The sequence below is a fragment of the Plectropomus leopardus genome, chromosome 23 (assembly GCF_008729295.1).
Source record: "Plectropomus leopardus isolate mb chromosome 23, YSFRI_Pleo_2.0, whole genome shotgun sequence".
NCBI lineage: Eukaryota > Metazoa > Chordata > Actinopteri > Perciformes > Serranidae > Plectropomus > Plectropomus leopardus.
This window is the reverse complement of record NC_056485.1, coordinates 15,386,951-15,447,844: the sequence shown is the minus strand read 5'-3', so window position 1 is coordinate 15,447,844 and position 60,894 is coordinate 15,386,951. Positions and strand designations below refer to the sequence as shown.

At 36.8% G+C, this 60,894-nt stretch overlaps 3 protein-coding genes across 8 annotated transcripts; 2 read left to right on the top strand and 1 right to left on the bottom strand.

Annotated features, from left to right (window-relative positions):
• Positions 1 to 2,938: 2,938 nt before the first annotated feature.
• LOC121961841 (protein translocase subunit SecA-like) lies at positions 2,939 to 6,961 on the bottom strand. Its single transcript, XM_042511887.1, has 2 exons — positions 6,888 to 6,961; positions 2,939 to 6,394 (listed from the first exon to the last, which is right to left on the bottom strand). The coding sequence occupies exons 1-2, from the start codon at positions 6,945 to 6,947 to the stop codon at positions 3,188 to 3,190; spliced, it is 3,267 nt and encodes a 1,088-aa protein (XP_042367821.1). The 5' UTR covers positions 6,948 to 6,961; the 3' UTR covers positions 2,939 to 3,187.
• Positions 6,962 to 9,736: 2,775 nt separating this feature from the next.
• On the top strand, positions 9,737 to 29,412 carry si:cabz01007807.1. 6 transcript variants are annotated; one of them, XM_042511885.1, is made up of 35 exons: positions 9,737 to 9,889; positions 10,892 to 10,966; positions 12,729 to 12,794; positions 12,982 to 13,044; positions 13,993 to 14,076; positions 15,288 to 15,323; positions 15,679 to 16,680; positions 16,797 to 16,916; positions 17,005 to 17,097; positions 17,275 to 17,337; positions 18,221 to 18,280; positions 18,429 to 18,464; positions 18,548 to 18,610; positions 18,770 to 18,820; positions 18,912 to 18,980; positions 19,230 to 19,301; positions 19,384 to 19,491; positions 19,674 to 19,736; positions 20,644 to 20,715; positions 20,882 to 20,947; positions 21,040 to 21,075; positions 21,224 to 21,283; positions 21,927 to 21,977; positions 22,799 to 22,897; positions 22,979 to 23,029; positions 23,113 to 23,196; positions 24,072 to 24,182; positions 24,268 to 24,369; positions 24,449 to 24,493; positions 24,590 to 24,664; positions 25,683 to 25,751; positions 25,873 to 25,912; positions 26,633 to 26,690; positions 27,125 to 27,470; positions 27,851 to 29,412. In XM_042511885.1, the coding sequence occupies exons 3-35, from the start codon at positions 12,750 to 12,752 to the stop codon at positions 28,253 to 28,255; spliced, it is 3,798 nt and encodes a 1,265-aa protein (XP_042367819.1). In that variant the 5' UTR covers positions 9,737 to 9,889; positions 10,892 to 10,966; positions 12,729 to 12,749; the 3' UTR covers positions 28,256 to 29,412. The 6 variants fall into 6 exon arrangements, with proteins under 6 accessions (XP_042367819.1, XP_042367815.1, XP_042367817.1 ...); XM_042511881.1 differs by lacking the exon at positions 9,737 to 9,889 and adding an exon at positions 10,579 to 10,739 and having other exon boundaries at positions 14,014 to 14,076; XM_042511883.1 differs by lacking the exon at positions 9,737 to 9,889 and adding an exon at positions 10,579 to 10,739 and having other exon boundaries at positions 20,882 to 20,896.
• Positions 29,413 to 31,222: 1,810 nt separating this feature from the next.
• On the top strand, positions 31,223 to 54,025 carry LOC121961845. Its single transcript, XM_042511890.1, has 24 exons — positions 31,223 to 31,486; positions 32,183 to 32,263; positions 32,353 to 32,448; positions 32,552 to 32,608; positions 32,687 to 32,752; positions 32,855 to 32,914; positions 32,995 to 33,060; positions 33,535 to 33,594; positions 33,679 to 33,738; positions 35,052 to 35,111; positions 35,213 to 35,272; positions 36,215 to 36,277; positions 36,419 to 36,496; positions 37,135 to 37,194; positions 37,742 to 37,807; positions 38,034 to 38,105; positions 39,851 to 39,928; positions 40,135 to 40,188; positions 40,341 to 40,373; positions 51,238 to 51,315; positions 52,106 to 52,145; positions 52,236 to 52,281; positions 52,508 to 52,922; positions 53,293 to 54,025. The coding sequence occupies exons 2-24, from the start codon at positions 32,192 to 32,194 to the stop codon at positions 53,767 to 53,769; spliced, it is 2,217 nt and encodes a 738-aa protein (XP_042367824.1). The 5' UTR covers positions 31,223 to 31,486; positions 32,183 to 32,191; the 3' UTR covers positions 53,770 to 54,025.
• Positions 54,026 to 60,894: the final 6,869 nt, after the last annotated feature.

Genomic DNA, 60,894 nt, shown 5'->3' with positions numbered 1-60,894 from the left:
AGAGATGGAGCGGTGATTTGGACGACAGTGACAGAAAGGTCAGTGGAAAGGCCTCGGATTTGAGTTTTTGGAGAGATATTAATGATGGTAGTGATGAAAATGGCAATAATCTGATTTAAGTCACTTCCCCTCTGGCCCATCAGTTAGTGCAATTTAAAACTGTTGCGTTCAATAAGGCAAATCTATATGTTCAGATTTGTGCTATAATGCAAACTGTGATGTCAAACCAGGATGTCGCTATGTTTTAGGCACTTATGTTGCTGTCCAGAGAGCTGTGTAGAATGTAAATGTTTGGCTCCTCCCAAACTGAAAGTAATCGGGCATGGGAGCGTCTACCAAATAAGGGATAGCGGCTGGAGCCCAGAAAATAAAATTGCCAAATAAGGAAAAGAAGTGGTACTTATTTTTGGAGAGTTGAGCAGGGCTGTGTGATTGTAAATGCTTGTCCATTTGTGTCTTTTGTCTCTTAATTTTTACTTTGATCATATTTTTTCTTCCCCTTTATGTTTTGAGATTCTATTTTTTATTTTTTTTTTTCGTTTTATCTCTGTGAAGTGTTAGTTTACCGTCCCGATGTGCTCACAAGTTAGTTAACCGTGTGATAGTTCTTGTGTAACTTTTTTAGTATTAGCACTGATAAGGGAGAATAATATAATTAACAATAAAAAAAAAGATTAAAGGTAAAGAGAATACAATCAGTTTTATTTGTGTGGCTAATTTCTCTGTGTAACACAATGAACATCCTAAAAAAAAAAGCAAACGTAAATATTAATAAAAGCTTAAGAGAAACATTTTGTCTCCTGTCTTCCATTTTCAAAAGGGCGTGATGTGAAGAAAATATTATAATATATATAGTATATATAATATATACTTAGCAAACATTTCTGCTGATTTGCTCACTTTTCTGAACAGTATTTATAAAAAAATATGAAAAATATCTAATTATAATTAATTATTATTATTATTATTAAATAATTGTTGTATAAGAGACAAAAGACAAACCTCTTTTTAATCACAAGTTGTTTTCATCTATCAATATACTCTATACTCTAAGCACATTTTGCTTTTCGTATTCCTATTTTTTTTTTCCTGAGACAAGCTCTCTTATCATGGACGCAGATTTTCAAACATAATCTCTCTCCACATAAATATTCGCGGGTCGGAGGAACGGATAGTACAGACGCACCTTTTTGTCCAAGTGAGGCTGCCGTAGGTAACTGTCAAGATAGCGGGCTTTTGGCGCATGCGCGGGACGTATCGGGCAGGCGGCACATACACCGACACACCTGTCCTCCTTTCAGGTACTTTCTTTATAATTTTGTAATGTTTGAACGATATACTTTCGGTGTACACTGTGTGGAGGTACTTCGTGAAACAGTTGGGTTCACGCGGCATCTTAACAGGGCGGGATTCGCTTTTTAAACGGATGCGGGACTTTAGCTACACACCTGGTTGCTAATTAAGCTAGCTTCGTTGTTTTTTTAAACACCACAACAGAGACTAACGATAAAATAAATACAAAAACCGTAAATATAAATGCTGCTGTGGTTGCAGGGGGTTGACTACAGTTTGCAAGGAGTTATTTGTTTTAGGGGGGACTGAAATAGCCTAAGATATTTATACTCTTCACTGAGAAAAGTGAAAATATTACAGTAGGCTAATACTATTTCTATACTATTAGGTACATATCAGGTGCGTGTACTTTCATTTTGCCACACATTATTTCTGTAAGTTCACATTAAATCACTGAAATGTGTTTATTTTTATTTAAAAAATAAGTCTTTACACTGTATATATTTCACCACATTTAATACTTTTAGCAAGTTATTTCATTTGCGTTAAATTAGTTATGAATCTCACAAAATGATACTGTGTAATTGCCAAATGTCAACAACAAATGTCAGCAACAAGCCTACATGATTTCACTCCCAGTGTAATGAAACTGCAATACCACATTATAGCACACAGAGGCAGAAATGAAATGATTATCTTCAGTAACCTTCATGCAGAAATGTTGTTTACCTGAAGAGTCTTTCACTACCTCCTCAGAGACTGAAAGTAATAAATGCTCTACTTATATGACAGTTGTTTCTCCAAATTGGATTAGTGTTTTTGTTATTATTACTACATTTGTTAATATAGTTTAGTAGTATGTAATTCAAATGAATAGTCCATCCATTTCTGTGACGAAAGCTTGATTTTTATTATACAGAATCAAAAGTGTAACATCACAAAAAATGATTTTGTTTAGTTCTTCAAAAATACAGGCTAAGTCTTAAGTGAATAAAAAACCTAATTACTTCAATTACCCTAAAAGTGTCAATAAGAAATAACTGTGAACAAAACTTTTCAGTGTTTTCAGGTATGTTCCAAAAACTGAAATTATAAGTACAATATCAGTGTAGTATCAGTGTCACAATATTACTTTATTTGAATGAATGAATATATGATCAAGTAAATGCATATTTTAAAAACAACAAAAAATATATCTGAAAATGAGAATAACACAATATCTGTATGTATTTGTGTGTAAAAAGTACAGTAAAATACATTAAGATCCATTTGATTCGTGTTGTGTTAACTGTTATTACTAAAGATGAATTAACAGTTTTCAATTGACCTGACAGTTTATGAGAAATATATTACTTTGTTATTTGAATGAATGAATATACGATGAAGTAAATGCATCTTTTAAAAACAACAAAATATATCTGAAAATTATAATTACATGATATCTTTATATATTTGTGTTTGTAAAAAGTACAGTAAAATACATCACGATCCTTTTGATTAGTGTTGTGTTAACTGTTATTACTAAAGATGAATTAGCATTTTTCAACCTGACAATTTATTAGAAATATAAACCATACTACATGTACTGTAACAGTGGAAACATCAAAAACATAAAAAAGTAGAAACAACTGAAACTTTTTCTACCTCTGACTGGTTAAATTATGATTACATGGTTAGGGTTAGGACTTTCCCCAAAACATACAGTGATGAAATAACTTTGAATAACAAGAGAGATTAACTAATAACCAGCCATGCAGCAAACCTGAACAGGGCTGCGTTTCTTAATTCCTGAAAATCTGTGGCTAACAAAATTTCCTGACAACACCATTGCCTGCTCTGTTGCTTGCTTGATTGTTTTGCCCAAGTGTCAAACGCCTGCTGTCTCATCAAGAGCTCAGCGTCTGATCCCGAGTTTCTTTGCTAAAAATCCACCCAGAGAGAACTGTGTGTCTAAGGTATAGACATGAGTCAGGCCCAGAGATTTAAGACACTCAAGTTCATTGAAAATGTCAAAGGAGGGATTACTGATGAGTTTGAGCACCTTCAGAGGGTCTCTGGACCAGATTTGAGACAGTGATTGGGTCGAAATGAGGGGCACAAAATACACCAGTGGAACCAGGAGGAAGAGTTGATACTTACTCACTTTTACATTCCTACCTAAATCTATTGCCCTGTCAACTGTTTTTATGGCCTCATTTATGTTTGCCTTGAACATAAACAGCATTTGGTATTTGGCTATCATGTGGATGTCAAATCTGCTGATTGAATCGCTGTGGAGGTCATTGACTTCTGTGGTGTACCTGCAAATTGCCTCAGTTTGTTCAACGTAGAGCTCAACAGACTTGAGTGCATTTTGCAAATCTTCCTGAGCTTGAATGATGCACACTGAATCATGATGCTCATGTTGAGATAAAGTTGCAAAAGCTCGGTTGTAATATGCAATTGCCGCCCAACAGTGGTCCTCCTGTATGGCCTTTGTGTACATATTGATACTCTCTGCAATTTGTCCCTTTTGGTGCAGATCATTGCCAAATGCAGTGTAGTGGTGCAGGTTTGATGAGGGTGATTCCCTCTGTTTGAGTTTTTCCCTGGCTGTTTTTAGGTCTTCTCTTAGTTTGTCTTTTAAGACCATAATAGAATCATTCTCATTGAAGTTTGTGAGTAGCCACATACCCCAGAATTCATTCAGGGCAGACAAATCCGAATCTGCTGGCCTGTTGTTACTGCTTTTGTAGACTTCATCTAGTGTGTCCAGATAGTGACTGAAGAGTTCTTCCTTCTTCTTTATTTTAGGGATGTCACTCTCTTCGTAGCTAGCTAGTGCTTTTTTCACATTGTCATTTCTGGCATCTTTAATTGTCTTCATTTCTGAATCAGAGGTTTTTGTCAAAATATGCAATGCTGTCGAAGCCAAAGATTCAAATACTTCATCGCTGTGGCTTTTTTGGTAAGATCTAAATTGCACCACAAAAAGATGAACTAGCATGTCATTTACCATATTTTCTAGAAAAGCTCGAAGTTTGCCAATTAAAGCCAGCAATTTGAATGATTTTGACAGATGGTTGGCGCAGACAATGAGTTGAGCAGACCCAGGAGATCCTTGTCTCGCTGTGCGGCCAAATGCCTGGGCCTCCACACGAGCATTCTTTGGCAGGAAGGTCTGCACAACGAACAGACCTCCAGCTTTCTTAACCTGATCAGAAACCTGAAGGTCTGTCCCGCGGCCTGCAAGATTTGTAGCTATAATGACCTCTCCTGCCTCAACCTTCTTGGCAAAAATTGCAGTATTGTCCATGTTGTTATTTATGTAAAGATTTTTCTTTGTAACTTTATCTCCAAGAGCACGATAAAGAATCTTAGCTCGATTGATGGTCTCACAGATGAGCAACACAGCCCTTTCATCCCTGTAAAGAGTAGGGTTAGTTTGTGCAGTCACAACTTTGCAGATTTTCTCAATCCAGTCTTTTTCATCATCTACAATCACACCTTCTACCTCAAAAAGCTTTCTGCGTTTGAATGAAGGTATCTGACAGGTCTTTATTCCTTCGTAGATTTTCTGCAAAGTCTCAGTTTCAGCTTGTTGGCCAAGAGTCCCAGAGATTCCAAAGATCTGATCGCCATACTTTTGAAGTAAGCCAACGCTGGACATATAGTTTGTGATGGCTGTCATGTCACTCAGCTTGGACTTCATGTGTTTCATTTCAAGAAACTGCTGTAGTCCATCTGTCCATTTCATGTGGTTTTCAACAACACCTGTGCAGCTATAGTCGACAGGCACTACTCCGTGTTCCTCAATGATGTATTCATGGCCCATTGTCATCGTTTGTGCGTAGAATGCATTTTCAATCCAAACCTTTAGTTTAGACTCAACCAGATTTTTAAGAAAGCCTGGGACATAGACACGACATTTGTCTTGGCTCAGCTCACATGGTGTATAACACAGGGCATCTTTTATTTTTGCTTCGACAGCTCTTTGTACACTCTGTGTGCACTCTGTGTCAGTCTCGCTGTACTGATTAGCAGTGGCCCATATGAATGCCAAGAGTGGATTGAGGTGTTGCAGAGCAGGCATAGAGGTACTTAGATAGACCACATGAAGACCCTTGTCTAGCATCAAGGAATCCACTTCATCCACAATTGCACATTCAAATTTTCTTTGCCCAAGAACGTCTTCTCTGTGAAAGTGGTGCCGAAGCCAGTCCCCAGCAAACTGTTCCACCGTACCGTAGACAACCTGTGACTCATAGCACTTTTTTAAGTCTGTTTCTTGTTTGTTGGTGTTGCAGCTGACACTGATGTTCAAATCTTCATAAAATTCTTGCCATTCTTTCAGATCTCTTTCTGCAAGAACTGATGAGCTGGACATAATGTCTACCTTCTGTCCTTCCATAGCTCGGAAAGCGGCAAACATTGCCACAATACATGACTTCCCCTCTCCAGTGCCAACCTGTATTAGCCGTCCTGATTTGGAAAGAGCCATAATGCACCAGCTCACCATCTGTGTCAGTCGTGGTCTGAAGTGAGTTTCGGCAGCTGCCCGACATAGTTTCAGCAAGACTTGTTGCAGGTGACTCCGCCGTGATCCATTATTGCCTGAAGTAAGATCTTTATCAACTGATGAAACAATGTCTCTCACATCACGTAACAGTTTTTCTTCAATTTGGTTTAACTTTTTTTGACGGATTTCTTCAAGAATTTCATCCAGTTGCTTTTCTGTGTCACTGGCTATACGTGTCTTGAGGTCTTCATCTGTTACAGTTTTGTCTTGGACCAGCTCGATAAGTGTCTTTCCTGTTTGGCATCTCCAAGTAGGAGTGATGCAGTTAATCTCTATACAGTGCAGTGTGTTCAGCATCCATGAAACGAGATGCGATCTGTCCTTTGTTGTGAACTCAAATCGCTTCAGAAGAGCATTTAACAATTCTGCTGCATCCGCCGGACTCCATTTGATGTTTGTAACCAGTCCCTGCAGCTTCTTGAGAAGAATTTTTTCGTTGTTTTTGGGAGTCATGAATCTGTTAGCACTGAGTGAAGCTATGAGTGTTTTAAATAGTTCTTCATCTTTGATATCCGCGTCAAATTCAGCCATTTTTAGGGAGAACTGTCGAATATGGTCAAAAAAGAAAAAAAAATTAGAATTTTTATTAATTTATTTTAACAAAACATAATTTCAAACAATGTTTAATGTAGAAGCATGATATACCAAGAACACGGGGGAGGGAATTTCCTCAAAGTTGGCACAAACCACCACAGATATGATTTTGGTGGTCACTGGTCAAGGGAACAAAATTAATGTGACCTCACAAAATCTGTTTTTGGTCATAGCTCAGGAATTCATACACTATTTATAACAGTTATCTTGAAAAATAATGCATATCTATTGTGGTCATTTTTAAAAATAGTGAAAAATTTAGCAAAATATTCTGAATTAGAAGCGTCAGAACTCAAGAATTTGTATCAGACCTCCATCCATGTATCAATTATTCATAAAGATGCATGAAAACACAGGTTTTAAAACTATTCACTGTATTATGTAGCTTAACTGTTTTTGCTATTTACGAAAGTAATACATTTTGGTTTAGTTTGACACTCACCTGTTCACAAGATGAGAAGCGGTGTGTGTCACCAGGACACCCGGGATGATCTGCTGGCATCTGACTAGTGCGTCTTTTTTTCATATGAAGTGTTTGTTTCTTTTTTGCAAACCTTGTCAGGGCATCGCCCTAAGGGAAATTCCTGCTGTACTTTCGATTTATGTTTTTGACTTACGATACTGTATGTACTGTTGCATGTGGCAATCAAATATTGACTTAATTATCCTTCAATTTGTCTTTACTTAATCCATTTTTACACAGGTGTGACAAAAAGTTTATGTATAGGCATGAGAAAAAGAACCTTTTCTTGTATTTATTTGGAAACACACACGCACTATATATATATGAATATAAAATTTATATTAGCATTTTCCCTCATCTCAGGTAGTTCAAGATGACTAAAAAAAGTTTGTAGATGCAGCGTTTGTCTAAATGCATAGTGCAGTATCTGCCTTGAACTGTAAAATACGTGCTTTATCTGTCATTGTCTTTGGAAGGTGGTCAGAGAGGCAGAGGTAATAACCCAAAATAGAAATGCTGTGCGAAAGACTGTTTGTGCAAGTCATACCATGTCCTGTTGGCTGCAGACAGAATTTCCCTAAATTCACGGGTGGTTGCAACATGATTTTTCTTTCATTTCTTGACAATCATGTGACTTCTTGGAAGCGTGTTGTGAGAACAAGCGTCATATGTGCCAGAGGTCCCTGTTGCTGTTTCTGGTTCTTCTTGCAGGTGCTGAATTGTGGGTCATCCGCTGCCCGAGCCACACCTGAGGCCTGTACGAAGCAGGATTTTGATTAAGTGAGGAAATATAAGAGTTAATTCTGGGTTTTCGGCACTATGATGCCCGTTCACTTTTAACTGTGGAAAATTCTGCTGAACATCTAACTTGCTCCAGAGTAATTGTCCTCCAGGGTCACATCCTGGTGACGCCCCCTGACCCTGACCAATCACAGAGACTCTGGACATGGACACAGCTCCACAGTGACAGGTACATCATCCGCAAATCAATCATTTATTCAAACACTAAATGCACATTGATGATTTTAGCTGCATTTTAATTGTGCAAAGTTTATTTTATGCGTTTAGTAACATTTGACTGTGGCTGATTTTACTCCCTGAGTCATCACTGCAGCTCAGGTTAATACAAGACACCTGTGTTATGAGATTATCTTTTTATTAGAAAAAATAATGCACACATTGTCAGTCTGCTACAGTTATTATCAATACAATATTTCCATAAGATAGACCTCATTTACTTTTGCACTTACTTGAAGAACTGTGACTTGAGTTTGAGCTTTGATAACATGCTGGTAACCACTTTGGTAAATAGATTATATTTAAAAGTAACTACCAAACAAGATCAAAAAATAAAAGCGGTTTCTCATGAGTTAAGACTTCTTAAATAGCTTATGCCATCTGCTGGATAAATAATGTTACAACACTGTCTCTGCACTAAGGTGCTGTGGAATGTTTTTTTAATAATCCTAAACATTTTAATTTAAATAAATGTTGAGTCACTATCTGTCATTGTCAATTGAGCCTATGGTCCAGTGATGAAAGTATTGCATTATTTATATATTTGCAGTTTTGTGAACTGAACATTTCCTTCTGTTGTAGCTTCACATTAGAAACATTGAAGTGGTAAAACATGAAATGACTATGAAATAATAGCATTTTCTGTTTTTTTTTTTTTTTTTTTTTTTTTTACAGTGGATCAGTTTGAAATATTGCAGGGAGTAAGTGAACAGTCAGCAGCAGCCACAGTGAGCTGTCAGATGAAGAGCTGCAGGCGACAGGCTGCACGCCTCAGACTTAATGAGGTAACCAGCTCCTGTCACTGCCCTGCAGAGTCATGCCCCATGCAGCATAAAATCACAGAAAAAAATGCCTTACTTCCATATTAAAACTATAATTTATTTCACTGACCCAGATCTCAATGTCCTGTGGTCTTAAGCGTTTTATTTATTACAAATGTATATTTCTTTACTTTTATGTCTAATGCACTTTGTGAAACACTTTGTAACTTTGTTTACATAAGTGCTATACACATAAACCTATTATAATTATTTATTAAACCACATTTGCTTTTACCACCAGTAACTACAGGTGTCTCCAAATCAACCAGCACTAAAATCTTCAAGATTGCCACATTTAAGACAATTTGAATGTAACTCACGTGACTCACTGATATGTGTCTGTGTATTAGATGATGTGTGTGTGAGGTTAGAAACCCGGAGTATTAATGCAGGTGTCTATGCAGACAGTATTTCAAGGTTTCTTTAAAAATCAGCACAGTTTCTCTCCCTGAGTGTCCAGCTGCTGTCCGTATACACATGACAATATCCTTTATACCAACAGTGTGGACTCAAGGTTTGCCTGCATACCTGCCACTCAAACCACAGCTTAGTTAAAAAAAAAACAAAACTCTATTTAAACGCTAATCTGCCCAAGGCCACGCCTCAACCTGACCAACCACATTTTGGGATCAAATCTTTTCTACCTTGTTCCAGCCATATTTAGCTATAATACAAACACAAAAGTATTTATATATTTGCATAAATATAACATAAAAGTTATGTTTGCATTGCCCAATTATATGGATATTGATGGAATTTTTATTTTAGTTTTATTTTTTATTATATATTCCTGTATAGTTTAGACTTTAAGGGAAAAAAATCTTGATTTGTTTGAGCATTAGTTAATTGTAATGCTTGGTAGATTTTTCCTCAACATGTAGAGCATTTTGAAAAATTGGAATAAAGATTTAAATGTTAGTCCTGCCTGTGTTTGCTTTTATGTTATTTGTATCTCGTATTTCTGAAATAGGTGTTGGTGTTAAAACACTGTGCCGTTTCCTCAGCTGTCACCACTGAGCTTAAGTACAACAGTCCTGCAGGTTCAGCTGGGTGACAACCGGTCGGTTTGCATTGAGATGGAAAGGTACCAACTCCCGTCAAGCGGAAGTGATGTGATTTTTGTCTTCAAAATAATGCAAAAATGTAGGTACCAATTAAACAAGTAAAAGCTGATTTATTTTTGTAAAACTTATTTTGTACAAGATAAACTGTCTTAAATTGCAAATATATGCTGGATGTTTGCAGTGATTTGCTTGTGGATAATTTGGGTGGGAGAAAAAAATCGATACTGCATAGATGTAAAATGATAATACTACATCAATATAAAAATGTCAAGCATTGATTCTCATAAATTAATAGCAAAGAAATCCGAAATATTGCAAAAACAAATGAATCCTTTGGTAGCTTGCTAGAATAATAAAGACAATTGCAGAGATTAGAATGAGAACTGACTGAAAACTTTATTTTCTGGGAATAAAACAGATGTTGACAAAGTTTTTTTTCCCCTGGGTATGTATATTGAAGTTTAATAATAAATATAATAAATTGCAACGTATGTCATCCCAATACCAAAATCTCACAAATGTTAAAACTTTAATAAAAAGTGCATAAGCAGATGTTTGGTTATCAATGATTACTCAGATATTCAAATTAACTTAAAGAATATATAGCTGAATGTCTAATTTGGTCGATATGAATCGCAACAATTTCTCAGAGATACCGAGACTCGCGCAGGTTAAGCCTTTTATTTTGAAATGTGGATTTCCGGATGTTTCGATCTTCCTCGTGATCGGCTTGACAGCACAGGTGCGTCAAACTGGGAGATAATTACCAGCGTGAGTGCTGTCAATCCCACGGACTCGTTTTGAAGCAGAATAATATCTTTCATTCAAAAATATCATCCGTGAGAAGATAATTTATTTTTTTTTTTAGTTTTAGATTATTATCAAACTTTTAACCAACTTTGCGGATCATGAGAGGAGATACAGCTACGGTATGTCATGAGTTCAAATTAAATATCGAATGAGGCGTGCGATTGATGCAACTTAATTTTTAAAAATATCTTTGAAGAATAATAATTTGAAAATGTGTGCTCGTTTTTTATTTATTTATTTATTTATTTTAATGTGTTGATGTAATTGTTAGGAGAATGAAGTGGAGGCGGATGATCATGGAGCGAGTGCAGCGGCACCAGAAGCTGCATTAGGGGAAAGACGACCTGTGAGTACTCTTAAATTTGGGTTTGTGGTGGAAGTCAAGCTTTAATGTTGGTTGTTTGTTTGTGTTGTGAACGTTTGACTCCAGTAAACAATGCGACCAGTGTCTAAATGTCACCCTCCTCCTCCATGTGTTTCATATTTGACATTTTATCCTTAAACAAGCGAACGATCTGATCAGTTCAGGACCTTTGCGACAGTTTAGTTAATGCTGGCATCTCATGTCAGCGGTTGTGAATGTGTTTTGCAGTCATGTCTGTGACTGATGGCTGTTATTGTATGAGAAAGAATCTGCTCTTGTAACACTGAGGTTTGACTTCATCTATTGACTTGACTGTGCTTTCGCATGCGACTGCAGCAAGTACTAAATGTAAACGTACTCCATTACAGATATAATCAAATAATTTCAAAAATGTATTTAATCGAAAAGCAAAAATAATTTTCAATCTGAAGAACTTCTGATTTCAAGTCTGCCTTTAAAGGGACAGCTAACATCCTCATGTTAAAAAAAAAAAAAACGCCTTTTATTCCTCTGAGTGCTCACAGTTAACAACTTAACTAAATTAATTAAATGCAGAATTTACAAATAATTAAGTAAATCTTTGTGTGAAATTTACATAATAAAAAGTAGAACAATTATATAAAATCATATATGAAAACTGTACACCTAAACATTTAGGCCCATACACACCATACATTGAACACTTTCATTCTAAAAATCAATTTAAAAAAAATATACAACTCCACAGCATTATACAGCCAAACAACCTCCTTGTTTTAGTGTGAGTTGCCAAGTGTTTGAGTTAGTGGCCATAGATGCAGACCTTGTTGTGAGCAGTTGCATGTAGGAGCTATTTTCTGTTTTCCAAACTAAACCCACAGACAGTATCAGTGCACAGAAGGAAGAAAAACTACATCCACTGCTGTCTCATGTAGCACCACTGAGCTGGCTCAGCTGAGGAGGACGACGTTAATGTTTACGTCTCACGCTGTCACATCCATGATTAAATGCCTCTGCGCAGTGATACAGTTGGTGGGTGCAGTTCAGCAGAAGGAAAATAGTTCCTGCGTGAAACTGCTCACAACAAGGTCTGATCTTGAGTTTCCAGGTCATGATTTCTCGAGAGTCACATTGCTGTTGAGTTTTTCATTAATTAATTTATTTTTTGGTGCATTGAGCACCACAAGCTGAGCAAAATCTAGTTCAATTCAATTGGAAAGAGGACAGAATTCACTACGGCCGATATCTCTGACACTCTGCAACTCACCAAAACAATATGAATTTATAAATAGCACTACAGGTAAGAAGGAAATATGAATTGTGGCATTTTGGCTTGAACTGCCCCCCTCATCTTCATGTATTTTGAGTAATTTAAACATAAGTTTTATTTTGAAAAATACAACACATGCTCTCTGCAGTAAAGTCTCCAAAAATGGAATACGACCAGTATCTCAAAATAGTGATGAAGATGGGAACACTCAGATACAATATTATAAAGGTGTTTTACTGCAGCCTTAAACAACGTCATCCATCTGCAATTTAATATATCATAACTAATTTTGATACAATAGAAAAGTACCTGCACACTTAAATTATAGCTCCATTGAACCTTAATAGCACTGTCAAAAGCAGTAAAAGCAGCTTCAGTTTCGTAGATCGAAACCTGTATATTTTGATACTCCTTTCACTCGGGTACAATACAGATTTTTTTCTCTCCCCAAAAAATAAAGCGGGCAGTTAATGATATTGTGTTTCATTTCTTTAGAGTTTTGCGGCGCTGCAAAATATGATGAGGAAAGTTTCCCGTAGCCCTTTCCATAATCAATACCAGGTGAGTGGGAGCACACACTATCACACCACAAAATTACAAACAGTCATTTACATCCACTCTGTTTTTACAGCTCAAACAAACCCACTCAGCCCAAGTACCAAGGATTAATATTTCAAAATAGCAACATATATAGAAATTAGCTTCCTCACGATAATTGTATTAATTTCTTTATTTCTTTCCCCCTCAGACACTTGTTTCATCACCCTCTGAGTCCAGTGGATCGTCTGCAAATGACTCTCAAAACAAACAGGTTAGAAACCGCTGATAACGGCGGCTTTCAGCTCTGCATGTACAGAAACATGCAGGCTGGATCCCCTTTATAAAAAGAAAGACTTATTTTGTATTTATAGAATTCCTTTGCTTAAGCAAAGGTAGATCAACTTCATTTTTGGAGACCCAACACTAAGCAGGGGCACAGCAAGATGTTGTAAATATTGGGGGTTCAGCCCATTTTTTTTCCTATTTACATAAGATATACTCACTTTTTTTCATGTAATTTGAGATAATGCGGTGCCTAAAAACTGTACATCGTTTGGAATAAACATGATAGTCGTTATGGAGCCTACATCCTAATTTTCATCAACTCTCATAGTACAACAGATGTTGAGGAGGCATAAACTTGTCTGATGTTACTATGTTTAAGTTGCATAACATATTTGGGGTAGGACTTTTGCATAAAAAGCACTATTTATCCTGGTTTTTTTTTCGTACTGTGCTGGGCCACTCTAACAGCAAATAAAGGACCCCCCCGGAAAAAAAAAAACAAGTAAATGTCATCTTTAATACACTGAATTAAATACTAATAATAAAATCAAAGCACAGCATGTGCAGCAAGAAAAAGCATTTTTAATATGGATTCTTGAAAAGTCATTAAAAGTTTTGAAATTTTGATCATGAAAATGTGTGGGAACTCTGTATATTGAGACGTCTTTAGGTATAAGCATTGATTTGGGGCTTTTTTTTTTTAAATTTATTTTTGGGGTAAAGCCCCAGAAGCAACCCCTCCTCCTCCACCCCTTACAGCAAGTGTAGAAATCCCCACAGTATCGTCTTACTGAGGAGTGCTGTCAGAATTTTGTTTACATTTCTCACAGGTGACACATGACTTTCTTATCACAACAAATCAGAATTCATGAAAAGCATGATGTGTGACTTCCCACGCTTCCATTTCTAAATATATTTTGTTGTTCATCTTGAGTTACATTTGTGTGGTCGTCAGGATGGTGAGTTCCTCGTTGGTCTCTCAGCTGCTGCAGACGACCACCAGCTACACCAAGAACGGGTAAGGTTCAACAGCGTACCCCATGACTTTACGGTAAACCTGAGAGAAATCACACCCAAGATTTAAGAGATTTGCTGCATTAAATTGATCATTTTTGAACGTGAGAATTCATGACGCCATGGCTGAAACTGGCAGTCTCGTTTTCAGAACACACCCTTTTTCTGGTTTTGTCCCTTTGAAATGCAATCTGACAAACTGTTGTTGTGATTTGTAGGTAGGCGTGTTTGTGTTTAAGCAGATTGTCTGACTTTCTATTAATAAGTCTGTCAATATGCCAGTGAGCAGGTGAACGAGTGGAGTGACTTCATTTGAGTGTTCTCGTGCTGAAATTAACAAACGAGGCACCAAAAGCAGAATTATCTGCCTCATCAGCTTGTAACTTTTTAGAAGATACTATCTGAGAGTCTTTGTTATCTATGCTTTGGTTTGTACCTGCCCTTATTTTCAAAGAAATACCAAGTGAATACTCGAGTCACAAGACTCAGACTCAAGTCTGAGTGAAGTCACAAATTTGATGACTTTAGACTCAACAAGAACAAAAATGACTCTAAACTCAACATGGACTTTAACACCAATGACTCGTAACTTTACATAGACTTTAGCCTTTTTACTTATTTGGTAACTCAATTCAACAAACTAAAAATAAACACATTTAAAAAAGCATTCATGATTTTTTAAAGATTATATATGTTATTACTATCTTATTAAAATTACATTACATTTGGTGAAGAGCCCTTTATTACTTGTTTAGGGCTTGAAAGTGAAAGTTCAGGATTTGGGACTTGACTCGGGACTTTCCTGCCTTGACTTGACTTGATTTATAGATTTTAGACTTATTTATGACTTGGGACTTGACTCAGGACTTATCTGCCTTAACTTAGGACTTGATTTGGGACTTCAGTGCAAAGACTTGGCACTTAGTAGTAACTTTCAATGACATGGTAATTTGGACCCAACAAAGCACTTGTTTTAACAAACTTAAAAAAAAAAAATACAAAAAACAAAAGCATTAATGATTTTTGTAAATAAAACATTATTGCCGTGTTATTAAAAATTGCATAACATTTACTTGACTCGTAATTTGCGTGCCTTGCCTCGGGACTTTACCTTGAGACTAAGTTGTGACTGAAAAAGTTAATTCAGTATTTTGCTCATGGCTCCACCCTGCAGTCATTCAACATTTCTGTTGTGTCACTGTCTAATTATTTCAGAATGGAGGGCAGGAACTGCTCCATTTAAATCCCCAGGTATGTTTTTAGAAGCTCGCTTAACCTGCATTTTGAGCTCTTTGTCTCAAGTCCAAGTGAAATCTAACACCTCTTGTGTCTCGTTTCCTTTTCTTTGTTTATCAGAATGGAGTCAATGGGGGTTTGGCCAGAATTAACCCCTTTTATTCATGTTATTTGGTACAAGGATTTCTTTAGGACTTCTTTAATACCAGATCACAACATTACCTTGTGCACTACTTAGCATGCCCCAAATGACCTTGTATTCTGTTATCAGGAGTCTGGCAGCAAGGATCATATAATGGAGGACGTAGAGAGGAAAACTTCAAGAGAAATAAACCTTGATACCATCTTTGCCCCTCCACCTGAATTTCAGAATTCACCTCTGGATCTTGAGCCTGAATTGAGGGAGAATGGAGCAGAACTTTCTGAACCTCCAAAGGACCTATTCCAGACCCTTACCCCCAACCCAATGCAAGGCGGCCTCCAGACACCGTCATTGGCCCAGGATGCTTCTGCCAGTGGCCACTTTGTGGACATCACCCTGAACTCACCAGACTTATTTACAACACAGAACCTCTCCAAAACCCCTGACCTGTTTAAAGATGAAGGGGTAAATCCTTTCCGGGCTGCTAAAGGAGAGGATTTATTCCGTGCTGCTAGGCAGGCGAACCAACTCGATGAATCTCCAAGTGGTTTTGTAGACCCATTTGTATCTCCTCTAAGTAAGGACGATCCGTTCAAGTCTCCAAAGCCAATGATGGCGAACTCAGTGGACAATGCCACGACCAAGGATTTGTTTCAAGCTCTTCCGACAAAAAATGAGGAACTCCTCCACAAGGAAAACAAAAATGATCCCTTTAAAGAGGACCCTTTTGGTACATCTTTTTCAAAGCAAAATCTGGATGAATTTTCTTCCTCATCCACCTTTGACCCATTCCCAAGCCCACTTGCAAGAAATTTATTCCAAGATGTTTCCAGTTTGGATGACCCATTTGGCAATACGCCCTCAAGACAATACAACCCCTTCCATGACGTTTCACCAGAGACTCCTGACATCTTCCAACCACTTCCCTCAAAGTCTAACGGCATGGATATATTTGGGATAACCCCTAACAATACTGCATCTAAGGCCACATACTCTACACCTTTACTCAACAGCCCACCAGAAGTGAAGGTGGACACGCTATCGTTGCCAGATCTCTTCAAGGCAACGCCATCAGAATCTCATCCAGCCATCCCACCCAAGTTGCCCGACAAGCCCAGTGATATTTTCTTGACGACTCCTCAGGAAACCAAACATATTCTTGAGCCAACTCCTTTTACTCGAGCCAGGAATCTGTCCATGTTACCCAGCCATTCAGCTAAGATGACACATGTAAGTGCCGTTTGACATTTGTGTGTTGTTGGTGGTCCTGTGCTTGAGGATGCATCTAGCTGATGAATCTGATTTATATATATACTTTATGCCTTGTTTTATAATCAAACTTGTAGGTGCAGACCTTCAAACGTCCGCCAAAGCCACTTCCTCGAACTAGACCACCAAGGCCAGACAAGCCGCTCAGGCCGGAAAAGCCACCAAAACCAGAGAGACCACCCCCACCAGCAAACCCTGTATGCAATGAACACTTGTTAACTTTTTCTGATATTGTAACTGCTGTGCTGATAATGACCTTCTTTCCCTCTTTTGGACTTTGTTTAGATTGACCCTGAACCACCTGTACCAAAAATCTCTCCTAAACCAGCCCCCAGACCACTCCCAAAACCAGTCATTCCCACCAAACCCAAAACTCCGGTATGCCTGCCATTTAAACTGGCCCCAATTAGCTTGGGCAACAAGGTGTCATAGTTTATTGGTCCAAATATCCAATGAGGAACATGTAAAAGGTTGTGTGATGGCAGTTTCATAATGAAACATTATCTGTCTTTGGGCATGTTTCAAACATTTCTTTGTTTGTTTTTTTTTTTACAGGAAAGTAAACCAGTGGAGCCTGAGAACTATACTGTCTTTGAGGACATCCTGCTTATTGGACAGGTGAGTTTTAAGTCAGAATCAGAAAAGGATTGTCGGTGGGTGGGTTTTTACTTACAAGAAATGAGCTTTAGGTTTGGTGCAAACATTAAACATAAATAAACAAAAATTACAATAAAAATACTGTAGAGGTGAAAGTGATTTTCAGTATTCATTACTTAATGTATAAATTAAAAGTATTACAAATGTTAAGTTTATCAGGAGAAAAGTCACATCAGTAAAAAGACATTTTAAGTGTAAAGTTCTGATAGTGTTAATTACACCCAATAATATGAACATGTTGGATGGTAAATATTTTAGTATCACAATGGCTACAGATGTGAAGTCTAGCTTGAGGATAGTGGTGCAAGAAAGGCAGTGTTGGTCATTGAAATCCAAAATGCTTTATCTCATCGGGTGTTTGAATGTGATGGCAGTGTGCCTGTTAGATAATAAGAGGTTGTGTATGCCTCACTGGCCTGACGTTGCCTCAAGTCAAAGAGTTTCAAAAATGGAAATGAGTCATCCTAAAGGAAGCATCAGTGTAATTATTTAATTCAATGGCAGTTTGATTTTGACGTATGGGTTATGCAACAGGAAAGTTTGGCATGATCGTAGCATTGGAGGAAAATCTTGACTGAATATTACAAACAGGAGTCAATATATATCTCCACTGGAAAAAAGAAGAAAAAAAGATCACTTTCAAACTTTCTGATCACTTTGAAATAACAGTGTTGACAGCCTGTCTTAAAGATCTCATTTGAGAGACAAATGTGATTTATCTGCAGTCTGAACGTTGCCTTACACCCTGCTGCTATTAGGGCATGATGTTATTTTATTTTATCCTAAAGTCTTTACAGGAAAATTTTCTGATATGAATGTTTTCTTTGTGAATTTCTCGAAACAGGAAAAGTGTGTTGAGGACTGGCCTGACGACAGCCCTGAGCTTAGCCCCAACTTCAAACCCGTAAGAAAACATATTCAAAAATTCAACAATTCTTTCATCACATTATCTCTTAACATGTTTGCACACAACCTCAAACTCTCAGCCTCCTGCTCAATGCAAATGTTCTGTCAAAGACATTTCAGCCTCTAATCCTGTTTTTCTCTACAAGTCTGGAACGTTAAGACTACGCCGAGAATCACTGAAAGTAAGAGATGAGCTGTTTTTCAAGTCATCGTTATTTGTTCGTAATCAAAGAGAAGAAACTAAAAAAGCAAATCTGTTTCTTAGAAAAAGTCGGACTCTGATGGAGGAAGTGGCGAGGATCAGGATGGCTCTGGGGGTCACGGCAAGGTACGGTCTTATTCATAAGTCACTGCAAAAAATATTTTCCTCTTACCTGTATGGATATTTATCATTGTCAGTTTGGATTGTTTTGGTGTGAGTTGCCGGGTGTTTTTTGATTTGGTGGTGTTTGGTGGCCTTTTTTTTTTCTTTTTTTTTTTTTTACAGAGAAAGGACAGAAAGTTCAGATTGTCCATGGTCTCTAGAAGAGGGTCGAAGGTAAATGAAGCAATGCAAACTAACAATTTTGTTGCTCTAGTTGTGTTTTCATATTTGTCTTTTTGATGGTAAAACTTTTTTTTATTTGTAGGAGAAGTTTCCTGATGATACAAAAGAGGGGAAGAACAGGACACTACCTACACCTCGCAAAACATCAAAGGTAACAATCAGGGTGTCTGGATTCAAATGTAAAGCATATAGGCATGGTATGCTTAATTTATACATTATTTTGCATCTGTTTTTGGATCTATGATTAGAAAAGTATTTAAACTGTAGTGTGTCAGAGTACTGATAAGATAACTTCACTGTAAAGACAATTAAACAATTTATTCATATGTAAAATCTGCTTAAATAAATCGAGTCAAAAAACGTTGTTGTCGGTTTAAAAGTGAGCGCTTTTGTTTTTCAGGAGTTTTCTTCAGACATGCACATGTCTGAAGAGGAGAATGAAGATGAAGAGCAGAATGGGCTGGACTACAAAGTATGTTATCTTGTTTCTGTATGTCTGGACAGTATTAATAAACCAGTGGTTGTTTAAAAATGTCTTCTTTTGGGGTTTTTAGAAGAAGCCTTTGAAGACTAAAGTCAATCAGCTGCTCAGAAGAGCATCCGCTTCCTCCTTTGTGCCAGAGAGAAAACACAGTAATGGACATTTACCTCAAGAATCAAAGGCGAGTTATCCAAAGTGCATGTATGTTTTTTGCTGAAGTACAGTGATTTTAGTGCTGCTTAAAATCTTCTGAATCTGACAAAACACCAGCCATTCTGTCGCGTGTCTAAAAAGTTACATACATGTGACTTCTTACATCAATACTGCAGCTCTGATGACTTTTACTTTGTAATTCCACAACAGGACGATGGCATCAGTAAGAAAAGCATCAGCAAGAAAGACTCCATCGTACGCAGATGGTCAGAGGTAAAGCACCTGCAGTCTGCCAATCCTTGATCAGACTAGTTAGATCCTTTTAAAAATGTCACCCTTTATTTAAAGTTGCAAAGCTTATATTGAACATCAGCACCTCAAATTCTCCCTATAATGCAGAAAGGTTGCTGTGCATTAATTCATATCCTTAAAGTCAAAGTCAAACTTTGAAAATCATTTTAAAAATCTCTGTTACAGTCTTGGAAAAAAATGTTTATATGCTTTAATTTCTCAAAGAGAGTTTGGAGGAGCAGACGTACATACTCTAACAGAGGCTAACCGATGTACTGCTGAGGAACGGGGGCAGCAAAATGTATTTTAGTCACATAAGAACAACCAATATCAGTTTTTAGAGTATTTTCACAGTTTTACCTTGATGTCAGACAGTGATTTCTGATGGTAAATCTGTCAAAATTCCTCATCTATGTTTACGTCAAAGCCACCAGACTCCATTTACAAAAACAGTAATTTTACGTAACTGAACACAGGAGCTGCTGGTCTACCTCTGCCTCATTCAATAAGTTTTTTGTTTTTTATACACCAAACTCCCACAATATCGCAAACAAACTAACTGAATGAGCCAGCGGCTCCTGTTTTCAGCTATGTTAAATTATTGTTTTTCTCAATGGAGACTGGCACAGAAGAGAGGGATATAATCTTTATTTCCTGTCGCAAATCAGTTAAATATGGATAAATATATTACTTAGCTTCAGTGTCAGTACTCCTGTCTGCTTCTCCAAACTGCGGGTGTGCCAATTGACAAGTACTGGAAGTAATACACAAGCTTTGGATAAGTACCTTATTAAACACCACTTTGAGGATCTGATGTATCCCTTTGAGGCCAAATGTTGTTAACAGGTAACATTTGGCAGCTTTTGATGCAGCGTTTTGTTGTCTACAGGGGACAGTTTTGGATGGCAGCACCGGTGAGGAGGAGGAGGATGGAGAAACCCAGTATGACGGCCATGGACTTGTATGTTTTGTTATTCCTGATATAATAATACACAACAATTTGCATATTGATGTCTGGATGTTATATTGGTTGAAATCAACAACAGAATTACTAAAATGAGCATTTAAAGGGAGAACTTTGGATATTCTGGCTTTAATTTGGGAAATCGCATCTTTTCTCTCTCCAGAAGAAAAAAAAGAAGGTAAAAATCAGTTTTGTGCCTCAAAGAGGATTTGCCATCACTGTAGAAAAGGTATCGCACGTCTTCTCTGCTTATTTACAGCCTGTTTGTTTTTACCTTTTGATGATTGTGTGTAACATCAAAACTTTTTCTCTGAACCAAAGGGAGCCCACGGATATACACCTCGCAAAAACTCAAAGGTAGTGTCCATGTACAGTGTGTGTGTGTGTGTGCGTGTGTGTGTGTGTGTGTGTGTGTATGTGTGTGTGTGCTGTGCTTGAGCAATTGCATTCGTGGTATGAAGAACTCTAAGCAGCGTGACATGTTTGGAATTTTTTTCCCCCTCAGGAGAAATCACAAGATGAATTTTTGGGTGCACATGGCTACACACCTCGTAAGAAGTCCCAGGTAACAGCCAGTTTATCAGTTAGCGATGCAGTATTAGAATAACTGTTAATTTCAATGATGTTTTTTTTCCACTTTTGAAGCTTCTATTGAGATTTTTAAATGAAGCTTTGAATGTTTGTTGTCTATTTTCAGATGTAATTACCCTGTAAGTTCTCAGTTTGAATAAAGTGATTTATTAGATTTAATATGTTGGGTTTTTAAAATTGCATATGTAAAATCAACTTTCCTTAATGAATAATGTAATTTATGGTGCTTCTATTTGTGTGCAGCAAGCAGGAAAAAAACCTTTTTTTTAATGCACTGAAAATGTTTTTGGGAGGCTAAAAACCAACAAATGTGAATTGAACCACAGTATTTCATCAGATAAAAACATGAAGTTAATTTAGGAAATGATAACATCAATATATTTTTTCCAGTAAACTTTGACTTTTGGATTTTTACGACAGTCTGGAGTTATTGGAAATATTTGGTCCAGATGAGTTGGAGTCTTATTCTACAAATAATATAAAGCCAATAATGTTAGCGCAGCCTAATCTCTCTCTGCAAATCCTGTATTTAAATAGAGTCAATAGACATGCAGAGAAAAACATGTTTTATTCTGAAACAACTTTTATTCAAGTTACAAAAATTATTTCATTTTTAGGATGATGCTTTTGAGGACGTAGAGGAGATGAGTCTAAAGTCAACGAGCAAGGTACTACTTTTCTTGTTATTACCATTATATGATATCAGGGGCTTAACTTCAATTAACATGTTTAAAATTAAACCTTAAGACATTAAGTATCTCTTTAGGCTTTTCCTTAAGGTGCCTCAACATGTGTTGCCTTAGCTTTTAAATATTATCTTTGCTGCTTCTTTTTTTCCCGTGTGTTCATTAATTCTGTTGACTTTTATTTTATTTTAAACATTTTATTGTTTATTTCTGTAAGCTTTAGTCTGGCAAATTCTATTAATTGTTGTTATTTTTTCATTTGCCTTTTTGCTGTTTTACTATTGCTTGTTTGACATTGCAAAAATTTAAAAAATATGTTTTTTTATTGTAAATATATGGTAACTATTTGCTGACTTGATTTATGCTCAAAAATAATTATTTTTCCTTTAACCCCTTGAAGCCTGGATCAGAATTAGTTTCTTATGTTTCTTGTTAGAGAGAAAAATATTAGAAAATAATTCTAAGACAATAATTTACATTTATATTCGTGGCACTTTTTTTCCCCAAATCATTTTCTTGATTTTTGATTTTTCTTTTTTGTGTGCGCTAATTTTCAGGTTATTTTCTTGTAACTTTTTAGGAATTCCTGTCTAATTTTGGGTAAATTCTTGTGATGTTCATTGCTTTACGCGGTTTTCATTTATATATAACCAGTTTGCTCAGGTTTCAAGGGGTTCACATTGATTTGTTGCAAAAAATGTGGTTACTTGTTTGCAGTGTCTCCTTTATGCAGCATGTTTTTTCATTATTCCTCCTGAATTACTACCTAGAATACTAAATCTAGTTTTGAATCTGTTTCTCAGGCTGCTTTCATGGAGGACGAGCACTTCGAAAAAGCACGCCACGCGTCCGCTGGATTAAATGATGATGAAGATCCACGTGGAATGGAAGACTGCAAACCTGTAACTATATTTTTTCTTTTAATTTTTCATTAAATATTGTGTTTCTTGCTCTCACTTAATGTTATTTTTCTCCATCAATAGAAAAAAACAATAAAGTCAAAACTGCTGCATATGGGGCGTCGCAGCTCGAAGGTAAACATGTTTGTGTGAAATGTTTATCTGCACGACAAACAGAGATGGAAGAAATTTTTATTTCTCATAAATGTTTTAATTAGGAGGACATACTGGATGATGGCAGTCATCAGAAAAAGAAGAGCAGCTTCTCGGCAGACGAGTTAGACGACGAAGACTGCAAAGCGGTATGTTTTACATCTGAAAAGTAATTTTGTAGGGTGACACCATTAATAAGTGAACGGCAGCAGTTGTTAAAGCTCAGTGTAACAGCTTTGTATAAACAACAGGAACAGAGCAATCAGGGCACCAATCATTTTGACAGACCAGATTAGCAACAATAGAAACAATGATCATAGGCGCCTACCGTCTAATGCGTCATTGTGCCACAGTAGGAGTATAATTTCACAGCAGGTGACTCAGATCTCTCTCTAAGTATAAGTGTAAACCTTTCACGAATGCTTGTGTTGCGTCAAATTGTTGTAAAGACGGCGAGGATGAAAGAAGTTAAACAGAGTGATTGTGTTACCTCAGACTTTATGCTGAAGAGAAGAAAATGTTTGTTTTTTTTCCTCCTCACAGCATGAGTCTAAGTAGTGTTGCAGGATTGGGCTGAAATTTTATCTGTTCTATTGACTTTTATTTATTTTTTAAACTTTTATTGCTTATTATTGTGATTTTTGGTCTTGCAATTTCTTTTTATTGTTGTCTATTTTTTCTTGTTTGCCTTTTTGCTGTTTTAATCTGGTGCTCTTTGACTAAAAGTTGAGATACGTCATTTGACATTGCAAAAATTAATATTTCTATATTTTTCTTGTAAATATATGGTAGTTATTTGCTGATTTATGAAAAATAAGAAATATTTCTTAATAATCATTTTTAGCTGCACACATGTCTAAATGGATATAACAGCCAATTGCTGATTGTCTATCAAATTTATATATATTTTTTTGCTCAGCACTTTGTTTTGCATTTAAAGCGTGGATTTTGTCATGCAAATAAAGTTGTTATTATTATTATTATTAAGTTTTACTTGACACATTTTTTTTGTTTCTTGTGACAGAAAACATCCAAACATAAAGTCCCAATTCCCATCCCACGCAAATCTAAGACGGCTAACGGACCAAGTGAACCGATTGGATTCAGCCACCACACACCTCAGCAAGCATGCGATGTAAGTTCAGTGTTTATTTAATGCGTAACATAAGCTCAGGCAATTTTATTATGCAATACTTGAGTTGAATTGTTTCCTGTTGCAGGATCCCTTTGCCGAGGATGATTTCACCGAAACAGGAAAAGATTTCATGAAACCTGGAGAGATGTATGACAGCGAAGAAGATGAAGTGGATACCTGCAAACCGGTATTTTAGTCACTTTTATATTTGCTTTTACCACTTTATTAAATGTTTGATTCTCAAACATTTTTTTTCTGATCAACAGAAGAAGCAGTCTAAACTTAAAGGCCTCAAAAAACACAAAGCTAAGGTGAGCGTTATTTCTAATCACACGAGGGAAGAGGCATTCTGCGGTCAGATCTTAAAAACAAGACAGTGACACTTTTTATTATCTCTGTCACGCCAGAACAAAGCCACGCAGCAAGAGTTTGAGGATCCACCAGGAGCTGCGTCTAGTGACTTCCTGTCAGAGGCCGCCAAAGTACGTTTCACACGTCAAAGTGGAAAACTGAATGATATTAAAGGGACAGTCTGGATTTTTTGAGGTGGGGTTGTGTGAGGTATTAATCCTCTGTCAGAGTTTCACATACAGTAGATGGCTTCTCCAAAAGCTCCCAGTTTGGAGACGCAGATATTCTCGTGAATCATTATTTCGAGAACAGCTCGAGGCCGTTATTTCAAATTTGGCACAAACGTTTCCATGGGCTCAGCGATAAGTTGATTCGATTTTGGTGGTAAAAGGTCGAGGTCTATGCAACCTTAGGTCGTTTTTTTTCTCAAAAAAGCATTATCTCACAAAGGTCTTTAAGTTTCGTCAAATTTGACACAAACGTCCACTTTTACACAAGAATAAACTGGTTTGGTGGATTTTGATGGACCTCACAAAATATGCTTTTTGGCCATAACTCAAGAATTCATACCCTAATTATGACAAAATTTCACACAAATGATAAAATGAAGACATTTTGTATCCGAAAGGTCAGAGGTCAACATAAGTGTGAGAATCTTAATGTTACACAAAGCACGGCAGTTACGTCAGTCCGAAAACAGGTACGTGCTCCACAGAAAACCAAATTTTGTTGTTGTTTAAACACGATTAAATCACGATTGTTCGTATTTTGACAGAACCTTGCTGTTCGAGCAGGATTCAATAGAAAAACACACTTTCTTATACACATAAAACCGTCTGGCATTATTTATACAAGGTGCAGTTTGCTTATTTTCACATGGCGATTGAAAAAAACTGTTATGAAATGTTTTTGTTTTCCACCGTTGGCGTAGTTATCTCCACATCTCTGTTCCTGATGGGACGCATTCCTTTGACATGTGACCGGGCCGGTTCAGCAACATAATGTACACGCTAAGCGACACACCGACCAGAGTGTAGGAAAGTCTTGGTAGTTTTACATAACGCCAGGTAATGATGACTCATCTGTGTGAATATGTAGTTGACATTGACGTGTAAACTGGCTTGTTTTTGTCCCTCACTGTTGGTTCAGGCGGAGTGGCTGGCTGCTCAGAATGACGAGCACGCGATGGCAGGTCTGGAGTATGATAGCGGGGACGGGGTCAGTTTCTCTTTAAAGTGGCCAAACAGAAATATTTCACACACTCATGTTCCTGTTTCTGTACGTGCATAAACTTCTCTAGTAGCTCAGCTGTGAACTGTCGTGCCTTTTTTGGTCACAGGACACTGACAGTTTGATGGAGTGGTGGAACACTGTGGAGCGTGAGTCACAATCACATTTATTTTAAATTTTTTAAGTTCACTCCAAAATCGTAAATACATATTTTCCTCTCACTCGTAGTGTTATTTATCAGTCTAGATTGTTTTGCTGTGAGTGTTGGAGCTGAAGACATTACTGTCCACGAGCACAAACTAGTGCTGTTATAATACGCCAGTCTGGAACTATATATATCAATTATGCCTTTATTGGGTCTATGTCACCATTTCTGTCCAAGCACACCTCCGTCCTCAACATTCAAACAGGCAGGCGATGCTAAGGCTATTTCCTCATAATGTCTCATATCCATCACGTGTACTTGAATAAAATAAAATCTATATTGTATAGTGGCAAACTTTGTGATTTTAGAAAATAATGACTCTTTGTTCTATGAACCATTATCAGGTTGACACCCCCGGTTTATACACAAAACTGTTCATGACACAGTCTGTAGATTATTTTGAGTTGGGTCATGATTTCTGTAAAATGCCATTTCTGTTGAGTTTTTCAATATTTCGAATTTCGAAGTCGATCTAGTTCTACTATTGAGAGAAGACAGACATCTCCGACACTCTGCAACTCACACCAAAACAATCTAGACTGATAAATAACACTGCAGGTAAGAGGAAAAATGTATTTTTTTACCTTGTGGTGAACTGTCCCTTTAAGTTACAGATTGAATAAAACTGAGCAATAAAAATAAGTTTGAATGTTGCTGATTTCAGAATGGGATGAGGTGCCGTCAGACGATGAGGAAAAAGTCCTGAAAGAGGACGAGTCTAAGTAAGTCTGTTTAATGTGACGTCTGTGATGCTTTCAAAGTGCGCTGCAGGGACTATTTTGCTGTCGTTGTTTCAACTCTCAGCACTAAAATTGGTTATTTGTGGATCATCAGAAACAAAATCTGTGAAAATTTAAAGATCAGTTCAGCATTTCAGACTCCTCCTTTCATGCCATAGCTGTACTATCCTAATAAATGCAAAAAAGACCCCCCCTCCCAAAAAAAAGAAGCTGCCATACAGAAGAGAACATCTTGTCCTGGATCTCCTTAACCGATTAATTGCTGGTTACACTGGAACACCGGGAATGTTTGCTGTTGCCACTTGACGTTAACTCGCTGTCAGACTAATAAGCGAGAAATACAAAATATTGAATTATTTCCTGTTAAAGTCCGTCTGCACTGAAGCTGTTGTTGTTCACTCTTGAATAAATCAAAGGTCATTCACCATCCTGGCGGATAAGGTCAATCGGGGCCTGCGCGTCTTCAACAAAGTCTTCACAGAGCGAGCAGAGGTCCTCTGGCAGTCCGTCATCACGCTCCACGCCATCGCCGATGACATCAACAATTTCCACCACAAGGCCAAGATTGCCGGCATCACTGGCGGCACCACCACAGCCGTGGGTGGTGTGACGGCCATCGCCGGTTTGGCTCTGGCACCTTTCACCTTTGGTGCCTCTCTGGTGATTACAGCTGTTGGTGTGGGCGTGGCGACGGCCGGAGGAATCACTTCAGCCTCCGCGGCCATCTCGGACAACGTTAACAACATGCAGGACCGGAAGAAGGTAAGGGACACATGGAGGGATACCAGAAATTCAGTCGTCGATACCGACACCAGTGAAATTCCATCATCCTCGATGCCAACTTTGGTACCGCTGTAAAAAATGACTACATTTCCCCGTTAAACGTACACGCTTTTACTATAAAGTTTTAAACGTTGGTATCACTATCAGAACCAAAAACTAATAAAATTGGTGCATCCCTAGTTCAATTAAAAAGTGAATTTGTGCATTTTATTAACTGTGAAGCATTTCTGCGTTCACTGGCAAAAGCATACAGATCAAGCACACCAATGATGACGCACTGTCCCGTCTCATGCTTGAACTTTCAATGGTTTTTTTAAATATTTAACATTAGACTGTGGACTGTCCGTCTTCCTCTCCAGGTGGAGTTGGTACTGGACGACTATGAGGCCGACCTGAGGGCCATCGGGAAGATCCTCCACTTTGTCAATCAGGGCTTGTACAAACTCCGCGGCCACCCTTTCCTCAGGTCCGGCACCCAGCACTACTCTGAGGACTGGGAGATCCGCAGGTCGGTGCAGATGATCAGCATGGTGGACTCGCCCGTGATGCGGGGCACGGAGATAACGGACGCGGCGATCGCCTCGGTCCAAGGACTCTTCAAAGGCATGGACAAGTACTTCATCAAGGAGTCCCGAGAGCTGAAGAAAGGCTGCAAGAAGGAGGTGGTGGCTCAAATAAAGGAGGTGGCAAATGTGCTGAATGATTTGGTCGTGGAGCTCAACGCCATCAGAGAGGAGCTGCAAGATGCGACTGGATTCGTGTGAGCAACAGCCTGCGTGATAAAGCAGCACCAGCCCCACCTCCTGGCCAAATGAGGGAACTGTTGGTTTAAAGGAAGTCGTCCACCCAGTTGGTCAGTACCTCTTTTTAAGTTAATAACATGACAATGACATTAATTTAAGGACCTTTTTAAGTAGTTTAAAAATGGCAGGAAATTATATGAAGTTTATACAGTAAATAAAATATTCCAGTAAATCATTAGACTGCTGCAAAATACGCAACCACTGTGAAGCTAAAAAAAGGTCTTTCTTTATGTTGTGGTTTTGACAGAGAGATGTTATTTAATTTTGGTAACATCTGAGGCTTTAGTTTTGTCTTGTTGTATTTGTATTACACAGTGTGATGTTTACTGTGCCCACAGGGGGAGCGTCAAAATAACAGGTACACACCACTCCGAGCACTGTTTGCACTGTTTGTTCTCGGGTTAAAAGCTTTAAATTTAATGGTGTTTCAAAATTTCACTTTGTGGACATATAAGGTGTAAAGGCTCACTTATGTATTTTTAAATCTGGACCCTATTTTCTCTTTTTTTTTTAATGTTTTGGTGGCTCGGTGGCACCTGGGGCAGTCGTGCACCATCAGTTTACATCCACTAAAAGTGCTTTTTTTTTTTTTTGCGACTGACGGGCTCAGATTGTTATTAGAAGTCTCTTCAGACATTATGGAAATGATCCCAACAGAGAAAGACCTTGTTGTTAAACCGTAAGATCCTTTTTATTCAATCAGAAACGGCCCCAAAATCACCCTCGCCAAACCCACCAGACTCCATGTAAATAAACTGTGATTTTATCACTATTTTAACACATTTTTTCAGGTTCAACAGAAACAAAATAAAATTCACAAAAGCCATCTCGGTTCACCTTTCCATTGACTCAGCAATAAACAACTCTGGTTTGACTGAAACCAACCCGATTTTACCCAGTTAGATGTGAAAACACGCTGACGTGATACACTCTAAAATTACATTTTTATTTAAATGGAGTCTGGTTCTGGTTAAACAAAATGGATCTTACTCTTTATAAAAAGCTCTTATTTTTAGAGGGATAATTTCCATAATGATGTCAGAAACTTAAGATAATCTGAACCTGTCAGTGGCAAAAATAAGCACTTTCAGTGGATGTAAATTGATGGTGCGCGAATGCCCCAAGTGGTTACATTACAGCTTGTCGCTCAATACTGGACCAGTTTCAAAAATAATTCTCATTGTTAGTAATTAGGATAAAAAAAAAAAACAACTGAAAACCAGGCACCAGATTGAAAAAAATAAGTGCCCCATTAATTTGCACATTTAAACTGAGTTTAATAGTTTAATAACAACCCACAAAGTATGGATTTTTTGTATTTTTTAAATATCACCAGCAGCAGTTCCTATAATTCATTGCAGTCCCTGTTTCAGATAGTTTTGTCAAAAAGTTATTGATAGTTAAAAATCTACATTGAGACTCAAAAAGATAAAATTGTGCACACGAAAGGCGGCACGTGCATCGCCTCATGGAGTTCGTAAGATTTGAATGTATGTATGTTTTTATTTATCAGATTAAAGTTGCTTTATTTCGTTTAGAGACATCACCGTGTTTGTAAATATTAACTCTGACAAGGATATATTATTGTAATACTCACCATTAAATGCATGATGTATATAGGGTAATTTATTTTAATATCACTTTATGGCATCAAAAACACAGATTAACCACACACGTACGTTCATCACCTTTTTTGTTGTTTAGTTTTCACATTGGTGTGCGACGGGTGGACGAAATAGAATTATATTTGGGCTCATGCATTTAGCTAAATGCAAAATCCATTTAATTGCTCTCCATATATTTTCTAAACAAAAACTGGAGACTGTTTTGTTCTGTGGTGTCCGTGTAAATGTGCACATATGTGTAGATACTGTTATTATATTCCTAACTGAATGATCTAAACCTAAATAATATTCTATTTAACTGTCAAACTCAAAGAAAATTATTCATATGACGATTTTTTTATGACTACAGAAATATTTCTATCACTGTAAGGTTAAATGGTTTTTTAATGACCACTTTGGCTTTCGGTGAGCTAAATTTTGGCGGTGCATCACATTGTCATTGCATTATTTTAACCATAACCACCATAACCATATCTTTTTGTAAAATATTCTGTTTTAATATATATTTAGACATTTAATGTAACATTGAGTTGTTGAATAAAGACTGTTTGCCTGTTCGTTGTGTTTGCTTATTTTGACCTCAGGTAATGCTCCCGGCACCCCCGTCTGTGTGTGTGTGTGTCTGCGTGTGTGTGTGAGAGAGAGAGAGAGAGAGAGAGCTGGAAAAAAAGAGAGACTGTTTACACTACATTAAACCGAGCAGATGTGCTGGTATTGTGTTGTATATGAGCTGTAATTAAATGTAATTACTAACCTATTGACAACATATTACATTTAAAATACAGCTGAATTTGATGTGCTTGTTTATTACACTTTTAAAACTTTAAAAAAAATTGTGAAAATGTGATTTAACATCTTTTAATTACCCAAATTTTCTTAAGACTTCATTTTCAAAGGTTAGGGTATTTTAAAGCATCTTACATTTAAATACAGCTCAACATATAGCAATCTTATTTTTCTTTTAAAACTATGCATCTGTATTCGTTTATGTGGTTTGAAATCCTATTTTGCTTTTCTAGTCTTCTTATGTCTTTACGTATTTTTTTGATTGTTTGTAGTTTTAAGCATGTCAGACTAAAAATTTAGCTAAATTTGTCGCATATTGCCATTTTACTTTAAAACTATAAAATCTTCTTGATTTTCAGATTTCGGGACAACTTGATTTTTGAACCCTTCGGTATTTATTTAATTTAAAAATGTTAAATGTAGGTGTTGTAGGAAATGGGCGGGGCCTCATACAGGTAACACAGGTAATCTAATGGGGACATTGACATGCGCACTTACCTCTAACTATTCAAAATTTGTGTTGGGGAGCGTCCATCCTTTTGTTCGCCTTTTAGGCTGAAACTTTACTCGAAATCAGAGCGTCATATTATCGTCAGTAATCTAACGCCCTTAGGATTTGACTCAGTTTTGGCCAAACCGGTTTGACGTCTCTGCGTTACAGAGGGGGAAGTGAAGGACTGTGTTGACTAACTCCAGCTTAACTTTCTGTTGTTGCTCTGCAACACAGCGTTTCTTTTTTTGTTAGTGCCACTTTGTTTTGTATTTTAAACGCAACATCGAGGTAGGCACCCTTGCATTGTCATTGTGTTGTTGCCGGCTTTGTTTTGTCAAACATTCCTCTGAACGCGTTCATTGTGGAGCTGCATGTGACGTTCTGTTGTGGAAAAAACGCCTCATGCCAGACTCCGTTCAAAGTTTAAGCCAGTTTAAGGTTTGCTGCCTATTTAATAAGTTTGACAGCACAGAAAGCGATTTCGATTTATATCACCATTCAGTTAGACATATTCTTAAATTCGGCAAAATTGTATTTAATAAAAGTACCACTTGTGCCAATACATCATAACTTTTCTGTTAAACTTGCTCAGCGGTCACACCGGCTTTTCCATCTTGTGGGCGGGCGGGCGATATGACCACAACAACGTGTAAATAGAAGTGAAACGTATACAGTATTTATCATCTGGTGTTGCCGATTTTGTCAGTAAACTCCAAGCTTTCTTATAAACATTAAGCTCATACTTAACAAGTTTCCTACGTTTACCGTTTATACACAGTAGCTTTAATTGTCAAATCTTTAAATGGAGTTTGGAGTGTTGGTCAATCCAGAAATCAGGGGGCAGCAACGACCTTGACAGCTGATGTATACAATAGTGCTATTGTACTAAAAAACAAAAAAACAGCATGGCCAGTGTGGCTTAAAGAATTTGTATTTATTCAAAACTATGATTTGATCTCACTTCCTAATATTTAAAACACCCAGTATTGCAGCATGCATTTGTTCAAAAGAGACAAAAGCTCAGCAGCTCCAACTCCAGAGGTCCCACCACGACCCAGCAAAGAGGTATGGAAACTGTGGGTGGGGGTTATTGTGATGTTTTGTTTGTTTACATGTGTTTGTTCCAGTTAATTAAAACCATCATTCATCACCAGGACCTTGACAACCCCATCAAGCACAGCCTGAGCAGACCGGATACAGAATTTACAGCCAGCACTGATGTCACAGAGGAGCTTCAACCAAAGACAAAGGTGCGAAGAGAAAGTCACTCTTGATCTGACCTATTTTTTTCTACTTTGCTGACTCATTGATGTTTATTTTGTCATAATTAATCTGTGCTTGTTTAAACATCAGAGGACAGGGGTGATGGGAGCTATGCAGAAGGTCAACCCATTCAAGTCTACCTCACAGGTAAATCATGTCAACATTAATTGTTTTGACTGCTTCATGTAAAATGTGATTAAAAGTTTACTTCTTTTTTTTTTTCAGGCTCCCTCTGAGCTCAGCAAAGCTGCATCCTCTGAGTCACTCGAAAAGGGAACAGACTCCACACAGGTGAGAAGAGCTTTAATTTAAAATATGAAATACAAAATTGAAATCAAAATTATGCTTCTGAAACTACAAGGTTGTATGAAATATTTGACGCGTGTTTTTCAGAACCCTGGTGTGTTCAAAGGGGTCATGCAGAAGGTCAACCCGTTCAAGTCCTCCTCCCAGGTAAAACATATCAACAGTCAGCTGTAGTTGTCATAATTCTTAGTATAAAATGTAGAATATAAGTTTTCTTCTTAATTTAGGCCCCCTCTGAGGTCAGCAAAGCTCCCTCCTCAGAGTCACTCGAACAGGGAACAAACTCCACACAGGTGAGAAGAATAAACATATCTTCCATTACTCTGCAGGACAGGTGAGCATGATTGTGGAAATTTCGTTTCACAGAGAAAGGGCTTTGCTTTTCTTATATCAAGAGGTCTAAACGGCTCTTTTTAATTTTTATTTTCACTAATTGTTGAAATCACCCCTGTAGATAACATTTTTCTGTATCCAACGCAACTTAAACTGGTTTTAAGGAGTTTATGTTTCGCATTAAATGTTGAGATTGTGTCATTTACACACTTACTGTCTAAGAATAACTAAGATTTATTTCATTTATTCTGTCAAAAGGGAGACCGCAGGAGATGTCTTAGCATTTAAATATGAAATGTTATTATTGCATAAAGTCAGTCACTCTAGAAAAGAAACCTGGATACTATGATGCGTTATTTCAATGTTGCTTAAACTGCATTTTGTCATATGTTGAGTGCATAAGTGCATGAAATATTTTACACCTGTAATTTCAGAACGCTGGCGTGTTCAGAGGCGTCATGCAGAAGGTCAACCCGTTCAAGTCTTCCTCACAGGTACAACATGGCAACAGTCAGTAGTTTTTGTCATAATTTTAGGTGTAAAATGTAAAATATGATTAAAGTTTCCTTCTTATCTAGGCCCTGTCCAGCAAAGCATCTTCCTCAGAGTCACTAGATCAGGGAGCAGACTCCACACAGGTGAGAAAAAATATAAAATATAACTTCAATTACTGTGCAGGACGGGTGGGTGAAAGTAATATTTTGTTGAACTTATATTTGGTTTCCTTTTTTATAATTATTTTTTATTAAAAACACCTCACAGCTATTGCAGTACCCAACACGACTTTAACTTAAGGCCTTTGAAACCGAGGCAAATTGGCTTGATCTTTTTCTTTCAAAACCATGGAAAAAAGGGATGAGCTTAGGAAGAAAATACCCAAACAATTGTAATAAATAAATAAAAAGTCAAAGTAGATTACCTGAAAATTAGCAAAAAGTAAGCAGAAGCAAATAATCAAAACAAATACAAAATATTGCCTAAAAACTGCTTAAAATGATAATAATTTTGTATATTTTTAAATTTTTTTTACATATGATAATATATAAATATAGCTTTGTAGTGATTTTTTACTGGCTTTTTTATTTTTTAATTTTCCAAATCTACTCATTTCTTGCAATTTGTGGGACATTTCCCACAAAAAATAAATAAATAAAGCACACTACACACTGGACCTATTAGGACTCATGTGTAAAACAAGACGTTTCAAGATTGTGTATTTAATGATGTTTTAGTCATTTAGACACTTCAAAACGAATTTTTTTTTACTTTTCTTCTTTTACTCAGACAAACGTGCAACAAGAGGACATGTAGGATTTTAATTAAAATGGTTACATGTGTATTAAGTCATTAGTCACTGCATAAAACTCTGCATAACAACAGAACTTAAAAAAAGGTGTAAAAATATCGCAAGATAATGAAAATAAATCAAATTTGGCACAAATGTCCACTTTGAGTCAAAGATGAACTGATTAGAATTTGGTGATCAAAGGTCAAAGGTCCCTGTGACTTTGTGTCCCTCGTTTTGTGAACGCTTTATCTCAAGAAGATCTTGAGGCAAATTTCTCAAATTTGGCACAAACGTCCACCTGGACTCAAGAATGATCTGATTAAAATTTGGTGGCCAAAGGTCACTGTGACCACACGAAACTTGTTTTTGGCCATGATTAAAAAAATTTTGTTTTGGGTGTGACAAATTTCACACAAACGTCTAATAGGAATAAAATGATGAATTTGTGACATTTCACATCCAAAAAAGCTCAAAGGTCAGCGTCACCGTGACGACATAATATTCTGCAAAAACACTACTCTGGCTGTTATTCAACGTCACAGCTCACAGAAGGGGAAACATTTGCTCTGATATTGAATTGGTGACACTAATCTTGGATGATCCGTTAGTTATTGTCCCAGCCGAAAATGATTTTAAAACAGAACCTGAACTTCTCTATTTCAGACCCCGGGTATGTTTCAAGGGGTCATGCAGAAGGTCAACCCATTCAAGTCTACCTCCCAGGTAACCACAGCACTGTGTGCATGTTAGAGTTGTAATGGTAACCATGGTGATGCATGATCATCAGACAACGAGACGTCCGCTCAGCTGGTTTTCTCCCGCAGGTCTCCAAAGCTGCATCTTCAGAGTCACTGGATCAGGGCAGAGTTTCAGACTCTAATCAGGTGGGCGGAGTATGGTGAAATCCCTCATCCAGAGTCCCCTTCATACACTTAGACCCCTGTTTGCATGGCCAGTTAATCAGGTTTTTATTCTCTTAATTTAATTTCATTTATTTATTTCGAACATGTAAAAGAAAATAGAGAAATGACTACACAAACAAGCAGACAGACAAAAAAAGTAATATTTATAGAACATAACAAAACATAGAAAATAAAAACATGAAGCCACAGAAATGGTCAAACACACAATGATTTTGTTTACATATTTGAAAGACGAGAGAAAACGTATTTAATCCCAGCCCTTCTCCATAAGTCACTGAATTTTAATTAACCCCTTCCTTATTAATTTATAGCTACACTCTAATTATCTAAACATCTATAGTTGCACCTACATACCCCAAAATCAAATATCAACAAATTTACATTATTATTTACAGAAAAAAGAAGATAAACTAGGAGAAAATAAATATGAAGTAACTAAATAAATAAATGAATAAATAAACAGTAACCTCTATTAGCAGCTGGTGATTGTCAAACTCCCTCTTCATCCCTGTTCCTCGTGAAAATCATGTTTTTATACATCAGTTTAAACGGGTTTATGTTTGGACGTTGTTTTAGCTCCACATTAAAACTGTTGCTTAGTTTCTCTCCACAGACGGATAAACAAAAACGTTTTCTGGTGGTATGAACACTGAGTTTTGAAATTAAATTCCCCCTGAAATTGTCACCCCCCCTTCTCGATCACTGAACAATTTTTTGAATATTCCCAAATTTAGATTTTTAATTAAAAGTGAAATTTAACTCCTTAACATACTTTAAATGTCAGTTGGAGATTTAAAATCGTAAAATTGTCCCCAGCAATGGACGTTACCAGCTGTTACTCTGTATATTCCAGTATATTGTCATTAATTGTGCGTAAAATTGACCTTGCGTGTTGTGTTTCAGAACCCTGGTAAACTGAAAGGGGTGAAGCAGAAAATCAACCCGTTCAAATCCTCACAGATGAAGGTACCAGCTTTGTCACCGATGATGACACTAAACTGATGACTGGAAGAGAGAAAATTCTTATTGACCGTGCTCGCCGTACCGTTCGCCGACTTTATTACATCCTCTCTTTGTGTTTTGTTTGCTTGTATCTGGCCTTTCCAGGAAAACCAGCCTCTACACGGTGACCTGTCCTCCAGCAGCGGAAGCTTAACAGACAACAACAACGTGCCGGAGAAACAGGTGCATCTGTGAAATTAGAAATTAAACAGTCAAAAATGAGCTGTTTTTGCTGAGCAGGAAACTGTATAGAAAGATAAAAGTAACATGTTAAGGTTGTATGCATGCTGACTTACCAATATGAGAAGAGGTTCTCAGTTACGTTCAAGCCAAAACTCCTGAGGAGATTAAAAATAAATGAGGGACCTTTAATGTATGTCCCCTGGAATAATTGGACGCTTACTTTCAGCACACATCAGGTGTCCGCAGGGGCGTTTTTAGGATTTGAGGACATTCTGGGCTTAGCCCTGAGGTCCAAGCTATTTTTGGTGATTATTTTTTCTTTTAAATAAACCTAATTTACATTAACAGTACAAAATAATTTTTACATTTTTACTGTGCATTTGAAAATAGTCCACCCTGCCACCCTGTGCTGTATCGCTGCCTACATTTGGCCCATAAACCATACGTTCAGTACTACTGATGTGTACAGTAGCAGTGTTATTCTTGTTGCTACCACAAGGTGGCGCCAAAGACGAGAGTTTAAGTCATCGGAGTGATCAAACTTTGAGTCTTAACATTTACTGTGTTTTTTCTCACCTCTTCAGTATCACCTCTGTTATATAATATATATAATCTGTGTTTGTGTCATTTTATTTCAGAACCGCGGGAGATTTAAAGGGATGATGCAGAAAGTAAACCTATTCAAGTCTTACACACAGGTACTGTGCACAAGATCAGCTAAACTTAGACTTAGACTTAGACTTAGACATGTTTATTTATCCCACTTGTGGGAAATTAACTTGTCATGGCAGCCGTGTGTACAGAAGAATATATAAAATATCAATATATACAAAATATAAAATATACAAAATTGCAAAAATAGGCATGTATCAAAGAAGAACAAAAAAATGTACAGGTTTTAAATACAAAAATCAAAATATACCAGAAAAAAATCAAAGATATACAGATTAAACAAGATGCAGGTAAGAATGTGGGAGAATGAGGGAGCGCTGTTGTTGTATTGTAATAAATAGTAATAAGGATAATTAGGCAGGGGTAATTTTTGAAATAATAAAAAAAAAAAAAACTTTGTCAACTTCTGTAATTACATGTTTTGTTTAGAAACAAATGATGTAAGGGAGATTAGCAGCGTTGTCTCTGTGCAGTGCTCAGCTCTAGGAGCCGGTGTAGTCTATGTCGGACTTCTCTTTTATAGACAAACACCAGCTGGTTGGTAAAGTTTCAGTTTGCTGTTTTGTGATTCAGGTGCCAGACGAGGAATGTGAGACGGACTCTGCCGTTCCGAATACAGCTTCCTCACTCATGATGCAGGTACAGGTTACAGCGAAAGTCGAAATCATTTCATACATGACCCAGATGCAGACCGTGTTGATTCCTAAATTCATTTTTCACCTTTGACCCTCCACATCATAACACAAGCACCAAATTGATCATAGCTATGAGATGCCAGCAACAGTGCTTAGACCAGGAGACCTTTGCTCTTTGAGTATCTCCCGACTGCTCTTAACTTTTTGTTCTCTCACTCATTTCTTATCAGGAAAACCGAACTACTCACAGTGAGGACTCCTCCAGCTGTGACAGCGTGGACGCAAGCACCATAGAGAGACATGTAAGACATTAATTGCTTCTCATTGCCTTGAATTTATGTTTTAAATGCACTTTATTGATATTTCTCTAAATTTCTTAAATAAATATACACAGATTTTTTTTAAGAATGCAACACCTTTGTTTTTGCTCCTATTTTTCACAGATTTAAGATTCAGTAGATACATTTCTCTCAAATTTTGGTCACAAATTTGTTAAAATCTGTGTTATGATGCACTTCTTTTCAATGATAATCCAGGTGTGACATATCAAGATTAAACAGCGTTATTATTACTCAGGCACGGGCGGCGTCACACACTAGAAGTCACATTTTCATCACACCATAATGCCACAGATGTTGCACATTTTTCGGGAGTGTACCGTTGGCATGCTCACTGCAGGAGTGTCCACCAGAGCTGTTGTCCATGAACTGAAAGTTAATTTCACTTCCAGCCGTCTCTGATGTTGTTTCCGTGAATTTGACAGTGCACCCAACCGTTGTCATAACCAACTTTTGGCAGCAAACATATATTGTACTATCAAAAATTTGTTTTTTACTTATTCTTTGTTTTTAAGATCCATTTTTGCTTATTGCATATGTTCTTGTTTTCATTCAACTTGTAAAGCATGTTGAACTGCATTCGATTTGTTTGAAAAGTGCATTTGTCAGTACATCCAACCGTCTCACAGCTGCACTGTTGGTTATGATTTGAACTGCTATCAGGTCAAAAATGTGGTGAGGACAATTTGCACGCAGATAAACTTTCCTCAGATGGTTTCTGATGGTTTGTGCAAACCAGGTGCTGCATCAGCTGTTTGGGTGGCTGCTTTCTGACGATCTTGCGGGTGAAGATTCTGGTCTGCAGTTGTGAGGGCGGTTGAATGTACTGCCAAAAAATACCATAAGAGACAATTTCTGGTAATGAAATTAGTAACGTTCATCTTACGGGATACAGCTCAGGTGGACATTCCTGCTGATGGCATGCTGATGGCATGCCGACTTCATAACTTGCAACTTCTGTGGCTTTGTGCTATGTGCACGTGTGCACGAGTACCTTTAATGTGACCATCCCAAGGCACACCTGCGTAGTAATTTTACCAATGATGATGTTTATATGCTACACCTGATTTTCTTGGGGAAAAAGTGCTCAATAACAAAGCTTTTAATGAATGTGTAGTGCTGCTTTTGAATTTTTGTTCAGTGTGGGTGAAATATTGTTTTAAATATAATATAAACCAGACATGATCTCTGACTGGTGCATGTAAAAGACACCTGTGAACAGCGACACTTAAACCTTTGTGTTTTTTGCATCGCATTCAAATGCAACAATGAAAACATGCTGTCTAGCCAGAAAAACGCGAAGCATCTGTCAAGGGAGAAACCTATGACGTACAAACTAACCACAAGAAAACAATGATCGTTTGTTTTTTTAATGCAGGTTGTTAATCAATGCTGACATGAGGCAGACAGCCAAAATGTTTTTTGGACAAAGTACAAACTAAAAGTATCTGATCTCATACTTCCTGGGTTGATTAAGTTCGATGATAACAATAGGAGGCTTTTTATTGTGATTTTTGACAGAAGTGCATAATATGTTACACGCTTATAATCATGAAAAACAACACAATCTAGCCGTTACCAAAGCTGCTGTCACTGGATTAGTCCGTTTGCAGCCACAAACTCTTGTTTGTGATCTTTTTTTTGTTGAGTGTGAGGCATCATGTGTGATAACTATGAAGTCAAACTGTACTTAAAAAACCTTTTCACAGACTATTTGGTACACTGACGTTGACGCCAGCAGCGAGGTGAAAAGCCAGCCGACAGAAGCATGGAAGAAAAGAACTATGGTACGTAAAGCAGTGACCTCGGTCCGCTCACATTCAGATTACGTCAACTAAAAATGAAGTAAAACTGCTACAAAGGCTATCAGTGTGTACAGCAAACTTCAACCACTAACAGTCCTAAGTGTCCTTTTTTCTGTATTATCGTTCATTAACTTACTGCTCTTTTCCCGTATGGTGCTGTGAATATTTTTATTCTTTATTTCTTCCAGACTTTTAGAATAAAGAGGATTTTGCCAAACGCATTGTTTGGATCTGGAACAAAGGTACAAATGAACATATGCCATTATAATGCTGAAAACCTGCCTCTGTCCAGTACACAGTTTATATATTTTCTGCATAAAAAAAATCCATTGCCGATTTTGCTTAGTTTATTTATTTATTATTTTTACTCATTTATTTCTTATTTGCTCCACAGAGCTCATCAGGTGACACAGAGGCACTGCCCCAGGTGAGTAGGCAAGGCAGCTTCATATGTACCACATCTTTCAAACAAACAATGAAGTACTTCACACAAGGTTTCAAAACAAATGCAAACAGTTTTAACAGAATAAAATGAAATGAAACCAACAAAAATAAGACACAATTTACAGTTTCAGTGCAGTCATGATGGATCCAAATTTTAGGTTGGATTTTCAACATTTTTTCACTTTCCAGCTGTTTTCAACAGTTTTTGGGACGTGCCCAATTTGAAATTTTTGGATTTTCGGTCAAATTTTGGACATGCCAAATTATGCTTTTTTGGGCTCTTTTTGAAACTTCCTTTGCTATGATGTGTCTTTGCAGGTTATTCTAAGCTGTTTTCAGTTGTTTTTAGCAGTTTTTGGGACGCGTCAAATTTTGACATTTTTGCCTTACTATAGTCTTGGATTTTCAGTCAGATTTTTCAACATGCCAAATTATGCTTTTTTTGGCGTTTTTTTGCAACTTTCTGTGCTACGGCGTGTTTTGGCGGGCTATTCTAAGCTGTTTACAGCTGTTTTTAACAGTTTCAGGGACGTGTCACATTTTGACATTTTTGCCTTACTATAGCCTTGAATTTTCGGTCAAATTTTTCGACATGCCAAATTATGCTGTTTTGGACTTTTTTTGCAACTTTCTTTGCTATAGCGTGCTTTGGCAGGCTATTCTAAGCTCTTTCCTGCTGGTTTTAACAGTTTTTAGGAGATGTAAAGTTGGCATTTTTGCCTTACTATAGTCTTGGATTTTTGGTCGGATTTTTCGACATGCCAAATTATGCTATTTTGGGCTTTTTTTGCAACTTTCTTTGCTATGGCGTGTCTTTGCAGGTTATTCTAAGCTGTTTTCGGTTGTTTTCAGCAGTTTTGGGACGTGTCACATTTTGACATTTTTGCCTTACTATAGTCTTGGATTTTTGGTCGGATTTTTCGACATGCCAAATTATTCTGTTTTGGGCTTTTTTTACAACTTTCTTTGCTATAGCCAGCTTTGGCAGGCTATTCTAAGATGTTTACAGTTGTTTTAAACAGTTTTTAGGATGGGTCTAATTTTGACATTTTTGCCTTACTATGGTCTTGGATTTTTGGTCGGATTTTTCGACATGCCAAATTATGCTGTTTTTTTTTTTTTTTGCAACTTTCTTTGCTATAGCGTGCTTTGGCAGGCTATTCTAAGCTGTTTCCAGCTGTTTTTAAAATTTTTTAGGAGATGTCAAATTTTGGCATTTTTGCCTTACTATAGTCTTGGATTTTTGGTCGGATTTTTCGACATGCCAAATTATGCTGTTTTTGGCTTTTTTTGCCAATTTCTTTTCTATAGCGTGTTTTGGCAGGCTATTCTAAGCTGTTTCCAGCTGTTTTAAACAGTTTTTTGGATGGGTCTAATTTTGACATTTTTGCCTTACTATAGTCTTGGATTTTTGGTCGGATTTTTCGACATGCCAAATTATGCTGTTTTGGGCTTTTTTTTCGCAACTTTCTTTTCTATAGCGTGTTTTGGCAGGCTATTCTAACCCCTTTCCAGCAGTTTTTAAACAGTTTTTAGGATGGGTCTAATTTTGACATTTTGCCTTACTATAGCCTTGGATTTTCAGTCAGATTTTCGACATGCCAAATTTTGCTTTTTTTGGCTTTTTTTGCAACTTTCTTTGCTATGGCGTGTCTTTGCAGGTTATTCTAAGCTTTTTTCAGTTGTTTTCAGCAGTTTTGGGACGTGTCACATTTTGACATTTTTGCCTTACTATAGTCTTGGATTTTTGGTCGAATTTTTCGACATGCCAAATTATGCTGTTTTGGTTTTTTTTTTGCAACTTTCTTTGCTATGGCGTGTTTTGGCAGGCTATTCTAAGCTATTTCAAGCTGTTTTTAACAGTTTTTTGGAGATGTCAAATTTTGACATTTTTGCCTTACTATAGTCTTGGATTTTTGGTCGGATTTTTCGACATACCAAATTATGCTGTTTTGGTTTTTTTTTTGCAACTTTCTTTGCTATAGTGTGCTTTGGCAGGCTATTCTCAGCTGTTTCAAGCTGTTTTTAAGAGTTTTTTGGATGGGTCTAATTTTGACATTTTTGCCTTACTATAGTCTTGGATTTTTGGTCGGATTTTTCGACATGCCAAATTATGCTATTTTGGGCTTTTTTTGCAACTTTCTTTGCTATGGCATGTTTTGGCAGGCTATTCTAAGCTGTTTCCAACTGTTTTTAACAACAGTTTTTGGGACATGTCAATTTTTGACATTTTTTGCCTTACTATAGTCTTGGATTTTTGGTCATTTTTTCGACATGCCAAATTATGCTTTTTTTTGGTGTTTTTTTTTGCAACTTTCTTTGCTATGGCATGTCTTTGGCAGGCTATTCTAAGCTTTTTCCAGCTGTTTTTAACAGTTTTTGGGACATGTCAAATTTTGACATTTTTGCCTTACTATAGTCTTGGATTTTTGGTCATTTTTTCAACATGCCAAATTATGCTGTTTTTTTTTTTGCTCTTTTTTTGCAACTTTCTTTGCTATGGTGTGTTTTTGCAGGCTATTTCTAAGCTGTTTCCAGCTGTTTTCAAACAGTTTTTTGGGACATGTCAAATTTTGACATTTTTGCCTTACTATAGTCTTGGATTTTTGGTCATTTTTTCGACATGCCAAATTATGCTGTTTTTGGCCATTTTTGCAACTTTCTTTGCTATAGCGTGTTTTTGGCAGGCTATTCTAAGCTGTTTCCAGCTGTTTTTAAACAGTTTTTGGGAAAATGTCAAATTTTGACATTTTTGCCTTACTATAGTCTTGGATTTTTGGTCGGATTTTTCGACATGCCAAATTATGCTGTTTTTGGGTTTTTTTTTGCAACTTTATACTTTATTGATCTCAAAACTGAGAAATTGGGATGTAGCAGCGCCATACAGTAAGAACAGAGAATAAAGAGCACACATTATTAATAGAATATAAAGGAATATGCTTAAAAAAAAAAACCTAAAAAAAAAAAAAAAAAAAACTAAGAGACTGTACATATCTACATATATACATGTGTAAAGTGCGGAACAGTATCTGAATAAATATAAATAAAAATAAAGTCAGCAGTGTAGAGTGACATGGAGCTAAGACCGGAGTTTAAAGCGCAGAAAAATTTGAAAAAATTGGGACAAGGCTATAGTAAGGCAAAAAATGTCAAAACGGTTTGACATTTCTTAAAAAATGCTGTTTTGGCTCTGAAACCAACAAACAGCTTTTGCAACTTTCTTCTAGCTTATTAGCCTGCCAAAACACGCTATAGCAAAGAAAGTTGCAAAAAAAAGTTTTCAACAGCATAATTTGGGACATGTCGAAAAATCCGACCAAAAATCCAAGACTATAGTAAGGCAAAAATGTCAAAATTTGACATGTCCCAAAAACTGTTTTTTAGCTGGAAACTAGCTTAGAATAGCCTGCCAAGACACGCCATAGCAAAGAAAGTTGCAAAAAAAAGGAAAAAAACAAAATTTGGCATGTCGAAAAATAACCAAAAAAAATCCAAGACTATAGTAAGGCAAAAATGTCAAAATTTGACATTTCCAAAAAATGTTGAAAAAACAGCTGGAAACAGCTTAGAATAGCCTGCCAAGACACGCCATAGCAAAGAAAGTTTGCAAAAAAAAAGCCAAAAACAGCATAATTTGGCATGTCGAAAAAATGACCAAAAATCCAAGACTATAGTAAGGCAAAAATGTCAAAATTTGACATGTCCTAAAAACAGTTTTTGGCAGCTGGAAACTGCTTAGAATAGCCTGCCAAAGCACGCCATAGCAAAGAAATTTGCAAAAAAAAGTCCAAAAAACAGCATAATTTGGCATGTCGAAAAATGACATGACCAAAAATCCAAGACTATAGTAAGGCAAAAATGTCAAAATTTGACATGTCCCAAAAACTGTTTTTTGAAAAACAGCTGGAAACAGCTTAGAATAGCCTGCCAAAACACGCCATAGCAAAGAAAGTTGCAAAAAAAAAACAAAAAAAAGCATAATTTGGCATGTCGAAAAAATGACCAAAAATCCAAGACTATAGTAAGGCAAAAATGTCAAAATTTGACATGTCTCCAAAAAACTGTTTTTGAAACAGCTGGAAACAGCTTAGAATAGCCTGCCAAAAGACACGCCATAGCAAAGAAAGTTGCAAAAAAAGCCCAAAACAGCATAATTTGGCATGTCGAAAAATTGACCAAAAATCCAAGACTATAGTAAGGCAAAAATGTCAAAATTTGACATTTCCCAAAAAACTGTTAAAAACAGCTGGAAACAGCTTAGAATAGCCTGCCAAAGACACGCCATAGCAAAGAAAGTTGCAAAAAACAAAAAAAAGCATTTTTGGCATGTCGAAAAAATGACCAAAAATCCAAGACTATAGTAAGGCAAAAATGTCAAAATTTGACATCTCCCAAAAACTGTTTAAAAACAGCTGGAAACAGCTTAGAATAGCCTGCCAAAACACGCCATAGCAAAGAAAGTTGCAAAAAAAAGCCAAAAACAGCATAATTTGGCATGTCGAAAAAAATGACCAAAAATCCAAGGCTATAGTAAGGCAAAAATGTCAAAATTTGACCCGTCCTAAAAAACTGTTGAAAACAGCTGGAAACAGCTTAGAATAGCCTGCCAAAGCACGCCATAGCAAAGAAATTGCAAAAAAAGTCCAAAAACAGCATAATTTTGGCATGTCGAAAAAATGACCAAAAATCCAAGACTATAGTAAGGCAAAAATGTCAAAATTTGACATGTCCCAAAAACTGTTAAAAACAGCTGGAAACAGCTTAGAATAGCCTGCCAAAACACGCCATAGCAAAGAAAGTTGCAAAAAAAGCCAAAAAAAGCATAATTTGGCATGTCGAAAAAATGACCAAAAATCCAAGACTATAGTAAGGCAAAAATGTCAAAATTTGACATGTCCCAAAAACTGTTAAAAACAGCTGGAAACAGCTTAGAATAGCCTGCCAAAACACGCATAGCAAAGAAAGTTGCAAAAAAAAGCAAAAACAGCATAATTTGGCATGTCGAAAAAATGACCAAAAATCCAAGACTATAGTAAGGCAAAAATGTCAAAATTTGACATGTCCCAAAACAGTTGAAAAACAGCTGGAAACAGCTTAGAATAGCCTGCCAAAACACGCCATAGCAAAGAAAGTTGCAAAAAAAAGTCCAAAAAACAGCATAATTTGGCATGTCGAAAAAATGACCAAAAATCCAAGACTATAGTAAGGCAAAAATGTCAAAATTTGACATGTCCCAAAAACTGTTAAAAACAGCTGGAAACAGCTTAGAATAGCCTGCCAAAACACGCCATAGCAAAGAAAGTTGCAAAAAAAAAAAAAAACAGCAAAATTTGGCATGTCGAAAAAATGACCAAAAATCCAAGACTATAGTAAGGCAAAAATGTCAAAATTTGACATGTCCCAAAAACTGTTTAAAACAGCTGGAAACAGCTTAGAATAGCCTGCCAAAAGACGCCATAGCAAAGAAAGTTGCAAAAAAAAGCCAAAAACAGCATAATTTGGCATGTCGAAAAAATGACCAAAAAATCCAAGACTATAGTAAGGCAAAAATGTCAAAATTTGACATGTCCCAAAAACTGTTGTTTTTAAACAGCTGGAAACAGCTTAGAATAGCCTGCCAAGACACGCCATAGCAAAGAAAGTTGCAAAAAAAACACCAAAAAAAGCATAATTTGGCATGTCGAAAAAAATGACCAAAAATCCAAGACTATAGTAAGGCAAAAATGTCAAAATTTGACATGTCCCAAAAACATGCTTAAAAACAGCTGGAAACAGCTTAGAATAGCCTGCCAAAACGCCATAGCAAAGAAAGTTGCAAAAAAAAGCCAAAAACAGATAATTTGGCATGTCGAAAAAAATGACCAAAAATCCAAGACTATAGTAAGGCAAAAATGTCAAAATTTGACATGTCCCAAAAACTGTTGAAAAAAACAGCTGGAAACAGCTTAGAATAGCCTGCCAAACACGCCATAGCAAGAAAGTTGCAAAAAAAACCAAAAAAAGCAACAATTTGGCATGTCGAAAAAATGACCAAAAATCCAAGACTATAGTAAGGCAAAAATGTCAAAATTTGACATGTCCCAAAAACTGTTTAAAACACTGGAAACAGCTTAGAATAGCCTGCCAAAAGCATGCGCCATAGCAAAGAAAGTTGCAAAAAAAGCCAAAAAATATAATTTGGCATGTCGAAAAAATGACCAAAAATCCAAGACTATAGTAAGGCAAAAATGTCAAAATTTGACATGTCCCAAAAACAGTTCAAAACAGCTGGAAACAGCTTAGAATAGCCTGCCAAAACACGCTATAGCAAAGAAAGTTGCAAAAAAAGCCAAAAAACAGCATAATTTGGCATGTCGAAAAAAATGACCAAAAATCCAAGACTATAGTAAGGCAAAAATGTCAAAATTTGACATGTCCCAAAAAACTGTTTAAAACAGCTGGAAACAGCTTAGAATAGCCTGCCAAAAACATGCCATAGCAAAGAAAGTTGCAAAAAAAAAAAAAAAAAGCATAATTTGGCATGTCGAAAAAATGACCAAAAATCCAAGACTATAGTAAGGCAAAAATGTCAAAATTTGACATGTCCCCTAAAAACTGTTTGAAAACAGCTGGAAAAGCTTAGAATAGCCTGCCAAAGCATGCCATAGCAAAGAAAGTTGCAAAAAAAGCCAAAAAACAGCATAATTTGGCATGTCGAAAAAATGACCAAAAATCCAAGACTATAGTAAGGCAAAAATGTCAAAATTTGACATGTCCCAAAAACTGTTAAAAAACAGCTGGAAACAGCTTAGAATAGCCTGCCAAAACACGCCATAGCAAAGAAAGTTGCAAAAAAAAAAGCCAAAAAAGCATAATTTGGCATGTCGAAAAAATGACCAAAAATCCAAGACTATAGTAAGGCAAAAATGTCAAAATTTGACATGTCCCAAAAACTGTTGAAAAAACAGCTGGAAACAGCTTAGAATAGCCTGCCAAAACACGCCATAGCAAAGAAAGTTGCAAAAAAAGCCAAAAAACACAGCATAATTTGGCATGTCGAAAAAATCCGACCAAAAATCCAAGACTATAGTAAGGCAAAAATGTCAAAATTTGACATGTCCCAAAAACTGTTGAAAACAGCTGGAAACAGCTTAGAATAGCCTGCCAAAGCACGCCATAGCAAAGAAAGTTGCAAAAAAAAGCCAAAACAGCATAATTTGGCATGTCGAAAAAAAATGACCAAAAATCCAAGACTATAGTAAGGCAAAAATGTCAAAATTTGACATGTCCCAAAAAACTGTTAAAAACAGCTGGAAACAGCTTAGAATAGCCTGCCAAGAACATGCCATAGCAAAGAAAGTTGCAAAAAAAGGCCAAAAAAAAAAAGCATAATTTGGCATGTCGAAAAAAATGACCAAAAAAAATCCAAGACTATAGTAAGGCAAAAATGTCAAAATTTGACATGTCCTAAAAAACTGTTGAAAACAGCTGGAAAACAGCTTATAATAGCCTGCCAAGACACGCCATAGCAAAGAAAGTTGCAAAAAAAAGCCAAAAAAAAGCATAATTTTGGCATGTCGAAAAAATGACCAAAAATCCAAGACTATAGTAAGGCAAAAATGTCAAAATTTGACATGTCCCAAAAACTGTTGAAAACAGCTGGAAACAGCTTAGAATAGCCTGCCAAAGCACGCTATAGCAAAGAAAGTTGCAAAAAAAGCCCAAAACAGCATAATTTGGCATGTCGAAAAATGACCAAAAATCCAAGACTATAGTAAGGCAAAAATGTCAAAATTTGACATCTCCCAAAAAACTGTTAAAAACAGCTGGAAACAGCTTAGAATAGCCTGCCAAAGCACGCTATAGCAAAGAAAAGTTGCAAAAAACAAAAAACAAGCATAATTTGGCATGTCGAAAAAATGACCAAAAATCCAAGACTATAGTAAGGCAAAAATGTCAAAATTTGACATGTCCTAAAAACTGCTAAAAACAGCTGGAAACAGCTTAGAATAGCCCGCCAAAACACGCCATAGCAAAGAAAGTTGCAAAAAAAAGCCCAAAAACAGTATAATTTGCATGTCGAAAAAATGACCAAAAATCCAAGACTATAGTAAGGCAAAAATGTCAAAATTTGACATCTCCTAAAAACTGTTAAAAACAGCTGGAAACTGCTTAGAATAGCCTGCCAAAGCACGCTTTAGCAAGAAAGTTGCAAAAAAAAAACCAAAAAAACAGCATAATTTGGCATGTCGAAAAATCCACCAAAAATCCAAGACTATAGTAAGGCAAAAATGCCAAAATTTGACACGTCCCAAAAACTGTTAAAAACAGCTGGAAACAGCTTAGAATAGCCTGCTAAAGCACGCTATAGCCAAGAAAGTTGCAAAAAAAGTCCATAACAGCATAATTTGGCATGTCGAAAAATTTGACAAAAATCCAAGACTATAGTTAGGCAAAAGTGTCAAAATTTGACATCTCCTAAAAACTGTTAAAAACAGCTGTAAACAGCTTAGAATAGCCTGCCAAACCACTCCAAGACATGTCATCGCAAACAAAGTTGCAAAAAGAGCCAAAACAGGCTAATTTGATACGCTGAAAATCCGACCAAAAATCCAAGACTATAGTCAGGCAAAAATGTCAAAATTTGACATGTCCTAAAAACATGTTATAAACAGCTGGAAACAGCTTAGAACAGCCTGCCGAGACACGCTATCGCAAAGAAAGTTGCAAAAAAGAGCCCAAAACAGCATAATTTGGTATATCAAAAATCCGAACGAAAATCCAAGGCTATAGTAAGGCAAAAATGTCAAAATGTGACACGTCCCAAAAATTGTTGAAAACAGCTGTAAACTGCTTAGAATAGCCTGCCAAGACACGCCATAGCAAAGAAAGTTGCAAAAAGAGACAAAAACAGCATAATATAGCGTATATAGCATGAAACGTCCCAAAAACAACATAAAATTGCGGTAGAGGAATTGCACAGCATAGAATGTTGCAAAAACGACCAAAAATATAAAAGTAATATGTCGAAAATATGACCAAATATGCCAAACTATAGTATGGTGAAAAATGTCAAAATATGACATGTCCAAAAACAGCTCAAAACCAGCATAGAATGGTATGTTGTCAAAACTGACAAGAAAAAAAGCACTTTAATGTTACATTATAGTATGCTGTCAAAAATGACTCCAAAATGTCACTGCATAATATTTTGTCAAATGCTGAATAATCAAAAACGTCTTAGTATAGTATGTCGTCCAAAAACTGACATACAAACACCATGGTATAATGCGTTACCAAAATGTCCAAGTTGCACAAAAATGCCATAGTGATGTATTTCGTCAAAGATCTCACAAAAAAAGGTCTTTTGTTTTTACCAAATATTACTTAGATGTCATAGTACTGTTTGGCTTCCCAAATAGCATGTCACAGTAAACAGTATGTCGTCTAAAATGGCAAAAAAAAAAAAAAAAAAAACAATAGGAAATGAACTTTTAACAAAATTTGTACAACATGAGAAAATATAGCATGTTAAACAGTTATAGTACAGCATGTCAAAAGTACACTCACCCCCTCCTGGCTGTATGTGTCAGCGCACAGATGGCTCACATCCATCTTCCCACCTGCTAGCACGAAACACTGCCGGCACTGTTTCAAGGAGGAAGATGGCATAGTACAGTATGTTATTCAAAATAGCATCAAAAATGTTGCTGTAAAGTATGTTCTTCAAAACTGAAAATAAAAGTCATAGTATAGTATGTCGCATGAAATAGCATAATAGGTCATGGTGTTGTATCGTCCAACATATAAACATAAAACCTCAATACTGCATGTCTAACAGTCATAGTATGTCAGAAGTAGACTTACGGCCTTCAGGGTGAATGCGTCCAGGAACAACTTAAGTCACACGTACCGTTTATATCGCTGTCTTTAAAAATGTAGATGTGAGATCTTCCCGCCTGAGAGCACAGAACAGTTATACTTTCAGCACAGTTTCAAGGTGGACAGTCATGATTAGTGTCACCGTTTTCGTGACTTACCGATTGTTCTGTTCCAGAGATATGTTGTTCGGTAATGAACGGAAAAGTGTTGAGTTTTTTTCATGACATTACAATAATAAAATTGACCTATGAACTTTTGGATGCAAAAAGTTATCGCTTTATCATTAGACATTTGTGTTAACTTTGTCTTTAGTGGAAAAGTTATTCAAGCATATTCTAAGATTTGTTTTGTGGGGACACAGTGACCTTGAACGTTGACCTTCAAGCACAAAGTCACAAGTGGACATTCATGCTAAACTTGAGAAAACTCTGAAAGCCTTCTTGAGCCAAAAGACTAGAAAGAAAAATAAATATAAAAAAATAAAAGGTTAAAATTGGAATATAAATGCCATAAATTAAATAAAGCAAAATAAAACATCAAAACTGAAAAGAACAAAAAACAGAAGAAACACAACATTCATAAATATAATCAGTTTGTCAATAAATAAATCCCTGTAGAATAAAAAATAAAAATAAAATAAAATGCAAACAAATAATAACTTAAAACTAATGCTAAACTACAGTTTCAAGCAGCACCTTTATGGGACACGAGGATAATTTTTAAGTGAAGCACTGGGGGACCTTGGTGATTAATATATGCATTGTATAAATAATGCAGACTAGCACATATATATGATATTATATACTATATATATTAAAGCACATATATATATTTCTGAAATGAGAACATAACATGATGCAGGGGGAAAGTTTTAGCCATCATGTAATGGAAAACGGGATTTTAGGATTGTAATTGGTACCATGTAACAGCTCTGTACTCAATGTTTGGACAGAATTGATTTAGAGTGCTGTGTTGTTCTGTTGCAGGAAGTAGTGGAGGTTCAGACTCTACAGATGGCTGAAGTACCTGTGCCCAGTGAGGGAACAGACCTGGATCCTCTAGATGTAAGCTTGTCTTATGTCTTTTGATACGTACATAGTGTCATAGTGTCACTGAAAAAAGCATAAAAAGTCAAAGTATAGTATGTCAGCCAAAACAGAATAAAAAGCTATAATCAAGTATGTCGACTAAAATAGCATAAATTTGATAGTTTTGTATGTTGTCAAATATATCATGAAAAAGTCACACTAAAGTGGGTCGTCCAAAATAGCATTAAAACGCCAAAGTATAGTATGTCATCCAAAAAAGCATAAAAGTACAATATGTCGTCCAAATTAGCATAAAAACTATACTATAGTATGTCGTCCAAAATGGCATAAATAAAGTCATAGATAGTACGTCGTCCGAAAATATCATTAACAGGTAAACTCCCGCACACTGTCCAATTTGCAAGAAAACATTTATTTGCAAAGTTTCGTTACCAGACCTTCATCAGGCAAACAGTTTGTCACAAAGGGCTGGACTTCCTAAATAGGATGTATCATAACATATTATAGTACGTCATGCAAAATGGCCAAAAAAAGTCATAGTATGTCGTCCAAAATAGCTCGAAAACTTCATAGTATAGAATGTCGTCCAAATCACAGTAAAAACATAATGCATGATAGTTTTGTATGTTGTCCAAAATACCACAATAAAGTCACAGCCTAGTATGTCCTCCAAAATAGCATGAAAAAACATCATAGTATTGTACGTCCTCCACAATAGCTTTTAAAAGTAACATTACTGAATGTTATCCAAAATAGTATTACAAAGTCAGAGTAAAGTAATGAGTATAAAATTGTTCACTTACAGGATGAAGACGGCCTTCTGTCGTGGTGGAAAACTGTAGACGGTAGGCTTTTGAATCACGATGTTTTGGTGATTAACTGATTACTATGTATTGCTTAAAGTATAATTCGAAGTACTTTCTTTCCTGTGTCAGGATGGGATGAGTGGAATGAAGCCAATCAGAATGATGAACCTGAAGAGTAAGTAGCTCATCTATTGAAGCATCAATTTGCTTGTGAAAGTATTTTTTCTCGAAGGGACAATTAACCCCCAAATCAAAAACACATATTTTGTAGTCCTGTTGTTCAGTATAGATTATTTTGGTGCTACTTGCTGAAGAAGGCGGACATCTCCAGATGTCTCCAGTATTTACGACAAGTACGCTGCACCCTCATAAAATCCATCATGTCTTTTTCCTTGTCTCAGGGTGGTGGAAGAAGCAGCTGATCGTGTCTTCATGGCAGCTCGTCTTTTTGTTCGCTTCTTCAACCAGCGTGGCGCCTCACTCCAGCAGCGTATCCTGGAGCTGCTCTCTATGGCCGACGCAGCTGATTTGTTCCATAAGAAAACGGTCACGGCCAGCGTTGGCGGTGGGGTAGCCAGTGTCGCAGGGTCCATCACTACCATCACCGGCCTCATTCTGGCGCCCTTCACAGCAGGAGCGTCGCTCATCGTCACCGCTGTAGGCATCGGTGTAGCTACGGCGGGCGGGGTGGCGTCTGCTTCAGCCAACATCACCGACACAGTCCACTCAAAGACGGACCGCAAGAAGGTGGAGAAGATGATCCAAGACTACGAGGAGGAGATGAGGGACATCAAGGAGTGCCTGGAGTTTTTGCAGGTGAGACGAAAGGAGAGAAGTTTGTCAGTTGCATATAATCAATCATCAAAAACTTAGCAAGAATTAGTTTAAAAAAAGACCTAATTGTAAATATGTAATTATACATTATGTAATTTTACCCTAGCTTTTTTGAAACTGTTTTCTAAATCTAGTCATTTCACGCAATTTGTGGAAGCCAAGTTGCTCATTTCATTTTCCCTGTTTTGAAAGAAACTACACCAATTTGCTTTAAAAGGCTCAAAGCTTTAAATACTCATGAAATGCTTCCTAGATTTAGAAAACAGTTTCAAAGGGTTAATATTGCCCAATTTAAATAATAATAATAATAATAATAAATAAAAATTCAAATGTTCTCTTTTCTACCCACCAGGAAGGGATGGAGACGCTTGAAGAGTGGGACTTTGAGAAGTACGCTGAGAGCATCGCGAAAAAGCACCTCAACCAGGACGTCAAACACGTGATGGAGGAGGGCGGGCGGGCCGGGAAGGCTTTAGTGATCAACACCGAGAGCCTGATCAGCACCGTTCAGGTCCTCAGTGTTGCAGGGGGCGCTGCCAAAGCCGTGCAGGTGATGAGCATTACCACTGGAGTCATGTCGGGTCTCTTCCTGGCGCTCGATGTCTTTTTCCTGGCGAAAGACACCATGGAGCTCAAAAAGGGGGCCAAGACGGACTTTGCCGCAAAGATCCGAGAAGTTTGCAAGGACCTGCAGGACGGGCTGCTGGAGCTGAACCGCATCAAGGAGGAGCTGCAGAAAACCATGGATGGGATCGAGGTGGAGGTAGAAGAGGAAGATGAAGAGCTGTTAAAGTCTGATCTGAAGAAACTTATCGAGCTTGAAGAATGAAGGATAGAAAACGTCACTGTCTTAACTCTGGAGAAAGATAGTTGATTATTGAGTTACATACCACTTTTAATCCTACTGCCAAAAACTGTAACTATTTCTCGCAAGAGCTATTTGTAGCAAGTTATATTTTAAATATTTATTAGTTATATTTATAGTATTAGTAGTAATTTTAATTACGTGTGTGTGCCATGTGTTTGTGCCATGATGATCTGTTAACTTTATTTGCAATAAAAGGGGTTTCATGTTTAATAATCCAGCTCTTTTTAATCTGTCTGTTTGTTTTGGTTGTGAAGGGTAAGCGCTCACTACCTAACAGACCAGCAGAGGGAGGAAGACTTTTTTAGGCGGGATTAAGGGGTGGATGAAGCGTGATCACGTTGTGCTAAGGCAGTGATGCGTGCAAGGGAGACAGAAAAATGTTGAAAAACAACTCGGCCTGTCAGGCTGAATTCCTGGATGTTGGTCACATCTCAGTGATCTATAATTACAGAAGTTTTTAACAACGTCTGTTAGGTATGTTATTTACACAGAGTATGTGTACACGGAAAGGCTGGTGGCAGATTAGTGAAAAAAGCAAAAGAAAAAACATGCACCTTTTAAAAAAGGTAATAGAAAAACAATGTTTTTACGCAGAGTTTCTTTTGAATGAGGAAGTCTTTAGAAAAAAAGTGAGTTCATTTCATGTCAAGCATACATGCTTTAGGTAAAAGGACGGAAAAAAGTTGAGCAATTCCGAGAACAAAGACGGGTCTAACGTGATGGTCTGGTGACTGATTCTGCCTTCTGTCCTCTGTACATTTTTTTGTTTCTGTTGACAAACTTGTTGTTATTCAGGCTCAGACACTGTCTTTCCTTGCACTTTTTTTTGAAGATCATATTGAGGTCATAGTTCTTCAAGCATATCTTAAAACATAACTCGTGCCCATATTTAGTAGTGAATCAGTTTTTAGTCGTGGTTGATTGGTGGCTGTTCATCCCGCCTGAGAGAGAAGTTCTCTTTAAGCTCTGGTTTGGGTTTTTTCAGGTCAGGTTGAATGAGGTCGGGTTGAATGAGGTTCTTATCCATAGCGAGTGTTTTACCAACATTAGATGGCAGTCACACCCCCAGCTTAGAGAAGCAGGCGGAAATGCAAGGTAAGCAATTTAATGATGGTGACCTGGGCAGCAGCAACGTATTTTAACCAGCTACAGAGAATTAAAAAACAACTGTTTAAGTGAAGGCTTTATTTAGAAAAGGCTGTCGACAATATTATCTGACCGGGAACTGAAGCCATTATGTTCATTTTTGCTCTCTTCAAATCCACCAAACTCCTTTTGATAAAAGAAAAAAATCTACCGATAAAAACAGCAGTTTAATACTAAAGAAAAAAGGAGCTGCTTGTCTACCGCTGCCTCTATCAGTGTGTTTGTGTTATTGTGAAACTTTGGTATATCTGAACTAACCCTTTAAAACACCAAAGACAAACAACAACACAAACAAACTGAGCGTTGTTTTTTTCGGTGGAGTCTGATGGCTTTGAAAAAAGCATAGAGAGAGAGTGCAGCAGTGAAAATATACTGAATAGAGCGTACACTTAAATGAAATTGATTTTTTGTTTTTTTAATTCATAATACTTTCTGCTGCTGCCCCGTTCACAGCGGAAGAGTTCTCAATCTCAACCTAAGCCTGTCGGGTCACAACGGAGCCAAAAAAGCCTGACAGTTCAAGACAAAAATTTGTACCCATTGGCCGGGTCAGATGGGGTTCCTGCTGGGGATTTTATTTTATTTTTGAAATAAATAAATAAAATGAAAAATTCATTTGACTGATTGATTGATGGAAATACAGTGTGGAGAGTTAGTGCTCCATCAAGCTGGTCAATTTTTTGCATCCCGACACAGTCGGTGTGTCTCTGGCATTAGAGGTTAACTAGTGCTTTTTTCGGGGGTTTGGCTCTGTAATTTATGTGATGATTTCGGGTTCCTGCCTTAACTTAAATGGGTCAGGTCGGGTTGTATTTTCCCGGTCCATTGAGAACTCTACGCAGCAGTACTCTAACCTGCTTCTCCAAACTGGGGGTGTGTCTCCCACCATCCGCTGAATGTAAGAGCATCCCTATTTTAAAAAAAGTGAAGTATCCCTTTAAATGATTTCAGTGGTGTGAGACAAGATCCACGTTCCTCATTTGACAAAAAATATATATTTTAGTATAAGCTTTTAGGAGGCTTCAGTAGTCTGACTGAGTGAAATCAAGTGTTTTTTTGTTAAAAGTTTGCCAAACGAAGAACAATGAGAGAATTTCCTTTTTAGGAGAGTATTGATTTCCTGCTTTGCGTAACTATCCTGCATCGTGACGCAGATGGAAAACTAAGTGCTTCATATTTTTAAGGGCAAACTCAAGACCTACCTTTTTAGTCTGGCTTTTATTAGCTATTTACTTAACCATTCATTTATATAGTTAAGTCTGTTTTCCTAGTTGGTATAACATTTTATTATTTTCAGCATATTTATTTATTTATTATTTTACTGTTTGCTGTTATACTTTCATTTACCTCTTATGTACTGTTTAGAGTATTTAACTTTTTTTTAAAATTCATTATTATTGCTGATATTGTTTTATTTATGTATTCATTTTTATCTTTTTATCTGTAGGTTTTATCCTGCCTCTGGTGTTTCCTCACTTATGGTCACATTTCCTCAGTTTCTAGTTATTATTAATATTATCATTATTATTATTTTAGTGCTTTACTTCATTACAAAGTCTTGCTTTTTTATCAATGTGCTTGTGTGCACTTTGTGTTACAGTTTGGTTTTTATAAAATGTGCTATAAAAATACAGTCTGATTAAGTGATTGACTGATTCATGAATTCATTAATCAGATTCCCTTTTGATTCTAACTCAGACAGCTGAAGTGCCATTTTAGCTTTATGTACAAAGTGAGACTAGATTTTGTCCCTGAGCACTTACAATGAAATTGCTATTTATTCTCTTCCATCCTCTGTGGTATATACAGACAGATTGAACAGTTACAGTGACAAATATTTTATATATTGTATATATTTTATAATTTTATTGATTAATTGAATAAATTAATTAAAAATGAGAATTGCGATTTTCGCCTCTGCCATACATTCCCTAAAAGTCGGTCTTGTCATTCATTTGGAACTGGTTTCAGTTTTGCGGTATCAGATCTCTAACAAGTCAGAGTCCTGCAAAGTTTATTTAAAGGTTGTAACAACTAAAGGCAGCAGCATGACCACTTTGTTTCAACATCTCAAACACAGGCAGCAGCCGAGGGGCAAAACGCGTCTCACTCTGAGATGCACGAGACCGCGTCAGCCCACAAACAGCTGATAAAAAGCAGCTGAACAAATGAATTCATGTACAACTGCTTTGTGAAATTACTGCAGCCTTCAGTGGTAAAGACAAGTTTGCAGCTTGCACTTTAGCCCCAAAATTTACTTAAGTTTACAAGTTACTATATTAACACAAGTCTTGAATTTTTGCAGCTAAAATCAAAAGCAAAACTTGTTTTGAGTAATTTTTTTGTCATTTGAAGTTTGTTTTAAAGAAGGGAAAAAAAATCAATTACAATCATAAATCGGGTTTGGTGTGAAAAAATCAGAGATTTTATTTTTAGGCCACATCGCCCAGCCCTACTTGCATATCCAGCAGAACCACAGAAAAATCAGCACCCGCTGGAGTCGTCCCTCTGGCCATCTAAAACAAACAAAAAAAAACAAAGGTGAGATTTTATCGTTAAAATTCAGGTAGGAAAAAATGAAAAACATGACGAAAGCTGTGCTTACACACTATTCAGACTTTTTTAATGTTAAATTAGATAATGCATGTAAACATCACACAAATGTACCAATTCTTCACTACTTGTCATGAATTGTTAAAAGTAGTCAAGGTAAAATGACACACGGGTAAAATAACGTAAAAATCCACCCCAAAACAGAAAACATCTTTTATAATAATTAAGATTTTAGTAGTTCAGCTGTTAGGCTTCTGCTGGTTATCCTTACGAGAAACGTCATCAGTCCAAAACAACATAATCTGTACGATCTTTAGGGCTGGTAAAGCTAAAAATACCCATACTATTTGCCTATGATGTCTGATGCTTATCGTGCTTCCTTGTGTGACCTGCACCATCAGTATCTGTAGAAGTTTCCTCCAATGTGACGCAGCACATACGTAGAAACTGACTGAACTCAAGTAACGGGAATTTTTGGGGTCTAGCTCTTTATGTTTAGACCCCTAAATTTTGCTTGTACAGCTAAACCTCAGAACAGAAGAACGTCATCAGCACAAGCCGTTTAAGGTAAAAAACAGAACTGCGAATGCAGCAATGAGGAATCTTAGATCCATCTGATCTTATTTCTGATTATAACTTGATCGTCAGCCGAGAGACTGAAAATTCCCCTTTGATTGATTTAGTAACCCATCACTAATACGTGCCTTCAATGGAAAAACAAAAAGGAACGAATACTTCTGAGTTTTCTGGAAAGTAAACATCACAATCATTTATCACATCTGTATTTTCCCATCACAGAAAAGACTTCCTTGATTCTTCACATGTAACTTAGAAAGAATGTGCTGCAGCTTGTTTATGGCGCTGCCAGAAAAGTGCTTTACTAAACATCTGACTGTTTCTTCCATTTGAATTGGCTTTGCTTCATTAAGTAATCAAAGGTGTCTTTTCAAAAGCACATTTAAAGAAAGCATAATTTTAGTTCGTATTGATTTAGCTTTTCATTTCAATGAAAATAATTATAACCAGCTGGGACGTCTCACTGCCTGTGAACAGATATTGTCGACACGTTAGCTTTGCAACTGAGCAAGTTGCAGTCATAAAGCATTACAGATGTGTGGTTGAGATCAAAATGAAGGCCAAGTTCGAAGATGGGTGTGATCTGAGCAAGAAGGCTGGAAGTACGGAGTAGAAAATAGGGAAGGGATCAAATGCCCCTTGACTGTACGCCCCCAAAGCACATTTGTTTTGGGCAGCAGAAGTCATTGTGGTGGCCTGCAACAAACACACAAAAAAAAACGAATGTGGCGGGAAAGTCTGCAATGTTGCACTAACTTCTGTATGAATAAAAGCAGTGTTGGCAGAATTACAAAAGGAGCAGCAGCGGTAAAGAAAAACAGTAGGAAATTCATGAGCACACCTGAAAGTGACAAAAACTGACTTAACATAAAGACAAACCCAGAGGCCAAACTATTTTTTTTTCACCATAAAAAACAACATTAACATTTACATCCCAACCCACACAATGACTCTGGCAGCTGGAAGACAGCAAAGCAAAGAGAAGATCATTATAGAGTGTATTTACTCATTTTAAGCAGCACTGAAAAAATCTATATGCGTGTATATTTACACACACACACACACACACACAAACATAATTTTTCTGTCATTTTTGTAATATTTTACTGAATTAGAGGAGTTAAGAATTTAAAGTCTACCCACAAATGTAGGGTTATTTTAGGTTATTTTTTTTTAAATTGTACATTTGTTCACTGTGCACTAAAGTAAAGCAGCTTGTCATTCAAGAAAATGATTGTTCATTTCTGTTCAACTTCACATGGGTCCAAGATCTTAAAATTCATCAGGTTTTCATCTTTGAGTATTATCCTTTGATTAAATACAAGTTTTTTGGGGGGAAACTCTAAATATAGACAAAGGCTCAGTGAATGCAATTTTAGAAAATTTTGTCAACTATCATGCATAAATGGCCCGGCCTTTTTCTATTTCCATGTTGCTCTTCTTGGGCGTCACTGTGCTTAAGTCAACACCTCTTGTCCTTGACAACACGGATGTAGTGAAGCAATTTCTTTCCTAGTTACAAGAGTCAACAAGTGGTGTGTGTGATGTAGGCTTTAGTATCTTGTTTTTTTTTTGCACATTTTTTCTGCCTGTATAATATGCCTTTAACGTGTGTGCACATATGCAGATTATGGATGTTTTTTCTGCAGAATATTCTCAATAAAAACACAGATCTTTCTTTTGTGGTTGCAAATTTGTTTGTGTTAATGTATGAATTCCACATTCACATGTCGGCCTGGTTTAGTTATCACCAAATGGATTAGCCCTTCAGGGTCAATGAACGTCAACACGCAACTAAGACACAACGAGATGCCAAAAATCTGCTGCCTATCGTTTACTGTAATCGCTATGAGGAAACTCAACACAATCTGATGCAGATCAACAAGCAGAGCTGGATTTTTGCGGTTTCAGTTATCTTGAAACCAATCTTGAGCAAACGAAACAACACTGACCTCAGATCTCATATGTCTGCGGGGTCAAGTAGTGTTGAAAGATTTTCCATCTACAAATCATAAATCTCAGGCTGGCTTTCAACAACAGAACAGGAAAAAAACAAAACATTTTTCTTTTTTTCTTTTTAATTTCCATACCGTAGGTGAGTCAGTACAGGTAGTATTAATTTTGCAACAAAGATGTAAAATAACTCAAATAAAATGCATATCTTGTTTTGCCTTAGTAATGCATAAGATGTGACTGCTTTAAATTTAGTAGCAGGTTCTTGTTATATAACAGTTTTTTTCTGTTGCTTCCAAAGTCATAGAAAAGGGAGTTTAACAGTTTTTGTAATAGTTAAAATTAAAGTTTTCAACTACAGTCAATTTTGTAGGGCTACCCACTGAAAGTCGAAGATTTGAATCAACAGTTGGAGACCCTTTATTCCAGTGGTTCCTAACTGGTGGGTAGCTGAGCTCTTATTTTGAAGTGTCATTTTCGCTTTATCTTGCAGTATGTTTTATTTCTTTGTTTTCTGAGCCAGCGCGTTGTTCAGTGAAATAAAACTGAATCGGAGGTAATACATCGAATGTGTGGACCTTAAATTGATGACTGACATCAAATATGGACCCCATCTCTGGACCGGTTGGGAACCACTGCTTCAGTTGTCAGAGACTCTTTAAAGTCAATTCGACAGAAGCTTAGAAAGGCTTTGCCCAATTAGGCTCTGAAATAAGGTTATTTTTTGCCTTTAATTTGATACAGTCTTTGACTTTCCTTTGCTATCTAATTTTAGCAAAAAATGTTTTCAACCCGTCGTTAGTGTAGTTAGCACGCATTAGCTCGGAGGGCTATCTTGGTTTGTTTAATATCTAACGT

Bases quoted from the DNA above. Each gene is read 5' to 3' on its own strand.
- si:cabz01007807.1 (XM_042511880.1), top strand. From the start codon at position 10,719: ATGAGAGGAGATACAGCTACG. The intron at 21,978-22,798 runs GTACTACTTTTC...TCTGTTTCTCAG, and splicing joins GTCTAAAGTCAACGAGCAAG to GCTGCTTTCATGGAGGACGA. The intron at 23,197-24,071 runs GTATGTTTTACA...TTCTTGTGACAG, and splicing joins ACGACGAAGACTGCAAAGCG to AAAACATCCAAACATAAAGT.
- LOC121961841 (XM_042511887.1), bottom strand. From the start codon at position 6,947: ATGCCAGCAGATCATCCCGGGTGTCCTGGTGACACACACCGCTTCTCA. The intron at 6,395-6,887 runs GTGAGTGTCAAA...CATATTCGACAG, and splicing joins GCTTCTCATCTTGTGAACAG to TTCTCCCTAAAAATGGCTGA.
- LOC121961845 (XM_042511890.1), top strand. From the start codon at position 32,192: ATGCATTTGTTCAAAAGAGACAAAAGCTCAGCAGCTCCAACTCCAGAG. The intron at 32,264-32,352 runs GTATGGAAACTG...ATTCATCACCAG, and splicing joins CACCACGACCCAGCAAAGAG to GACCTTGACAACCCCATCAA. The intron at 52,282-52,507 runs GTAAGTAGCTCA...TCCTTGTCTCAG, and splicing joins CAGAATGATGAACCTGAAGA to GGTGGTGGAAGAAGCAGCTG.